General features: G+C 36.7%; 1 pseudogene; it reads left to right on the top strand.

Moving 5' to 3' along the window:
- Window positions 1-18,382: 18,382 nt before the first annotated feature.
- Window positions 18,383-37,472, top strand: LOC103256309 (annotated as a pseudogene).
- The last annotated feature ends 34,617 nt before the right edge of the window (window positions 37,473-72,089 follow it).

The raw sequence follows: 72,089 nt of genomic DNA, 5'->3' as shown, positions 1-72,089 counted from the left end.
AAGTGGTCAATGTACAGGTGAAGTTTGGACCTCCCCTCGGTCTTCACTTCGCCTGGTTTAAGATCAGGCACATTTATTGATGTTATGTGCCTCCCCCAACTCCCCTGGCAGGGCCCCCCTACTGCCAATCTTTTTCATGTAGTATTATGATAAATATTCAGGGTCCACTTATGTGTGAGAACATGTGGTAATCAGTTCTTTGTTTCTGTGATCGATATCTGAGTGTGATAGACTTCTAAATTCATCCAAGTTGCTGCAAGTCCACAATTTTGTTCTTCTTTATGGCTGCAGAATATTTCATCATGTGCATGTACCACATTTTTAAAAATCTGGTCCACTTTTGACGGGCAGCATGGTTGGTTCCATGTTTTTGCTATTGTGAATAGTGCTGCAATAAACATGCGTGCACAGATGTCTTTTGTAGACTGATTTGAGTTCCTCTGGGTATATTCCAATAAGGGAGATTGCTGGATCACATGGAAGATAGATTTTTAGATCTTTTAAAAATCACCACACTGTTTTCCACAGAGGTTATACTAATTTATACTCCCACCAACAGTGTAGAAGCATTTTCTTTTCCCACATCCTCTCCATCATCTGTTGTTTTTTGAGTTATTAATGATGGCCATCCTGACTGACGTTAGGTGGTATCTCAGTGTGTTCTGATTTGCATTTCTTTGATGATTAGTGAGGCTGGGCATTTTTTTATGTATCTATTGGTTGGCTACTCAAATGTCTTCTTTTGAGAAGTGTCTATTCATATCTTTTGCCCACTTTTTTAATAGGGTTCTTTTCCTTTTGGCACATTTGAGATCCTTATAGATCCTGAATGCTAGCCTTTTGTCAGTTAGTAAATTTTTTTTCCCACTCAGTGGGCTGTCTCCCCACTATCTTGATGGTTTCATTTACTTTACAGAAGCTTTTCAGTTTGATGAAGTCCCACCTGTCTATCTTATCTCTTATGGTATGGGCTTTCAGGGTTTTGAGCAGGAATTGGATGCCTATTCCAATGTCTCTAAGGGTGTCTCCAGCATCTTCCAAGATTCTTATTGTTTGAGGTTTTACATTTAGGTCTTTGATTCATTTAGAGTTGATTTTTGTGTATGGTGATAGGAAGGGATCCTGTTTCACCACTTACTGAATAGGTCTTCCTCACCTCAGTGGGTGTTGGTGGAGGCTTTATCAAAGATGAGCTGGTTGAGAAATTGAGATTTTTTTGCTTCTGGAATCTCTATTCTGTTCCATTGGTTTCTATCTCTGTTCTTGTACCAATACCGGGATTTTTTGATTACTGTACCCATATAATAAAGTTTAAACTCTGGAAGTGTGATACCTCCCAATATGCTTCTTTTACTAAGGATTGTTTTGACTTTTCATGGTCATTTATGTTTCCTTATGAATTTCTGTATTGTCATTTCCAGGTCTGAGAAGAATGATGTTGGTAATTTAATGGGTCTTCAGCTGAATCTGTAGATTGCCTTGGGTAGAAAGGACATCTTAACTATGTTGATTCTGCCAATCCATGAGCATGCAATAATTTTCCATTTGTTTGTGTCTTCTTTGATTTCTTTGATCAATGGTTTGTAGTTTTTGTTGTAAAGATCTTTCACTTCTCTGGTTAGGAAGATTCCAAAGTATTTCTTTTCTTTTTGTGGCTATTGTGATAAAATTGTGCTTTTTATTTTGTTCTCTGCCTGTTTGTTGTTGGTATATAAAAATGCAACTGTCTTTTGCACATTGATTTTGTACTCTGAGACTTAGCCAAAGTCCTTTATCAGTGCAAGGACTTTTTTTGTTTGTTTGTTTGTTTTTTAAACTGGAGTCTCACTCGGTCACCCAGACTGGAGTGCAGTGGCCTCTTCCAGCTACCGCAGCCTCAATCTGCTGGGCTCCGGTGATCCTTCCGCCTCAGCCTTCCGAGTAGCCGGAATTACAGGCATGCGCTACCACGCCCGGCTGATTTTTTTGATTTATTGTAGAGATGAGGTCTTGCTGCCCAGGCGGGTCTCGAACTCGCGGGCTCAGGCAATCCACTCACCTCAGCCTCCCAAAGACGCGGGATGACAGGCTGAGCCACCGAGCCCGGCTGCAAGGACGTTTTTTGACAGATTCACTTGGGTTTTCCAGGTATAGGATCATATCGTCAGCAAAGAGGGATAACTTGACTTCCTCTTTTTCTATTTGAATACGCTGATTTCCTTCTCTTGTCTGATTGCTCTAGCTAGGACTTCCAACACTATGTTGAACAGGAGGGGTGAGAACGGGTAGTCTTGACTTGCTCGGGTTTTCAGGGAAAATGCTTCCAATTTCTGTTTGTTTAGCAATATGTTGCCTTGTGCTCATCGTAAATGACTCTTCCAATTATGTAACTATTCTTAAGTAGTGAACCTTATTGGACATATATCCATTGGTATATGACATATATGTCCATCTGATATGTATCCAGAGCTATGCATTTTTGTGTGTGTGTGCATGCATATACACATCAAACCTGACTGTAGTATATAAATGCTAACCAAAGATGATGTATAAATTAATAAATATACACACATCTACACACATACACATATACATAGTCTTTTAAAAATCCTTACAACAATTATTATTTGTGTTATGCAATTTGACACATTTATACATTACTTACACTTTTAAATTGATTTGTGTATGTCAATTTGAATTCTTAACTCCTTTGTAGTTTGACATTGTCATAGTCCCATGAAAGAATGAAGCAACTAATACTATCAAGGTAAAGATGAGAGCAACCAAATCTGGGTTCAGCTAGGGACTGGACATCAAAAGAGATTTGGCAAGATAGGGAAATCTACTTTGTGTGACAGGTGTCAAAATGGGCAACAAGATCCATAAAAAGATAATAGAAAGGTAGATATCAAATGCAAATACAGGCAAGGAGTAGACTGAAAGTTCATTCACAAATGTAATATCAACACCAGCCAGAACTACAAAATGAAAGGCAGGAGTTACTATAGGAATGTAATTGATAAACATTGACACATGTGAGTGATCACTAGTTATCATGGAGAAAATTAGGTCTATCGTCCTGCTTCTGGGCACATTTTCATCAGTTTTAAAGACACAGTTTTTGCACAGCAATTTACTTCTTTAGATTCCACTGCACCCAGCACAACATGAGTGAATTAAGTAAAGGTAAGCTGTAGGCAGATTAATTATAATGTTTGGATTCTCACTGTGTGCTATATTTGTTTTCAATGATTGTTACAATTTATATTTCAATGGTAATTCACATAAATCTTTAATGTATTATCATTGGACTTTTTCTGAAATGCAAAGTTTTGTTGAGAAATAAGTATTAATAGGTACAAAATTACAAAAACCAAGCACATCTCCATAGCTATAATACATTAAAAATAACATGGCTTCTTATCTAGCTTGACTGATCCCTGTTACCCTGATTATTGTTACCCTGACATTACATGAAAGAAAAATTACAATCCTGTATAGTATGTTAAAGGACTCAATGAAAACATCTGTTTTACTTAGACAAAATATAATGTGCACTGAGTAGTTCAGCTATTTCAAAGATCTGGGAAAAATAGATAATGTGCATAGATATCCAATAAAATTGAGTAAAATACTGATGTGATGCTATCCAGCCTGGAATATATTTCAGCTCGACAGTAATGTTCTTGCTTTTTTTAATTTGATGCTAGTTTTTAATTATTGGTTGCATTTCAAACCATAAAAATAATGAAATTAGAAGAACCTTGATGCACTAAGAATTGGTTATTTGACATCCAGATGAAACCTAGCTTAATTTGGCAAGAGAATGCCATCAACTGCACACTAAATTATGATGTCCCTCATAAGTCCCATAAACACACTCCCCATCATAAGAGGAAGCATCTGCTCATTTTAGAAGTCAGAAAATTTTTGAAGCTTTTCCATATACCTATTGATATTTATTTAGACAGGTTTGTAAATATATTTATATTCACTGGCAGGGCAAGTTTGGTTGCACTGACCATTTGGCAGTGCAATAAATAATTTAGGCTAATGGTAAACGTTTTCTTCCAAATAAGGGATTTGTCATCCTTCATAAAAGCTGTAAGTTGAATAATTTAAATTCGTCCATAATTATAAAGTCAAAGTGTGTCATTTGTCATTTTAAAGCAATGTTGTTTAATACCATTTGGTAAAAGCCAAAGTTGAAATTCAAGGCAGCAATAGTGATCAATTACATAGTAAAAGAAAAAAAATCTTTGGATGACAAAATACAAATAATGCTGCTGATCATTACTTAGGGCTCACTACATATGAGCTACTGAGATTAGCACTTCGTGGAGATGAGTTTATTATTTAAACCTCAAAACAACCATATGAAATGGGTACTGAGTTCTCCACTGTGCACGTAGAGAAAACGGGGATTAAAGATATTATCTGGTTTGCTTTCTGCCACATGCTGGTCAGTAGTTATGCCTTGATAAAACCCAGGTCAGAGACTTGCCTAAGCCGGTATTCTTGAATATTGAATGGTTGTCTTATCATCACATTGGCTACAGATCATGTGCATGTGTTATTGGTTTATTTTTTTTTCCCACTTACTCAGTAGGCCCATTTTCATAAGCCACCAAAAAAAGTATTTAGAGACAGTCATTTCATCCTTTTCTGGGTGGGATGAGGAAACTAGCAGGGCCCATTTGTCATTCATACAATTTTTCTCTAAAACTACTTGTGACACTGGGTAATAATCCCCAGATGGAAGTCATTAAAGTTTAATTTGTATGCATATGTGACATCTTGCTTTTCAAAATCTTTTTGACTTTACTCTTTCTATTACTGAAACTAATTGATATATATGAGATATAACTAATTAAAATGAGTATAAAGCAGTTTTCTCAAATATAAAACATGCTATAAAATGCTAATAAAACTATAAACATATATGGGAAAATCTGTCAATTACAAAATTTACTTCAGATGAAGAAGCAAATATCATTTATCCTTTACAATGTCCAAATAAATGACTTGTTTAGCATCTAAAATGCCTTTTTCCTTAATAGTAATAAAATCTCAAGAATAATAATTGTCCTCCTTTTACAATGCTAAGTAGAATAAAATTTGGAAGATGATCTTTGTTGTCCTAAATCAAATTTTTAAAAAATTATAAACAGCTAGTGAGTGGGAACATATCTTGGTTATGATTAAATAAATTTAAATCACTGCTTGGCAAGTCATAACGGAATGGAACTTTCTTTTTTTCATAAGTGACTTATGGATGGGTGATAGGGACAGGAAAGGATGTCGTGTGGAGAAGAGACTCCTTTACCAACGGAGGCAGACACAGGGAGTAAATCTGGGGGCAGGACTGAGACTGTCACATGTCCTTGGCTGTAAAGAATCATAGGAGGCAGACACAGGGAGATGGAGTCATTAACTGGGAAGGCTGGGAAGTCCTTCTCACATTCATGTGTAGACACAAAAGAACAGCGAAAAGTTTGCTTTGTTTCTGTATATTCCTTGAAAGAAAGATTAGAAAAGGCAGTGCTCAAATGTATCAGTATGCTTTAAAGAGAATTAAGTTGAACTATTTGCTATATTTCTCAACATTCTTATAATTTAAGTTTTTAAAATTAAGAGCATTTCTTTGCCGGGCTCAGTGGCTCAGCCTGTAATCCTGCGCCTTGGGAGGCTGAGGTGAGTGAATTGCCTGAGCCCATGGGTCGAGACCCACCTGGGCAACTTGGTGAGACCTCATCTCTACAATAAAATTTAAAAAAAAAAAAAAAATTAGCCTGGCGTGGTAGCACGCGCCAGTAGTTCCAGCTGCTTGGAAGGCTGAGGCGGAAGGATCGCCGGAGCCCAGCAGGTCGAGGCTGCGGTGGCCGGGAGCAGCCACTGTACTCCAGTCTGGGCAACAGAGTGAGACTCCAACTCAAAAAAAAAAAAACATTTCTTTAATCCATGCTCACCTAGGTATATATCTTCATTTCTTTACTCATTTTAAAATTCATTCTTCCAACAAATATCTATTGAATATATATATATCAAACTAATAATATTTATATTACCCCTTGAATGTGAACCTTCCTCTCTATGGTACTTGATCTAATGAAGTTCACTGTCAGATGCAGAATGCAGGTATTTTGCATATGATTATAGCTGTGCCTAGACTTACAATGGGGTTACATCCCAATAAACCCATGGAAAGTTAAAAATACAAGTCCAAAATATATTTAATGCACCTAACCTAGAGAATATTATAGCTAAGCCTAGCCTACCTTGAATGTGTTCAGAACACCTACGTTAGCCTACAGTTAGGCAAAGTCATTCAATCACCCAACGCTATTCCCAACCTTTTTAGCATCAGGGACCAGTTTCGTGGAAGACAATTTTTCCATGGGGGGGCATTAATCAGGCATTAGATTATCATAAAGAGTACACAGCCTGGATCCCCTGCATGTGCAGTTCACAATAGGGTTCACGCTCTTGTGAGAATCTAAGTCCCTGCTGATCTGAAAGGAGAGGAAACTCTGGTTGACTAGTAACTCACCTCCTGCTGCGTGGCCCAGTTCCCAACAGGCCAGGGACATACAAGTCCACAGCTCAGGGGTTGGGGACCCCTGCTATGGGTTGTTTACACTCACAGTCATGTGGTAGATTGGGAGCTGAGGCTCACCGCCCATGCCCACTATAGCGAGAGAGCATCAAACTGCATGTCACTAGTCCAGGAAAACTTCCAAATTCGAAATTTGCAGTACAGTTTCTTTCCTTCCTTCCTTCCTTTCTTTCTTTTCTCTTCTCTTTCCCTCTCTCCCTACCCCCCCCCATCTCTATCTCTTTCTTTCGAAATAAGTTCTCACTCTGTCACCAGCTCCCAGAAGCTTCAGATTCCAGAACTCAAGCTATCCTCCTGCCTCAGCCTCCTCAGCAGCTGGGAGTGCAGGCACAATACACACCTGGCTAATTTATTGTTTTTTGTAGAAAGTGTCTCACTATGTTGCTCAGGCTGGTCTTGAATGCTTGTCCTCAAGCAATTATCCCATCTTGATTCCCCACACCACTGGAATTACAGAACCACAATGCCTAGCCAGAAGTACAGTTTCTACTGAAAATGTATTGTTTTGGTAATATCATAACATTGAAAAATCGTAAGTCAAATCATCATAAGTTGGGAACCATCTGTACTTAAATAATAATCTGAATATAATTTTGATGAGTTCAAGATGCACAATTCTTTTTTTTGTTGTTGCTTTTTTGTTTTTTGGTTTTGGGGTTTTTGTTTTTTTTTTTTTTTTTTGAGTTGGAGTCTCACTTGGACGCCCAGACTGGAGTGCAGTGGCCGCTCCCTGCCACCGCAACCTTGACCTCCTGGGCTCCGGCGATCCTTCCACCTCAGCCTTCCAAGTAATCGGGAATTACACGCATGCGCTACCACGCCCGGCTGATTTTTTGATTTATTGTAGAGATGAGGTCTCGCTGCCCAGGCGGGTCTCAAACCCGCGGGCTCAGGCAATCCATTCACCTCAGCCTCCCAAAGGCGCGGGATTACAGGCTGAGCCACCGAGCCCGGCAAGATGCACAATTCTAACTAGAAACCCAACCCAGCCTTTCGTTAAGTGCAGGACTCAGAAGGCAGGAAAGCATTTGTGTGTCCTGCAGTCTGGTGCATCCAGAGGAGTTTCTGGATCACAGAGAATGCAATTTAAATAAGGAAATTTTCCAAGTGATCCTAAAGATAATGAGATATAATTCTTCTAGCACCATTGTTGTCCAAGTATGTTTCCTAGATGGAAGAAAATAAAATTTTATTACAAAAAATACATGTTCTTCCCTGCTAGGGACACAGAATAAAGCTAACACTGTAGTGGAAGAATTAACATTCTTGAATTATCTTTGTGATCATGAGTCCCCAGACTCTCTTTGAGAAGGGACCATAGAATTTTCTAGACCTTATCAACACTTCTATGGCATATGTTTTGGAGTGTGCTGACAATAATGTCCAACAGACAATGGGACAGAATAGGACAGAAGAAAATATAGTAAATTTTTTTAGTAGAATCTCATCAGGAATATCACAATCAGTGATATTTTTGTTTCTCTCCTCACCGAGAAGCTCAAGAATTCAGGAGAGAGATGTGGCTGAAACAGAGTCATCTCCAAGCAACTATCACAGAGTTTTAATATACAAGCTACTAACTGGAATTCCCCATGAAATAATTTTTAATAATATTAGATCAGCAGCCAAGCTTCTTTAATAAGATAAAAGTAATTTTGTATTGTTCTGTACAACCACTGTGCCCATTTGTTTTTCAGGTCCAGATCAAACCTGGGATTATACTATAACATTCTAAATCCTGAAGTTATTTCATCAAAATGTCTGGTCTCCTATTGTAGGCATAAACAGACACAGCATAATTAAGGAATGTCCAAACAGTGTTAAATAATCTTCATTAACTTTGTTTGGTGGGAATTAATGAATTAGGACAACTGAGAAACCTGGGACACAGAAACATATAAATAATTCAAAAATAAAGTTTTGGTATCATCTAGCTTTCTTTGTTGTTCTTTAGAGTCATGGTTGCAAATTGTTCATTATTTGTTTGCTTCAGAACAGCAACTAAAGAAAATAAAAACATATAATTCAAGTTTATGAGTAGAATCCATTACAAGGCAATTTTTACTAAAGCTTTTAGCTCTTCATTAAGTCTTAACCTTAATAGAAGAAAATATTGTAGTATTGAAATACAGAAATTTCTATAGTTTCATAGATCAGTTGAAGAGAACGTCTACTTAAAGTTATAAGAACTTCAGAAAAAGAAGAGACAAAGGAGATGTTGCCAAGACTTTTCTTTTCAATTTTTAAAAAATTTTTAATTATTATGGCTACATAATAGTTGTACATCTGTATGGGGTACATGTGATATTTAGATACAAACATACAATGTGAAATGATTAAATAATAATGGAGGTATTCGTTAGTCTCTAGCATAATCACTTATTTGTGTTAGGAACATTATAACTTCACTCAGTTATTTTGAAATATACAGTAAATTATTGTTAACTACAGTCACCATCCAAACACTAGATCTTATTCCTTCTGTCTAACTGCATTTTTGTACCCATTAATCAACCTCTCTTTATCGCCCCCTCCCCACTATTCCTCCCAGCCTCTGGTAATCATCATTCTATTCTCTATCTCCATTAGTTCAATTTTTTTTATTTTTTTAGCTCTCATATATTAGTAAAAACATGTGATGTTTGTCTTTCTGTTCCTGGCTTATTTCACTTAACATAATGTCCTACAAATTCCATCCATGTTGTTACTACAGTATATTAATTCTTTTTATGGCTAAATAATATTCCATTGTGTATCCAACCTCATTTTATTTTTCCATTCATTCACTGATGGACATTTAGGTTGAATTCATATCTTGGCTATTGCAAACAGTGCTGAAATAAACATGGAAATGCAGATGTTTGTAAACTACTCATCTCACAAGACTTTAATAACCAGAGTATATAAGAAGCCCAAACAATTCAATAAAGAAAAAACAAATAACCAGATTTTAAAACGGACAAAAGTTCTTAATGCACATTTCTCAAAAGAAGACATACAATTGGCCAACAGGTATATGAAAAAAATACTTGACATTACCATCATCAGATAAATGCAAATTAAAACTTCAATGAGATATCATCTCATCCAAGCTAAAATGGAATTTTATCCAAAAGACAGGCAAAAATGAGAGCTTGCAAAAATGTGGAGAGAGGAGAAGCCTTGTACACTGTTGGTGGGAATGTAAATTAGTACAGCCACCATGGAGAACAGTATGAAGGTTCCTCAAAAACCTAAACGTAAAATGACTATATGATCCAGCAATCCCACTGCTAAGTATATATCCAAAATAAAGGAACTTAGTATATCAAAAGTTTCTTTTAATTATGTGTATACCTAGTAAATAAATATTTTCTTCACACCACTGTAGTAATTTGGGGGTATTTTCTGCAGCATAACACTGATATCTGTGCTCCCAGTGCAATGCCCACCCCCAGCCACTTCCTGATCCACCTGGGTGTGGAGTTTCTTGTGACTGCTAAAAGTCAGACAACACACAAGCATACTTTGTTTATTGTGTTTTGCTTTACTGTACTTTGCAAATACTGCATTTTTTTTTTTTTTTACAAAGTAAAGATCTGTGGTAGCACTGCACTGAGTAAGTATATTGGTACAATTTTTCCAACAGCATGTGCTCACTTCATGTCTCTGTGTCACATTTTAGTAATTCTCACATTTCAAACTTTTTTTTATTGTTATATCCATTATGGTTATCTGTGACCAGTGTTCTTTGGTTTTCTATTGTCATTGTTCTGGGACAAGGTGAACTGCATCCATATAAGACAGTAAACTTAATAATGTTGTGTGTGCTCTGACTGCTCCATTTATAGACAAGCTATTTCCCCATCTCCCCTCCTTCCTTGGGCCTCTCTATTCACAATGTATCCTAAGCTAAAAATAATTAGTTTTAGTGAGGAAGGTGTTTCAAAAGCCAAGATGGGCCAAAAGCTAGACCTCTTGCACCAAATGGTTAGCCAAGTGGTGAATGCAAAGCAAAAGTTCTTGAAGGAAATTAAAAGTGCTACTCCAATGAACATACAAACTATAAGAAAGTCAAACAGCCTTATTGCTGATATGGAGAAAGTTTGAGTGGTGTGGATAGAAAATCAAAGCAGCCACATTTCCTTAAGTAAAAGCCTGATCCAAAGCAAGAACCTAACTATCTTCAATTCTGTGAAGGCTGAAAAAGGAGAGGAAGCTGTCGAAGAAAAATTGAAAGCTAGCAGAGGTCGGTTCATGAACTTTAAGGAAAGAAGCCATCTACATAGCATACAAATGCAAGGGGAAGCCACAGTACAGATAGACAAGCTGCAGCTAAATTATCCAAAAGATCAAACTAATATTATTAATGAAAGTGGCTACACTAAACAATTGATTTTCCGTGTAGCCAAAGTCACCTTTTATTGGAATTAGATGCCATTTAGCACTTTCATGGCTGCAAAGAGAAAGTTAATGCCTGCTTTTAAAGCTTCAAAGGACAGACTGACTTCTCTTGTTAGTGGCTAATGCAGCTGGTGACTTTAATTGGAATTATTCTGAAAATTCCAGAGCCCTTAAGAATTATGCTAAATCTACTCTGCCTGTGCTCTATAAAAAGAACAACAAAGTCTAAATGACGGCACATTCATTTAAAACATGGTTACTTGACTATTTTAAGCCCACTGTTGAGAACTTTTGCTCAGGAAAAAAGATTCCTTTCAAAGTATTAATGCTCATTGACCATGCACCTGGTCACCCAGGAGTTCTAATCAAGATGTACAAGCAGAATAATGAAGTTCCCAAGCCTGCTAATACAATGTACATTCTGTAGCCTGTGAATGAAGTAGTCATTTCAACGTTCAAGCTTTATTATTTAAGAGATATATTTCCTAAGGCTGTACCTGCCGGATTTGGTGACTCCTCAGATGGGTTAGGCAAAATCAATTGAAAATCTTCCGGAAAAGATTCACCATTCTATATGCTCATAAGAATATTCATAATTCATGGGAGGAGGTCAAAATATCAACATGAACAGCAGTTTGAAAGACGTTGATCCCAATTCTCATACATGATTTGAGGGGTTCAAGACTTCTGTGGAGGAAATAACTGCAAATGTGGTAGAAATAGCCAGAGAACTGAATTTAGAATTGGAGCCTAGAGATGTGACTGAATTACTGCAATCTCATGAAAAAATTTTAATAGATGAAGTCTTGCTTCTTATGGATGAGCAAAGAAACTGGTTTCTTGAGATGACATCTACTTCTAGTAAAAATGCTGTGAACATTGTTGAAGTAACAACAAAAGATTTAAACTATTGCCCAAATTTGGCTGATAAAGTAGCAGCAGAATTTGAGAGAATTGACTCCAATTTTGAAAGCTCTGCAGTAGGTAAAATGCTATTAGACAGCATCAAATGCTACAGAGAAACTTTTTGTGAAAGGAAGAATCAACCAGTGCAGCAAACTTCATTATTGCTTCATTTTAAGAAATTGCCAATCTTCAGCAACAACCTCCCTGATCATTCAGGAGCCATCAACTTCTAGGCAAGATCCTCTACTAACAAAAAGACTATGGCTCACTGAAGGTTCAGATGATTGTTAGGAATTTTAGCAATAATGTATTTTTAAGATTTGTACGTGGTGTTTTTTAGATATAACATTATTGCACACTTAAGACTATATGTAGTGTAAATGTAACTTTTTATGCACTGGGAAACAAAAAACATATGACTCATTTTATTGTAATATTTGTTTTATTGCATTGGTCTAGAATCAAATTTCACAATTTTTCCAAAGTAAGCCTACGTAAGCTTCCCAGCTTCAAACAATCCAGTGCTAATTTTTAAAAATTTATTTATTTATTATAAAGATGTGGGGTACAATTCAGGGTTACATATACAAACATTGATCATGCAGGTACCCTTATTGGAGAGGTATGCCCCTCCCTCCCCTAGCAGTTTCCACCAACTGCCAGTTCCATCCCCCTTCCCCTGACAGTTTTCCACTCAGTGCTAATTTTTCCCACATCCCACAGTAGCCATCTTCAGAAGAAAATTTCCATGTACTTTCTAGCCTTTGTAGCTCACCAAAACTGAAATCAGCAGCATGAGTGAAAAACTTTTAAAAACTCAGATACATTCTAGTTCTGTTCTTAAAAGAGCAAGAAAGGTATTCTGAAGGAAATCTGCCTTGAGTACCAACACACTTGCATATTTTAGTGCCCCTCCCCCCCCTTTTTTTTACATCAAACGGACTACAAATCCCTATCATGACACAGAGATAAGTAGGTATCTGGGGTTACTTTTTAAGTATCTAATCAAAGAGTTGATTTTCATTTCCTCCACTTTGGTTGACATAGTTTGTGATAGTTAATTTTGTGTCTACCTGACTGGGCCAAGAAATGCTGAGGTAGCTGGTAAAATATTATTCCTGTTGTTTCAGTGGGGGTGTTTGCAGGAGAGATTAGTATTTGAATTAGTAGACTTAATAAAGGATATCACTCTCACCAATGTGAGTGGGCAGCAGCCAGTCTGTTGAGGGTCCAAATACAACAAAAAGGTGGAGGAAAGATGAATTTTCTCATCATGCTTGAGCTGAGACATCCATCCTCTCCTGCCTCAAATATTGATAGTTCTGGTTTTCAAGTCTTCAGAGCCAGACACACCCATCCCCAACCTCTCAGGCTTTCCAACTCAGACTGAGACTTATACCATTCGTTTTCTTGATTCTCCAGTTTGTGAGAAGCTGGTCATGGGCTTTTCAACTTCCATAAGTAGCATGAGCCAATTCCTATAATGTACTCTGGATTAAAAGAAGTGGGTTTATATAAATAAACTTTGTCCCTGAGTTTATAGGCTCCCAGCATTGAAGTAAGAGTCATAAAAAGCAACCCTTTCCCTAAAGTATGATTTATCTTCAATAATACCTTTATTATCTGTTTATTATATAGGAAACTTTGTAAAAATAAAAATCAATAATTTACTCTCAAATAATTTACATCATCATCATCATAAAAGTATTTCTTGAGCATATCAATAAAGTAGCTATTTTATTTTCCCATTTTGTGAAGGAAGCTAGAGTGGTAAGGAGTCATATTTCAACATGTTTAATATGCTATAAATTTTAAGCTGCACTATTAATTCTATATATTAATAAAGGGGGAAATGTCCACAGTTAAACCATAAAATAGTCTATTGTTTTTATTCATCCTAATTAAAAATAAAATAAAATGTGAAAAATGTTTATCTTACAATGAATAAAACAAAGTAACTTATTCAAGGTTAAATATCTAAGGGGACTAAGACTATAGAAAGCCTCAGGTAGAAAGTTATGTAGTATAAGACATCTCAAAGGAGTTTATAGCTGGAGATGATAGGCTGCCACCTAGCAGATTCCCGAAAAGACATTTATCTTCCAGAATCTATCACAGCTCCAGGTCTACCATCTGCCTTAACAATTCAAAAATTTTATTTTATGGATGTTCCAGAGTTGATTGACAAGTAGATGCTAATTTGTGTAACCAAAGCTCACAAGAGACTTGCCGAAGGTCAATTTATTAATTTGTCATGAGAAATATATCTGCCAAGACTTCCTAATCGAGTGAGCCTGTCCTATTTATTTCTCCTCATAAGACAAATTCTCAGAAAATTACTTGGTGAGCAAGTGTTACGGACGGAATTTTGTCACCTCAAAAAAAAGTGGTGACTCCTAATATCTCAGAATGTGACTGTGTTTGGAATTAGGGCATTTCAAAAGGTGGTTAAGTTAAAATGAAGTCTTCAGAGTAGGCCTTAATTTAATATGACTGGTGTCTTTATAAAAAGATGAAATCTAAAAACAAAGAGAGACACCAGAGAAGTGCTTGCACAGAAAAAAGACCACGTGGGACACAGCCAAAGTGGGAAGAGAGGTCTTCCAAGAAACAAAAAACTGCAGAACCGTGGCCTCTAGAAATGTAACAAAAATATATTTATGTTGTTTAAGCTATCCAGTCTGTGGCATTTTGTTACAGCAACCCTAGCAAACTTGTATTAGTTGTTATATTACAAGGACAAAGGACAAATGTAATTAGGTAAATGAACCAAAATTTCTGATAAACCTAAACTCTGTGAGCTGGAGTCATCTATTTCTCTAAGTGGTGATAAATACATGCTCCTGAGACCAAAGATGGAACCTATCTCATGGGAATTCAAATATAATCTCTTTTTAAAAAGACATCAAATACTGTTTGTTTGCAGAAAGCTAAACCAACTGCCCTGCAGCTACATTCACTCCACTTTGTAAAAACCCTTAGGAAACTCTAGTTAAAGGGATTTTTGCATATTTCTAATGATCCACTAGGTCTCAATTTCAAATGTTTACTCTCAGTCATCATTTTTACTTTTATGAGTCTTCTATCATATTCATGCATAGCTATAAATCAACATAAGATAAATATAAAATCAAAGTACTATATCAAGTCCTTGGAGAAAGAAACATTAAAAAGTTTCCTAGAAAATGATCTTGAAGAATGGGTGAGATTTTAATAAGTAGAGATTTAGGGGCAAGTTATTTTAAACTCAAAGAAATCTCATAAACAAATTAAAAAGGAAAGTATTGAATATAATCACATTAACTAAACACACTGTTCTTAAACTAAATTTTACAAGCAAGAGAGTAAAGGAAACCAGGCATGAGTTCCAAGCTATATATATATATATATATTTTATTTCTAAAGTACATTAAAGAAAGAGAAAGAGGAGATTCACCTCCCCAAGGTAGGGGAGGGGGCCAAAGCTTAAGAAAACATGGCCTGGCCATCGCTCAAAGAGCACATGACCACACCATAGCTCAGCAAGGCAATGGCCGGAAGACATTTTTTAAAGCAGGGGAAACATTAATTTACTCTTGCAGACGATGACAACAACAATGACAACAAAAAGATGGTACGCCCATATGGTGAAATTCTATTTGGCACTAAAAGGCAAAAACTTTTGATAAGTGTGACACTTGGATGCATCTCAGAAACGTTTTGCAGAGTGAAAAGAAGCCAGTCTAAACAATTGCATACTGTATGATTTCACTTAGATGACATTCTACAGAAGATAAAACTATAGAAACAGAGAACAGATCAGTGATTCCAGAGGTTTAGAAATGGGGGGTGAGATGTAACTACAAAATGATAAATAAAAGGGAGTTTTGTGGGGGGTGATGAAACTGTTCTGAGTCCTGATTACAATGGTATTTACATAAATACAGAGGGTGCCAAAAAATGCATACACATTTTAGAGAGGAAAACATTGTATGAAAATTGCCATACTCAATATATACCAATAACAAAAGATGAATACAAGCCACGTTTCATTTTTGCAATTACAAGAGGTCTCAGAGTTGGTTACCATCAGCGTCCAGACACTCTTGATGATGACAAACTAAAAGTAATACATAAATAACATCTCTTAAAACATGTATACATGTTCTTGGCAGCTCCAGTATCCACATGAGCTAAAATTTGTAGAACCATACACCAAAAGGAAAAAAAGTCTATGATATAATATTTTAACAAAATTTATTAAATGAGTTAAAATGGTAATTTTCATAATGGAAATAAATGGATGTGCATGTAGTATTAAAAAAGAATTTACTAGATTAAACTACCAGTTTATTAGAAAGGAACAGAGAAAGAAAGGAATCAAAGATGTTCAGAGGTTTAACTTTGGGCAGGCAGATAAGTATTTCTTGTGATAGGAACACAAAAAATAGTGAACTAAGAGAGGGAATTTCATTGAGTACAAGAATAAGAATGATTTGAGTTTAACATTTTTGCCTATCAGAAGGTGCTCTGGAGTTTACCACCAATCGTTTGGAAATATGGATCTGGAATGTAAAAGAGAGTTTAAAAAGAGAAGTCAAGTTAAAGACATAGATTTTTTTAGTCCACCTGCTTAGAAGTGTTAATTGCAACTGTAGTTTTGGAAAAGACCACACAGCAGGAAACATAAATGTACAGGATGAAGAAATTTTGGAGTGCCAATGTTATAAGAGAGAAAAAGAAGTGCTAATAGATTCTATTCTGAAAACATTAACCTATCATGCACTCTTCTTAAATATCATATGATACTCATCTGGAATTAAGTATCAGCTTAATATTTTTAAAAAGTAATGTATGCTCACCTTAACAAATTGTATACAAATTTGAGTAGTTACCCAATGTGTGTACATAGCACACCTATAATGTACAAGACAGAGCTAGATGGTGTAATGTTACTATTTAGACCTCCAAGACAAGCTTGGGTACTTATTAAACTCCAGGTGTCCAAATGGAGCAAATTATCCAGGTTTTTGAGCTACTTGCTTGTACCTGAGACGAAAAGAGGTGATAAATTGAAGTACTGAGTGTGAGTGTGAAAGATACAGAGAATAATGTCTCATAGGTTGGTTTTTAGGCAGATGAAACTACAGACTCCTCTACTATAATACAATAGATTTTCTCAGAAAATGTGTCTGAAGCTTCACTAACATTTCATTACTCTTGTTATAAATAATCTCTAAAAGCTCCTGTATTCTCATAATATAATTTTTTATCAGAAACCTGAATCTCATTTTCTTATTTCTCTACTGCTGTGGTGTATTATTATGAGTCATGCCGGCTCCAAAGTCAGGTTGAACTGCCCATTCAGACCCACACAATTCCCAAGAATGGATGCATGTCATCAATCATCTAAACATTTTTGAAAGGGTTATCTTTTCATCCTGATGCTTTTTTGTGTGTAAGAATCCTAAGACATACTTGAGGAAAACCCTTCTGGTAGGGAGGGGAGTTGTGATTAATGCCTCAGAAGCAATACACTGGAGACAATTTTAACATAGAGTAAGTTACAGGAAACAATTTCTGAGATACATCTTTTTGGGGGTATGGTGACTCATGCCTATAATCCCAACACTTTGGAGAGGTAGAGATTTCTTGAGTTCCAAACGTTTGTGTTCCTGCTTAAAAACACAATAAACTTTATGAAATAAAGTCTGATTAACTACAAGTGTTCCAAAGTAAAAGAAAACAACTAGTCTTCTTTTTTTAAGTACCACATACCAAAATATTTGTAGGACAGCAGAAATGAAATGTACAGATTCCCATAGCAATTGTCCTTTCTCTTTCATAAGACAATTGCTGGATACTGTAGATTGGTTTATTCAACCTACATTTCACCTTTCTTTTAACTGTGGAGTTTGGAAATCAAAACAAAACATATTTTCCAGATTCCTTTGAAGCAAGTGTGCTGAAGGCAAATTAGATCTGCCAATCATATGCATGGGCATAAAATTTGGAAAACAAAAGTGAGGCACATGCCATCTTCCTGTCATATTCTGTCTGCCTCTGTTAGAGCCTGTGGAGGAAACAACAATTTCTCTGCAGCAGTTGAACAGGATTTTTTTCCTAGCTCAGCCCTGCCGGAATCTGGAGTCACTCACCCCATGTGACCACTGAGCACATGAGATGAGACTAGGTCAAGTAGAAATGTTCCATAAGTATAAAATACACAGTGGGTTTTGAAGTCTTAGTACCTCCCCACATATTAAATATTAAGGAATTTCATTAATTTTTACATAGATCTTATATTGAAGTGCTTCTAATTTGTTAAATCAAAATGTTTTTAAAATTGATTTTGCCTGCTTGATTTTATTTTTTAAAAAATAGGTTACTAGAAAATTTGAAATCAAAACTATGCTTTCACATTATATTGCTTTTGGACAGCGTTGCTTCAGCTTCCTTGTGTAGAGAGAAAAGAGGAAGCAATTTTGAGACTTCTCTATCCATCTTCTCATTTCCCGGATGACAGCTGTGGATATCGATTCTCTAGCTCCTTGGTGGTTCAGTGGCTGTGAAAGTACGTTCCTGATTCTGGTTTTGCTTCCATGGCAACCTCAGAAGTAGAGGCCTTTCTGATGGTATGGCTCTAGGAGTCACCGCTATCGGTCCTATTGGGAGCCCCCTCCTTCAGTCTTTCTTCCTATTTTGTAAACATTCATTTTTGTATTATATCTGTTCCTACTTGTTTAAGATTCTTAGTGTGTTTTCTGTACTTTGCATCAAATCTTGGCTGATAAAAAGAGAAACATCTTAAAAAGTAGAAGCAATTTCTGAAATGGAACTTTTTAAAGTTGCTTAAAGTTTTCAGGAAAAAAAATCTAATGACAAACTTTTAAAATTATGGAAATGAACTTAGTATGTGCCATTGGAGAGTGATGTCCATTTTTTTTTACTTGACTATGGCACTTATAACACCTATATTTGCATATTCCAAACAAAGCACCAGCCATGAAAACCCTAGAAATGATTTTTAATACGATACTTCTGCTAGTAACACTATTTTTCGAAATGGAAGTTTAAAGAGAAGAGTGCAGTAAAGGAAGAAGAAATGAGATGGCCTCAATCTGAAATGAACCATTCCCTGGTCAAACCTGATTTCCATGATAAGGGCCTACAAAATTATTTGCCGTTTTTCTCATTTTCAGCATATCTTGAGGGCATCAAAATGGTGACCTTCCTTCCTGTGTTCCTGTGTTTCTATTGTAAAAGCGATTTATGAATCTGCCTGGTTATCGCTGGGATCATTCTATTTTGTGTAGAGGTTGTTGTCTATTTCCCATACAGGCTTCTCTATGCGGTACTGCTGGGCATTCAGTGATAGTATCACAGCATCAGAAAATTGCCACCCTCACTGGTGTAGCTCCCTGGGTTGCTTTAGCAATCATAGGAAATGCATGTGTTATCCCCAGCTGTGCAAGATTTTAGATGTAAATTAATAAAGCAGCAGCGACTTCCTGTGATTGTGGGGAAGTTCATGAGTCGTCTAAAGCCAAAGGCAGTACAGTAATTATTTATGCGTGCACTCATACACATACACACACACACACACCCCACAGGATTCTTTTAAGACAAGCTCATTTTTCTCCTACCCTATCATGTGTTTGGCAGTACACTAAAAGATCTTTTAAACAGTGTTTGGTAGAAAAGGGCTGTGAATTGCTGAGAAAGATTTTTATTTATTTTTTGTGTGTGTGCTTATTTTTAATCTCACATTATAAATTTACTTAAGCTAGTCACAGCTATTTACATTTCTTGGCATGGTGTCAAATGCAATAATGTTAGAATAATAGCTAATAGACTACATAAACACAGACAAAGTGTAGAAAGCTATGATACAGTTGAAGGTAATGAGGTTGCAGGTAATGAAGTGACTTTCAGACCTGGACTCAGCCTATTTTTAGGCTGAGAAGCTCCCAAGTTATCTGATAGGTCTAGAGATGCATGGATATTTGTATGAGAGTTTATAGAAATCCAGTATAGACCTGAAATAAAGGTTCAGATTTGCTCACAATGTAAGAAGAATGGAATAAGGGAAGAGTGAGGAAGAGAGAAAGAGAAGAAAAATAAAATGTAGAGAAATGACTGGAAGATTAGAAGAAAGGAAGAAAGACCCAAGACCCAATACAAGAAATAAATAAGAAGGGAAATGCGGGGGGGGGGGGAAGAATGGAAAGAACAGATCAGAGAATGAAGAGAGACTGGCAGGTAACTTGTGAAGAATTAATTTTTATCAAACTAATAATTTGAGTTTTGAATTATTGTCTTCTGTGACTACCCATGTGGACCAGAAAAATAGTCATACAGTTTTTGAAGTCTGTCATTTCTAAATGAGGCATAGAAAATTCACAAGGAAATATGGTAGAGTGGAATCCATTTCCATCCCACCTTCGGCACATGCCTTACCCTAGACTAGATAGAAGCCCTGGAGCAGAAGGAAGGAAATGGGAGAAATTGAAGCATTCCTCTAATGTCCATTAACTAGGACTAGGAGCGAAACTATGAGAAGGGAACACAATGAAAATCTTACAAATTTCAAGACTCAAGAGTAGTGTAGATTTTATTTTATGCCCCGGAGGAAAGCTTTTGGAAAGTTGCAGCCTTACTACACTTCCTCATACAATTGGGCACCGAGAGAATGATTAAAAATAACATGAAATCAAAACTATATAAATCAATAGAATGCCTGTTAACCCCAGAGAACCAAAATCTTCACTCCCTCACATGTGTTTGCCAGAGCAAATTTTTGAGCTGTGAGAGTCCCAAACTGTGAGTTAACAGAATTAACGAGGGAAGAGAGTGAATGTGTTTACCAGATTGAGTACGGCAAGATGAAGAGATTTGCATCGGAAGGAAATTTTTTATGATTCACAACAGATGGAGAATGATGAGGCTGAATCACTATTCTTCACCAAACTCAAGAAGGAGGAAGGAAGAAGGCAGTACATTTTTTGAACACTTATTATGTACCCTCTCATTTAATTCTCACAATAGTTCTGCAATTTAGGATATCATCTCTTCAGTTTTCTGATGAGAAAACCTAGAAATACGAAAGATAACTTAGTTTGTGTTTGTTGCAACTGAAATTGAAGCACAGACATAGGTAAGTATATATGCCCTAGACTCCATTATTACTTGTTTTATACTTACTGAGTTCCTATCATGTGTCAATAATATGCTAGATACTCACAAAGACAAACATTACATGGAGCCTGTGCTCTAATAGGGAAGACAGATATTAAATAAATATCTGTACGGCATATTATAAAAATGTGTAAAAAGTGAGACCTAAATTAGTCTGAATTAGGGTGGAGATAGCATCTGAGCTGAAATTCGAAAGACAATGAAGTAAACCAAGAAGTAGTGTTGCCAGATAAAAAGCAAGCAGCCTAAATATTGCACAAGACATCATTAAACTAAAAATTATTTGCTATTTATCTGAGGTTCACATTTAACCAGACACCTATATATTTTTTTCTAAATCTGGCAACCCCACTAAAGAGGAACAGAGAGTGTGTTCCAAGAACAGGGAAGAGCATGTATGAAAATCTTGAGTGCTAACACACACACACACACACACACACACACACACACGCACACACCCTCACACACACACACACACACACACACACACACACACACACACACACACACGCACACACACACACATTTTGAGAAAGCAAGAGGAAACCACTGCAGATAGAGCTGGGAATATAAAAGGAAGAGTAGGTTAAGACGATGAATCCAAGAAAGATATTATGTGTTGCCTTGTAAGCCACTTAAGATTTTGGATTTTATCCTAAGAGCAAAGAGAAGCTACTACATAGTTTTAATCAGGAGAATAAAATGACCAAATTTTAGTTTCCAATATAACATATCATGGATGAAATGTGAGTAGTAATGAATTTGTAGACAGCAAAAGGCTAATTGAATTTGATCTGGTGGGAGGAAAGAGTGGTCTGAGTTAGAGTGCCACGTCAAAATACTGAGAATGTAATGGATATTAGAAACATTTTGGAGGTGAAATGGACAAGACCTGGTATGTATATGGGGATTGTTCATTTCGGGATGGCCCTGGAGTCCTGGCTTGACACAGGTATATGAGATAGCACCACTTAACAAGATAGGCAATGTGGAGGACAAATGATTTGGAATTTATTTTGGGGGGGAGGAGGTGGAGAAAGTAGATCATTAGATGACTTTAGACCATGTTGAAAATGGAATAGCCACTCTGTCATTTCAGAGATGACTGATCATGGTCTATATCTCTTTCCCTCAGGCCGCACTAGAGATCTCAACTCTCTGGGGACTTATTGTCACCCAGACTCTTAATGCCATACTGCTATTTCTAACACAATCCCCCAACACCTTCCTTACTCCAAATACTCCTCTTTTCTAGAAACTTCTCTGTCTGTTTAGCAAACTTCCTCCATACTCAACCCTTTCTCAGAAGCGTCCTTTATTTTCTTGCCTTTAGTGAGACATCCCATTCCATAACACATGCTCAGGTGGGTTTTTTGAGTAAGTTCTGCATAGCTGTTTTTCAGGCATTATTCCTCTTTCTTTTAGTAAACTGCATGGACCCTTTGAAACTAAGTCCTTTTAGATATAGGACTATCTGTCCTCATTGCTACTATTGATTTTCTGGTCACTCCTCATTTATCTCCTGTCAACATTGTCAGTGAATTTGTGATCCTTATGAATAAACTTTCTCAAAATCTCAGACTCTTGATTCAATGATTTCCTAATTTACCGAGAACTATTTCTTTACTTCCTTGAACTACTTCTAAATTATTTTCCACTTGACATTGTAATCACTGGAAAAGTCAACTTTGAATCTTTACTTTAAAAAATAGACATTTTCAATACCTTTTCTTGTTGTTGTTCTTCTACTTCACAATGCTCAAATACCTTGAGGTCACAGTGATTAATTATTGAGACACTGTATCTATAACCCCCACCTCTTTCTCATTCACATTACCATATTAGCCAGTTTAAATTCCATGTGGGATTATTGTAATCTCTCCTGGAAAATAATGACTTCTATTTCCTTGTTCCTCTCACATCCCTCACATTTTCATATACAAAAAGAAAAAAACAGAATAAATATACCAGTGTTTTCCCCCAAAGCACTCAGCATTAATGGAAAAAAGAAAAAAAAATAATTTTCTTTAAATTTATGATTATTAGCTATAAGAACACAATACTGCAAGGCAATTCCATTATGGAAATAGATATAAATATCCCAGAAAAACTTTTTTTATTTCTTCTTCTCTTTCCTAAAATCCCCCACAACCCTTCTACGATATTCACACTTTGGCTGCTGTCTTTACCTCATGTTAAATGAGATGATAGTGAAATCATGCCTCAAAGAGTTAAAGAAACCAACGACTAAATTCTTGCGCGGGATAGCAGATTAGAAAAGAAACAACTTGATGAAAAGCTGAAACTGAAACTGTGCCCCAAAGACTATGAAACCAGTAACATAAAGTTTTGAGCTTGTTGGAGAGTAGATAAGGAAAGAAACAACTTGTTGAAATAGTGAAACTCCTTTCACTTGTGAGATCAGGAAAAAACTGGCTAAAATGGATTGGAACCAAGATGGTCAACTGGAGTTTGGGCAGAAAAAGCTTGCTGATGTCACAGTCTAAATTTTCACTGCATGTTTTGCACTCACTCCCCCCGAATTTGCATATGTGATTCATAAGGTAGCATGAAGAGATAATTGTCCATGGTGAAGGGTTTTTCGGACCTCCCCTTCCCTTCTGCCAATCACCTTCTAATCTCAGAGCCCATTTCCATATTTTTTCTAATAAAAATACTGCTTTAAAGCCAGCATGGGAAGACAGATTTGAGCTTGACTCCCGTCTCTTTATGAGTCTGCTTGCAACATAAAGCTTTTCATTTCTCAAAAACCTTGTATCATAGTGTTGGCTTCTAGCATATTGGACAGCATACTTCTTTTGCTCACTAATAATTCGACCTCCTGGTATAAACTCCCCCATCTTCCCATCTTTGTGCCAAAAACCTGCTTTCATCCCCCATCATCTTCTTTTTCTCCCTGTGCCCAGGAAACACCAGTCTCTCAACTTGATTTCTACAGTCCACCCATTCTTAGCTCTAATCTTTATCAGCATAGGTGGGATCAATGGTTATCCCAATGATGGCATAATCATTGTCCCAGGAGCATAGAAATACACTCTAGTGCTTCCTGTTTCTTAAAAAAAAGTGAATTAAAGTCTTATTTGATTGCACATTCCCCTTGTTATACTAACCTGCTTCCCTTGCAGAATTCCCACTGCCTAGTCAAACTCAGTGTCTCACCTAAATTCATGCCAATCTAGCCTCTGTACCTACTAGAAATGTTCTTGTCTAAGTCACCTCCAGCCTCTGTCTCACTAGTTATTATGTATAAACTGGTTTGGTTTTTTTTTTTTTTTTTTTTTGGTAGTCATTGTGTTGCAAGAGTTTTGAACCCCACTGACAGCTGAAACCAGCAACCTTGGGTTCTTGTCCCAAGACCAAGAAGATTAAGAAATGCAAACACCAAAAGGATGAGTAAAAGATGAAGTTTATTAAGCAACAAAGCTCTCCAGAAAAAGAGATGGGGCCCCAAATGGGTAATTGGTGATAGGAATTTGTGGTTTTTATCTTATCTTTTCTGGGGGTGTTTCTCTCTTTTACATCTCATCCACCCTTTACTTTCTGAGAGCCAATTTTTATTGCACATGTGGATCCTTGATTAAGGTTACTCCATCTTGAATATTACCCATAAGTACCACAGAAAAGCCCACTTGAGGAGGGTAAAACCGCAATGCAAATTCCATGTTAGTGATATTATAATAAGCCAAGGTCAAGTTAGGACATCTGCTTAAGTTACTGCTCCTGCATTTAAGCAGCAAAAGTCCCTTTTAGTAGTACATCTGGGTTGAGAGGATGTCCTTAACCATATTAACCACATTTTCAACCAACAATTATATGACTGGGGTGGTGCAGTGAACGTTCCCGCAGGTATTAAGTCTCCTCAAGACACTCCCTCTCTCTCTGCCTAACCAGCTTCTATCTCCTCTCTGGTTGTTTGTATTTTTTCCTATTTATAATGTGCTGTCAGGGTTCAGAAACAATGATCAGTACCACAAGGCAGCTCTCAAATTTGTGTCCTCCATTCAAATTTTTCATCTATACTCCAGATGTGTCCTTTCCTTCACACCTGATTTCTAATCTATCAGTAATTACTTCTAATTCTTCCACAAACATGTATTGCAAATATGTCTACAGTACTCCTATCTCTACTACTACCAATCTTAGACAAGTACCAGCATTTCTTGTTTCAACTGTGCAGCTGCCTCATGTTGTTCGACTCCTTCTACCTGTGCCTTCCTTGTCCTTCTCCTTCTCCTCAAAATACAGAGCTCTTCTTAAAATCTATACCATGTCCTATCATTCTCCATCTTATGAAGTTTCAATGAATTGCCTTTCTATTGAGAATAAAATCTAAGTTTCTCTCTATGGTCTATGCGTGCTCTCATAACTATCTCTTTCCCATATCTTTAAATTAATCCCATCCCTCTCTATGCCCAGCTCATATTTCGTTCCTTGAACAAGGAAATTCTTTTCTGGTAAATATTTTTTGAGTTGTTTGAAATGCATATAAGATAAAAACTAGAAATTCAAAAAAGAGAGGATAAATGACAAATCTATGACCATAAAAAGGTAAGAAGTGATAAGACCCAGAATACGTATAAAATAATTCGACTTGGATAAAAGAGAGAATTTCTTCTGTTTTAACATGGAGGAATTTTAAAAGGTACTTATAGTCACAGCTGGTTTGGTTGATTTCTCTCTCTTACCAAAATAATGATATCTATTTATTATTTCTGTGCCTTTAAAAGCAGGATCCTTGGATGAGAGTAAGAGGGGAGTTGAAAGTCTTTGAGATAAAAATAAAACTCCAATAATTATTTAAAAATAATCATTGTTAACTATTAGCAACTGAGTTAACTAGAAGAACACATCAGTCATGACTGACAGTGTTGAATGTCAAGTTGAGGTTGATAATCATGATTTATATTGAAGTCAACCATCTATGTGGCATGGTTTTCTTTAGCTGTGATCAGCTGCTCAAGGACAAGCTTTGAGAATACAATACTAAGGTTCATTAAGAAATGTGTTAGTCATGAAAGAGCACTGCAGCTTTTTCTGAGTGAAACTTGACTCTCTCTAAGGTAGATCTCTCTTTACCCAAGAGTCTGAACTCTCTCTTGGTTGGTGTCCTCACTATTTCAAAAAGCAGAGATTCAAACAGAAATCTGCCCAAGGAATTTCTCTTCCTAACCTTCTATTTTATTTTTTGTTAAGGTGCAGGTCACCATACCCTATACCAGGTGAAATGACTGTTCTTTGCAGCACCTAAAAATGCAGTGTGGAGTCTTGCCTGCACATTAGAATTTTGTGAGAGTTTTTAAAAATGCCAATGCCTGTGCTCCACACCCAATATTTTTAGCAATTGGTCAGCTATGGGAACTGGTCACAGGGAGTTTTAAAAGTACCTCAGGGATGTCTAATGTGAAGCCAATATTAAGGACCACTGAGCAAAAGAATATATGCTCAATAGAGGATGCCAGTCTTCAATTCTTTTGTAAACGAATTTGAGACAGGCACACTCACATATCTTATTTCTGAAAGTTACCAAGTTTAAGAAGACAAAGAAGAGATATAAAAAGTTAATGAAAACTAACTCATTTGTCCATTTCCTGTAAGATTCCTGTGAATTTTACTTTTATATGTAGGAGTGCTTTATATATTCAACATGTAAGATGTTTGAGATGGGAATTGTAGACATCTTGTCTTACTCTGTGACTTACCATTTCTCTCTCTTATTGGGGTCATTTGGTGAACACAAGTTGGTAGTTTTATGTACTGCAATTAATCGGTTTTTAACATTATGGTTATAATATTTTCTTCCCTGTTTATTAAATATGTCTTTCTTCAAGGTCTTTAATATATTCTCAAATATTTTTATGTATGTTGTATTGTGCTATAAATGTTCTTGTCAAGGTCTAAATGTTCACATTTAGATCAACAAACCATCTGAAATTATTTTGCTTATGGTGTGAAAAGGGTCAATTCACTGTGTTAATATTCAACTGATTAAAACAATATATTGAAAAGTCATGAATTTTCAATTGAGTAAAGAGCTACCTTTATTGTAAATCAAGTGATACTATATATGTGGATCTTGAATTCCATTTTATTTGTTTATTTGCTTGCACATACGCTAGTTTCACATTGTCTTAACTTGTATAGTTGTATGATATGCCATAATATATGATTGTCAAACTCTTCCAGTTAGAATTTTTAGTGATAATACATTGATTATCTAGATTAATGTAGAGAAAATTGACATAAAAATACTAAATCTTTTTATTTACATTCATTGTATATTACACCATTAATTAGACCTTCTGTATCTGTTGATAATTTCCATTTGTTTTGCTTTATTCTTTTTTTCTCCTGCGTAAAATTTCTTATCTAAGTAATTAATATTTTTGGTGTTATTAAAAATGATAAATTTTACAAATTATTTTCTAAGGATTTATTGCTGTTATTAGAAATGTAATTGATTTTTACATTAACATTGTGCTCAGTTATCTTAATACATTAACTTACAAGTTTAATAGCTGTTTATAGATTCTTTTGAGTTTCTTTAATAAAGAATCACATTCTCTACAAATAGTGATAATCTAGTGTCTTCCCTGATAAACCTTTTGCACTATTTTTATTACCTTATTGGTGAACAAGGGCTACCAATAAAATGTTTAATAAGAGTGGCAACAGACATTGTTTTCTTCTTTGTTTCAAAGGGATATAGGCCTTTGTTTTTTAAAAAAGTATGATATTTGCTCTAGGTTTTGGGTGTATATATATATGTATGTATATGTATATATATATATGTATGTATATTTTATAATAAGGAAATTTCTTTAAGGATTTTGATATAATTGACATACAAAAAGTCCACATATTTAAGGGTACAAATAATACATTTTGACATAAGTATACAAAAACTACCAACACAATCAAGATGATGAGTACATCCATCACCTCCTCAGGCCTCTTTGTACTCCTTCCCACTGCACGTCCCTCTCACTCTTTTCTCATTTGTTGGCAATGGCCCACACATCTAGAATGTGTCATTAAAAATTAATATATATTGGTTTGAACTATATATAAAATCCACCAAATAGTAGGTTCTTTTATGTTTGACTTCTTTTACTCTATATAATTATTTTAATACTTATTCACATTGTGATATTTATCTATCAGCCATACCTTTTTATTTCAATGTTGCTTGGTACAGATATACCACAGTTTTCCATTCATTCACCTATTGATGGATATTTGGGTTTTTTCCAGTTTGAGGCTATTACAACTGAAGCTACCAAGAACATTTAAGAGTAAGTTTTGATATAGATACAGATATACAATTATATAGCCATATATATGCATATTACTTTTATTGTATAATAAATTATAACTAGTTACACTTACAATATGTAAAATATAATACTTTTGTCTAAAGTAAATACTTAGGAATGGAATGGTTAAATCATATAGTATGTCTTTAACTTTCTAAAAAGTGTACAAATCAACACAAAACTGCTTTTGAAGGCATTTGTACCAATTAGCCTATGAGTTTTTTCAAAAATATATTTTTATTGATTCTCTAATGTAGTTTGACTTATTACAGTGTCAAACACAATAACAATTTTTTACCCCTCCAAGATAGTATAGGACCTTAGAACACGTCACTCTATTTACCCTCTTCTGTTTCTCATTATTAGGTATTTAGTTTTATATTATATTTTAAGTTCAGCAAGACCTTCTACATATAGTTGCTCGTTCCAATCATAGCTCATTACAACTTGGTTCACTTATACTCTCTCCATTGCTTCTCCTTTCTCCTTTGTGTTTCTTGTTCCTCTTTGGGATTATTGTTCTTTTGCCTTAGAAATTTCTGTACGTTTCCTTTCTAGTGCAAGTCTGTTAACAAATTATCTCATTTTTTATTTTTCATTTGAAAATAAATTTATATAGCCTTAATTCTGAAAGATATTTTCCTCAGGTATGGAATTCTAGATTGATATTTCTTGTTCATTTCTTCCATTTTAAAAATAACTTTTCGTTATCGCTTGGTTCTTGAGAACTAATTCTCTTTTATATTACTCACTGAAATGCATTGTCTCTTTCCCCTTAATCACTTTTAATTTTTTAAATTTTTTATTTTTTTCCTCACAATTGTTTTACTATGATACGTTCTTCCTACATGTGGTTCTCAGCACTCCTTGATTCTATAGTTTAGTGTTTCTTCAGCTTCTGAAAAATCTCAGTCATTTTCTTCTTCAGGCTTTGCTTTTGCTCCATTCTCTCCTTTTCATCTCTAATTTCAATTACACATACTACATACCGCTTATACTTTTGTCTTTATGTCTTACCTTTCTTTTCTCTGTGCTTCTTTTTGGACATTTTTTGTACTATAGCACAATCGAATTCACATGTAATAATCTCAAACTGAAAACAACCCAAATGTTCATTAATAGGTTAATGAACAAGCTATGGTATATCTGTACCATTCAATACCTCAACTGCTTCTGTTTTTGCATTCAATATGCTCTTGATGCTATCTACCTAAGAGCAGTTAATATTTTATTCCATCTTAGGATTTTCATTTGATTCTTTATCAGAGAGTCTTATTTGTAGTCTCTGATGAGACTTTCCATCTTGTCATCGCTTGTCTTGAACATATTAACCACAGTTACTTAAACTTCTGGGTTTCACAACTTCAATACCTTGATCATCTGTGGGTCTTTTTTATTGTCTGATTTTGCTAACGGTCTTATCTCTTGGTATATCTGATGATACTTTTATTGATCCTTGGATATTGTGTATAAAAAATTTTAAGTGTTCTGGATGACGTGTCCTTGCCCCAGAAATTGTTCATCTTGTTCTTTAGTATAAAGTTAGACTGATATCTGATTATCATAATCAAATAAAGGACTAAACTGACCCTAGACTGGGCTGGAATTTTCTAGTTGTCAGTCAACCTCTGGTTGGCTCCTACTTTGAAGGTATTACCTTCTGCATGTCCTGTCTTAGAGTCTGATGTGTTTATTTTATTAATATATAGCCTTTCCAGTACAGTGAAATTAACAAAAACTTTATTCTCCTGTCTAAAGGCTTTCTGAGTGCTTCATTCTTCTTGCTCTGCCTATTTAGAGAGGTATTTAGTTTTATATTTTAAGCTCAGAGGTAAAAACTTAAATTTTAGGTTCACATTTCTGTGTCACCCTTATCTTCATGCCTTAATTGTTCCCGCAACTCTTATCCTACTTGATAATTATGAACTTGGATTTTTGTCTTCCCAGACACATTGCATTATCAAAAGTGTTAGTGGGTTTTCTACTTCTCAGCAGCAGCCTTCTTCCAGGATTCTCTGCCTCTTCCTCCACTCTAAAAATAACAGATGCCCCAAAGGGTAAAGAATCCAGCAGAATGCTATGTCACCTCTCTGTAGTCTCTTCTTTCCAGGTTCTTTGCCTCTTAGTGCCTAACTGCATTGACAGCCCTTCAATGCTTTCAAACAGATGTATTTTGGATTTTTATCTGGCTTTCCCAGTAGTTCTTTATTGATCACCCTCATAGCTTGAAAGAAACATTCTCTATAAAACTCACATTATAACCTGAGAAAGAACCAGAGTCAAAATTAATTATTAACTTTGAAAATTCAAAATGTGGAGCAACTGACCACCATAAAATTCTTAGATATAACTTTAGTTTTACTGCTGCCCTCTCTTTATTGGATACATTTCCCAAACTATTCACAATTAAGATGTACATAAGAATGAGAAACAAAAGATAAAATAAAATCTAAAAAAATACATAACTTCTTACAAATAAAAAAGTAGAAAAAAGTACTTTCACATAAATTATTCTGTATTACTTACACTTGATTATAGTTAAATATTTTAGCCTTGCAATCCAATAATGGTCCCTTATTTGTTTGTTTTTCTAAAAGTCTGAGAGTTGCTACTACAGAAATTAAATTTGAGAGTGAGAGTGCACATTTTCTTCTTTACTTATAAAAGCAAATCCAGTCTAAAAGGAAAAGTTTTGAGGCAATGTTCCTACATTCTTAAAGGAAAAAATATAAAACATGTTAATATGGCATCTAAACATTGGAAGAGATACATACACATGTTCTTAATTGTGTTCTTATTAATTTTTATTCTGTACTTGACTAAGGTCACTGTTTAGTTTTTTTAAAAGATACTATTTTTGTAAATATGTATAGATTTATTTTACTATAATCCTTTTTGAAGTCAATTTTAGAAAACTAGCACAATAATGGATTGAATTTTTCAGATCTAAGTTTATTATGATAAATACATGTTCTGTGCCTAGGTTCAGTTCATTTATTTGAGAAAAAGGTCACTGCAATCAATTATTGGCTTTTTTCACTTTTCAAATAGCAATTCTGATTTTATGTAGACATAACTTCAAATGTAACACTGAGAGATTAAATTGGAAAAGTCAGTTTTACTAATGATGCTACATCTGTATAAAATATATCACTATGATGGCACACCCTAAATATGGTTCTAGCTGATGGTATGTTGTTAAAATATATAAACATTTTATATGAATTAAAAAGACGGATTACAAAAGAACTGCTACTTATATTTATCTTCTTGAAAAAGAAAAATTTTCCATACCATCTGCCTCTTCAGTCCTTGTTTGCTACATTTGTGACTTTATGGGTAAATGGCTTACTGATGCTATTTTGTTCAGACCTTGACCCGTGCTCAGCTCAGGAATGTTTTTTCCTAGTATCTCTCTGCACTTGTAGTTCCTGTCATCCTCTGTTTTTCTACTGGTATTCTTTTATTTTCTTAAACTCTTTTCCTAATATCATATTTCTGTCATAATACTCTCCAAGAAAGGTCATGCCTTCCTTACTGCTGATAACATGGTAGCAAATTCCCCAACACTTCCTAGGGCACAGCAACAATTCAGGACCTGAAGTCAACAAGACAAAGTGCCAGCCCAGGATTCAGGAGATGTGGTCCCACACAGTGGTGATTCTAGACTCTGAATGGTAGGACACAGCAATATCCCAGATTCCCTGGGGCCAGTTGATACTGCAGCAAAGACCCAGGCCCTACATACTGCAGCAGCATGTGCCCAAGGGGAGCAAAGCAATGCCTTAACGATCAGCTCAGACTGCAGGGGACTAGTCCAGTTCCAAGAAGGCGAGGCACTATGTCTTTTCCACTTGGACAGTGGAATGTCCAATGTTCTGATTCCCTGGGACAAAAGCCAGGACCTCTGTTCAATTCTGTAAAGTGTGGCTACATGGGTTGATGGAACCTTCAGATCCCTAGGGGCTGGGTCACTGCATCAACTATTGCACTGGGGGAGCATGACTGCTCCAGTGTCCCAAAGGTCTGAAGTTCTCAGGGGGCGGGATGCCATCTCAGCTCAGCCCTCAGGGGGGAGTACATCAGCAACTGGAATGGGGGAGATGGAGCATCTCCAACGTAACTTGGTCCTAGGGGGAGAAGGTGTAGCAGCAGCTCAACTTTGGTATAGCACACTGCTGGGTGAGTATGTTGCAGGGTGGCGAAACTTCTGGGATCATGGGATAAAATAGCTGCTTGCCCATGGAGCAAAATGCATTCTAAGCAGTGACTCTGGTGCCAGAATCAAACAACACAGTAGAAGCAAGGGCCGTGGAAATGCCAAGTACCATACAACATAGGCTTCTCCTCTAGGGGTAGCTCAGTGTTTAGACTCTCAGCTGGGCCCAGAACTTGGGAAGACCACAGGAGAACTGTTGATGTTCATGATGATGTTCTTCAATAGTGAGAACTCAGGTGGTCATGATGGTGATGGCGGCTGCTGGGGTCCTCTTGCTTACCTTTTTACTGCAGGAACAAGTCACTCCTGGTTCCAAGCTGATCCCATCGTGGGGTGGGGGATGTAGGGGGGCAGAGGCAAGGTGTTTTCTTCCTTTTTAAGGTAGCTTTCCTGTGCTCTGCAGGGTTTTTGCTGCTTTTTCACTATTCTGTAGAACTCTTTTTTTAGTCATTTGTTGAAATTTAGTTGTTGACCTGTTTTTTTGTGTATGGGAACAGAGAGATAGCTAGGAGCTTCTAGTCAACTATTCATGTCCACACTACACTTTAGAACATTCTTTCATGATTAAAGCTGGGGTTAGAGTTTTTGTGTATTTTTCAGAAAAAAAAATAAGTAATGCTGCTCATACATATTAACTGCAAAATCTCAAAAGCTTAAAACCACAAATTTTATTTTCCTTCTGTGATATATTAATTACACATCGGTTGATAGATGTAAGGGGTGAGAAAGCAAGCTCTGCTTGACCTAAACACTCAAAGACCAGGAATGACAGAAACCTGACCAATTGTGATGCTGACAATACAATAAAAGGTCTCCATGGTTACCAGAATAAGGAAGCAAAGTGCCCAGCAGGCTTACACATACTTTTAGTAGCCCCAACTAGAAGTAGCACATTTTTTACTCACAGTCCAAGGCCCAGAATTGATAGTCCCAATAAAACTCTACGTTAATTTTAGAAATATGTGTTAACATATTTAGATCCATAGTCCCCTACCTTTTTGGCGTCTAAGACTGGTTTCATGGAAGATGATTTTTCCATAGACAAGGATGAGAGTGGGCAGGGGGGTCATTAGACATTAGTTTCTCATAAAAAGCACAATCTAGATCCCTCCCATGAGCAGTTCACAATAGGGTCGCAGCTCCCATGAGAATCCAATGCCAGTGCTGATCTGACAAAAAGGGCTCTGCTCAGGCCAGCTGCCTCTCATCTCCTGCTGGATGGCCCGGTTCCTAATAGGCTATGGAGCAGTACCGGTCCATGGTGGGAGTTGGGGTCCTCTGATTTAGATGTATTTAAACTTAGAATATTGCTAACTAATAAGTTAAGCATTTAGCTAAAATTAGAGGGAGGAGGAACAATAGACCAATACCACCGTCTCTCCCTACCAAAAAAAATAGTGGAAGAAATTATTAAAATGTAAAGACAAATTAGCAGAGATTGCAACAAAATTAAAAGCTGGCTCTCTGAAGATGCCAAACAAATTAATATATGAATTTCAAGTTTAATCAAGGGGAAAAGAAAAGTAAACAGTAAAACACTTGGAATGAAAACTAGGTTATAGCTAACAACAGAGAAGGAATTTTAAAAGTTATAGGTTTTACTATATAGCCCTTAATCCAATGTTTTTAAATTTTTGATGTGTCAAAGAAAAAATGCTTTATATTCTCTATAAACCAGAAACAAATGAAGCACTCTTGTCTAAAACACTAACCATTTCTTAGGAAAATTTATTGTGTCACTACATAGAGTTAACATTTTGGAAAGGCAAATAAATGAATCAATAATAAAAACAATGCATTGATAATGATATTCTCAATATATAAAAATAATATACACATATGTTATCTATAATTCTTAAATGATGCATTTCCAGACTCCAAAATATTTTCTTCAGACTAGAAAAAAGATTGGATTGTGGTAAACTTCCATCTCCCTCCGTGAGAAGTAAAAAGGGTCTAAAATAACCTACTTACTGCAAACAATCAGAAAATTTGACAAAACATACTTTATCAAATAGTTTTCAAACATTAGACAATAGGCAACATAACAAAATGATTTATGAGAAAAGGAAAACAAGATAAGAATTACAATCAACTACCCTTGATTTTCTTGCTAGAGGCAACTCGTGGACTATGATACAGGGAGACAAAACTCAAGCAGGACCAAGGAGTTCCACTGTTAAGGAGACAGAGATCAGAAGTGGAAAAACTAAGGCAGCTGAGAATATAAAAAATAATACTGGAGAACAGAGCACTAAACCAAAGAGCTTTACAAATCAGCATAGAGTCCCATAGAATCTTCACATGCAAGGATTAATTCCTATGACACAAACAAAAAATGATTTTTGGGGGGAGAACAAGTATGGGGAATCCATAAATTGAATTATTTCTGGAACTCACACACAACTAGAAAACATTCAAGTTTGCACTACAGAGAATGGAGAAATCTAAGATGTTTATTAATGATGTTTTAATAGTAGGGCTAAATTAGCCTGAGGGTAGAGACATCTTTGGATCCACTTCTTAAAGAGCTTAACAACAAGTCTCGAAAGGATCACCAAAAAATGTAACTACACTGCCAGACTGGACAAAATTCAACACTTTTAAAAGGAAAACAACCAAATTAAGCACTTAATTATAGTACAATTGTATTGTTTGATATCTTCTTAAATATCTCTGAACTGGAAAATAAGCAGACAATCTTATAGCCAGGAGAAAAATGAGTCAATATAAATAAGCCCTCAAATGACAGAGATTATAATGATAGAAAGAGAAAACAGCTACCATAAATATATGAATGTGTTCAAAGATTTAAACAAAAACATTAATATTATAAGAGAAACGGAAGATACAAAAAAGAAGCCTTAAGCAAAACTTCTACAGACCAAAAATACAATATCTAAGATGGAAATATCACCGAACAAGATTACCGACAAATTAGGTACTACACAAGAAAAGATCAATGAACTCAAAAACAAACTAGAGAAAGACTCCAGCGCTTGTACCAGGCTGATTGCAGCACCCACCATCTAGACGCAGGTCTTAGAAGTTGACTGGGTAGAGGGCATTGTTGCTGGAGCTGAGACCAGGCACCAGAGTCCTCAAGGGTGAACCTCAAATTGCTGGAGTCCTTTGGGCAGAACTATCTGGAGGAAGCTAATGAAACTTTAGATTGTATCAGCATGGCGTTGACTTGCACCTTTAACAGATGAGGAATACTGCTTGCAGTTGGCTGTAATGATAGCTGAATTATCATCTGGGATTTCTTGACAAGAGGCATTGCTAAAATAATTAGTGCACACATCCATCCGGTTTGTTCTTTATGCTGGAGTCAAGATGGTCATAAACTTATGAGTGCTTCCACTGATAATGTAGTGCCACAGTGGGACATTCTCTCAGGTGACTGTGACCAGAGTTTTCGATTCCTTTCACCCATCTTAAAAGTCCGGTATCATTCACGAAGTCAGACCAAGGTTCTTGTGTGTCACATGAAATCTGCTCCTGTCATGTTGACCCTTTCAGATTCCAAACATGTTGTTCTGCTGGTAGACAATGACTCTGATTTGAATGTAATGGCATCTTGATAGGCAAAGGGAATGTATTTATATAGGAAATGCAAAAAGCAAGATTTTGGTCTTAAAAACAGATTTTTTTTTTTTTTTTTTTTTGAGTTGAAGTCCCGCTCCCGGCCACCTCAGCCTGGACCTGCTGGGCTCCAGCGATCCTTCCACCTCAGCCTTCTTAGTAGCCGGAATTACAAGCATGCGCTCCCACGCTCAGCTGATTTTTTGATTTATTGTAGAGATGAGGTCTCGCCAAGTTGCCCACGCAATCCACTCACCTCAGCCTCCCAAGGCGCAGGACTACAGGCTGAGCCACCGAGGCCGGCTAAAAAAAACAGATTCTTAAGATCTTGTTGCATCCTTCAGAATGACAACTGGAACAAGCAACACCACAGTCATTAAGTCAACTGAATTTTCCCAAAAGGAGAGTTGCTTTTTAATTAGCACAGAAGATCAAATAATCAGAGTCTATGATGGCAGAGAAAACTTAACTTGTGGAAGAGATGGAGAACCTGAACCATGCAAAAATTACAGGACTTGGTGAATAGGACCCCATGGGAGAAATGTTTCTCTGGGGGATGGTGAATACATAGTGGAGGGTTCTGCCCAGCAGTATGCTCTGTACATCTGGGTAAGGAACACTGGCAACCTGGTGAAGAATTCTCCATGAGGTGAGAGGAAAGCTTCTCTTGGATGTAGCTTGGCATTCTGTTTGACCCATTAAAGCATCCATTTCTAGTGGAGTGGTATCTATCTGGGCACAAAATCAAGTAGAAAACTGGAGTGCATTTGCACCAGACTTCAAAGAGTTAGATGCAAATGTAGAATATGAGGAAAGAAAATCAGAGTTTGATATTGAAGATGAAGATAAGAGTGAGCCTGAGTAGACAGGGGCTGATGTTGCAGAAGATGACGAAGTGAATGTCACCAGCTTGGACCGCATCACTACCTTCTGTAGCAGTGCTGAAGAACTGGAAGCTTCAAAGCCCCTATTGTATTTTCCCATTGCCCCTGAGGTAGAAGACCCAGAAGGAAATCCTTATGGTATCCCACTGGATGCAGTCCAAACCCCCTTGATGGACAAAGGGGCTAGCAGAGAAGAAGAGGCAGTCTTCGGCAGATGGGTTTTGCCATCTAAAAAGAAACCCAAAACAACCGACATAGAACTTCAAGTTATGCCCAGTGATTAAGTCAATCCACTACTGGGTGTGAAGGGGGATGACAAATCCAAGAAGAAATAAGCAAGAGGTCCTAAAGGATCAAAAGCAGGAGGCAAAATCTCAGAACTGTTATAAAGACCCTCAAAGTTCTTCATTCTTCCTCACTTTTCCATCATACAGCCTCTGGACATGGTGTTCAGTCATTTGAGATTGACTTTAATTTAAAACAAAGGCTCCTGCCTCCTACACAGAAGGTGGGAGGAGTGCATTTTATGTTTAAGTGAAGAAGTGAATTATGGAAGAAGTGTATACATCCCCCTTCCCTTCTTTTCAAGCATAATTCCAAATAGGCTCTTAGGAATGAGGATTTGTGAAGACATCAAATAGGAATTTTGACTCATTTAAACGTTAAAGCTTGGTTAATTTGATGAATAAAAGATACCTATGATTTGCTTATGCAACTTTATTGTACCCAGCATCATTTTGACAGGTCATTTCCTGTCTCCTAGTTGCCTTTCGACTTCAATGCATGTCCTCGAGTGACTTGTTCTTATCTGAAATTTTGCTGTCAGTATCCTAGGACAATTTTTGTTGTGTACTCTTTCATTTTTAAGTTTAATCTCTTCCCACATGCCTCCTAAATTTCCATATTGTATACAAAGGATGGGCAGAAAATAAAGTGCCCACATTTCAAATTTTTAGAAAAGAAAGAAAGACAAGATGGCACTCTCTTCCTTGTATAACACATTATGCTCAAAATACTGAGCTTTACAAGATTCAGGATTTTCCCCTGTTTTCCTTTCATTGCATGCTTCCCTTCAGTACTCATTTGTTGTCACTAATCATGAATTTTGAAGATAATTTTATCCATCCTTCAGCAAAGAATCATTAGTAGTTTATATTGCTTTACTTGTGCTGGCCTACAGAGATGGAAATGGACCTAGGTGTCTCTCAACAAACTTATTTATTGGGGTGGAAAAACCTATTCAAGGACTAAAGTAAAACCGTCCAGAATTAAAGCAGCAACAACTCAGTTCAAATCAAAAATCGAGATGAATTTGTTTTTAATCATAGTCTGTGGAAATCCGTCCCCATCAGTTATTGCATGTTCCCGTTCCTGTACCTCTGCTCTTTTTCTTACTGTATGTTCAGTCACTTCCTTTCTGTGAATGGTATGGTGGCTTCGTTTTTTCCTTTTTTAAAAAATTTTTTTAAATATAAAAAGTAGTAGACTCAATAGATGTGTATATATTAGGTGTTTGAGATTCTCTGAAAATTCAGTCAGGAAATCAGATGTAGAAAGGGCTCAATAACTTCTCTGAGTAGAGCTTTTAGCTGACTGGAAATACTTAATCTGGATCATACTTTTTTCAGTATTTTAAAAGGATAATTTACATACTGTGCTTTTTGGGTAGTATCTATCAGTTGGTGGATGCTTCTGTAGGTAACCAGCTATGTTGGTTGCCTTTTAGATTTTAGGATAGAAATCAAAGTAGAACACATCAGCAAAAGCCTCTTTCTCCCATTTCATCTTTTAGAACAATGTATTCAGTAGTTGAAAAAAGAACTTTCCATGAGGCTGTTGCAAAATGTCTATATTTTTAGATGCGACATTTTTCCATAAATGCTCATTTTGGGAATTTCATATGAATTAGACCAGTGGTTGAGGTTGGTAGGTGGCTCACTAGACATGTTTGCAAACATCACATCCATTCCAGTTCTCTCTGTACTGTGCACTGCATTAGTGTGCACACTGTGCAATACAAAGGTTTCTGCCTTATTTCCATGTGTGAAGTAGTTTGGTTTTCTCTGCCCGTGCATTTGAATGTTTATGCTGTGTCCACCTCCTAAACTGGCTACTGAGAAATCCTAAGCTCTGTCAGACTGTCTCTGGCAGTAGCTCCTAATCTTTATTTATGCTTTTGGAATTTTTTAAAAACCTTCTGTCCATTTCCATTTGAATTTATTAATTTGTGCAATATATATATTATCTTCTTCCCTTTGTCACCACTGCACCCCATCATTTTTGTAATCTTCTGTGGTTTTGTACAAAATGAGACAGTCTTAGAAACTCCTTACTAAAGCTTTAATACTTTTGTAAATAAAATCAGATGTTTATTTTTTTAAAAAGAAAGAAAACAAACTAGTAGAAAGTGTCCAAAAAGAAGTATAGAAAGAAAAATTGAATGTATGAAAAATAAAAATAGTGACATTTGAGAAAGTAATGCTCAAAATGTAATGAAAACTAAAAGCCCACAGATCAAAGAAACAAAATGGACCCAAAGATAGACAATATTATAGGAAAAACCCAAGATACATAATCAAAATGATTTAAAAAAAAAAAACAAAACCCATACACACTAACAAAGAAGGGGGGAAACGCCTTTAACCAGTGAGGGGGGAAAGGCATATTCTATATCCAGGACCACAGTAAAATGACTCATTAGAAACTTTGCAAGGCAGAATAATATCTCTAAAAGGCAGAAAAGAAAGCAAAATTGTCAAACTCAAATTCTATAACTCGTTCAAAATAGCTTTCAAAAATTACAGCAATATAAATACTATTATAGGCAAAATGACAACAAAACTCTGAGATAGTTTTAACTAGCAAATCTATAATAAAAAAATTTTTTTAATGTTCTCCCAGAAAAAGGAAAACAAAGCTAAATAAAAATTTGAATAGGCAAGGAAATCAGGAGTGCCAAAATGATAAATATATAGGCAAGTTAAAGCATTTTGAAATCATAGTATTTTCTTACATTTTAAATTTTTTAAATTGACTATATCAGAAGCAATAACAATATATTGCAATATTTGTAACATATATTATTTTAAAGTGATGACAGCAGCAGCAAAAAGCACAGAACAGGTGAAATGGAAATAGAACATTATAATGCTCCTGCATTTCAACCAAAGCAACAATATTATTTGAAAGAAAACTGAGTTAAGTGAATGAAACCGGTGAGTAATTTCTAAGTATTAAATAAAACAAAGGAATATAGAGATTAAGGCAATAGTAGGATAAAGCTTGAATATAAAAATAGTAATTTAGTCCAACAAATGAGAAAGGAGAAAAAAAATAACAGATTAGAGGAACCCAAAACAGGTAATATGATAGTAGATTAAAACTCAATTATATCTCGATGTTCTAGATATACTTGTCTGAAAAAAGATAACTTAAAGTTACATATTGTCAGATTAGACATTAAAAGATTCATATATTTTACAAAACAGTCACTTGAAATGTTCACATAATTATAGCCACATATATTAACATATATAAATCTTAAAATATAATATCAACTGATGAATAGAAAATTAGTTCCTGTGATACCACTTCTATAATAAAATAAAATAAATAATGCTTTATTTAAGGGTACACCCATGGGGGAAACTATAAAGCAAAAATATGGGCACCAAATTCAACATAAGAAATACCTCTGGGGAGACAGGGGTAGATCAGCCTTGTCAGACACCAGAGGAAACACCAGTTGTACAAGTTAGGCTCAGTTCCAGTTTCACAAATGCTTTATTTCATTGTTTTGCTTCGGTTTGTCTTATATTAATTGATATAAATGAATGGAATGTACATCCATTGTATATAATGATATACTTACTAGCACATTATAAAAGATATATTCTAGAAAGCCAAAAAACAAAGCAAAAGTTTACATTGTAGATGCTTGAGACAGCATTACTAAAACAACTATCTTCACTTTTTTTTCTGAAAGAACTTACAAAAACTTACACTTGGGTACTAAAACAGAGATTACATTTAATCTTAATTGGGAATTTACTTTAAATTGATTAATCAACTAAGCAAACTCCTTTGTTTAACTACAGATTTCTTAATAACTCATAGTAAGACTTTTCAGAGCATGCTGGTTGTAACACATTTAGATTCTTGAAAAAAAATGTCTTCTTATTGTGCAAGGTTTTTGTTTGCTCTCCCCTTTTAATCATAGTTGAAAATTAAAGAGAAACATTTATATTTGATTTTAAGGTATCCTTGTCTTAACAAAAGGAAGACATACTCTCTTATTCCACAGTCCTCCTTGGGTGATTTTTCAACATCACCCTAATTCAGAATTAAATCTGAAGGAGATAATTTCACTCTACTTTGACCCTCTTTGCTATTCTCTTTCCAAGTACATGTTATGTGCTACTTGTCCAGACTCTTACTGAGCTAAGCCTCTCTGCATTTTATTAATGATGTAGCTTAAGCCGCATCTTATCAGCATTACAGCTACTTACATACTGATGTGCTCCCAATCTATAATTATAGGTCCAGTCCATGATTATTTGCATTTTAGAGATTTTATTTTTAATAATTAACCAGAGCATAGATTTAAAATTTTCTAGAATGTATGTGCAGTGTTTTTTCCAGTGTGCCTGTAGCATTTTTTCCTCATGAGTGTAAACATCCATTTGTCTTGACCAGAATAAAATCAAGAATTAATTAACTATGTAAAACCAAAGTTTTGTTCAATACATTTAAATTGTAATTTGTAATAGAGCATCGGCGGTGTTGATATTAACTGATTCTAAAATGCTAGCCAAATAGCTAATTGCTAAAATTAATTGGTACATTTCATATATTGGGGAAGTTTTAGTCACAAACTAATCAAATACAGCTCTGCCATGCTGGTTGTGTTTCATTTCATGAGGAATAACCAAAGTGAAATACTGATATCCTGGAGATTTCAAATGTAAGGCGTTAAAGTATAGGAAAGCAAGCACCATTTAAAGCATCTAAGTGTTCTGGATTCTATTCTATGGAAAGAGATTCTGTGATAGCTGCTTCATGTAGAAATGTTATTGGGGGTGCACTCAGCACTCAGGAACAGTTGTAAGGCAGTGAAGAAAACAGAACTGAGCAAAGGAAAAAGTTGAGCTATGATGCAACTTCTAGACTTCCATTAGTGGGAAATGATTGTTTTCTTCTTTAAAGGAAAATCAGAGTGGCTCACCACAATATACATTGATTTGGAGAGCATCAAACTTTAAATAGAACTTTTTTTCCAACCTCTGGAGTGAGTGCATGTATCTTCACAAGGCTGACATATGATGGGGAACCCTCCCAAAAATGGGGGTTTTTTTGGAGAGTGGGTCCCTTGCACTACAGGCTTCATTCACAAGGCTAGTGGTCTAGGAACCCATTGGCACCAGTATACCAACCAGCTAGTGTTGTTGTGAGAGGCTATGCTTGGCTTCAGTGAATTTTTTTTTTTTTTGGAGATTTTTTCCAACGTGTTTACCCATTTCATGAAGGGTGATTTATGAGCACACCTGCCCACACAATGCTGAGTCTTCAGCAGTTTTTGACCAAAAATGGGCATGACCCCATGCGCCACTCTAATTCATCCAATATCACCCCAAGCTATTTTTTATTGTTTTGCTGGACAAAAAAAGTCCTCAAAGGGAAACATTTCACAGATGTGGAAGAGGTGAAACAAAAAATGGCAGAGGAACTAAAAGGCTTCCAAATTGATGAGATTAAAAACCGTTTTGAGCAGTGGAAAAAGCATCTCAATAGGTGTGTTGCATCAAAGAAAGAGTACTTTGAAGATGACTGAAGTTTAAACATGTAAGAATAAATAGACAATTTTTGCAAAGAAATTCTGGGTTTGGGGGGATCTTCCTTAGTACTTGCCACTTCTTGCTCATCTAGCATTAATGGATGTCATTGATAAACTGAACTTGTGATGTTATGCAGGATGTCTTGAAGAGCCAGATCCTTTCAAACTATATTATGAAAGAGAGTAGGAAAATCAACATAGCTCTGAGCAAGACTATACATGTATAATTTTGTCACAGTATGCAAAACTCTTCAAACCTTCCTTCCCAATAAGAATGAAGAGGTTCTGCCAGATTATTGATCACATGCCATATACTCAAGGTTTTGTTATAGAATCTAGCAAAGCCACCATATTTGTCACTACAACTACAGATGAGGTTTCTTTGTGGTTGGTTGTAAAGTTGACCACTGTGATCACTCTGAATCCAGAAGCCAGACCGGTGAATTTACATGAGAATATAATGAGGACCATCATCTTTGCATCATTAAAGGAAAGAACACATATCTATCTTATCTTCCTGGCATATAATACTGATTTTAATTTATTAGTTTGGGCAGACTTACTATGCCAGTATAATAGAACTCACCCTACAGGCCAAAACTCAGTTGTGATGTACTACTAAGTACACAATAATATGTCCATTCCAATTATACACTGGGACCAAAAAAAAATGGCTACCACATGGGCTCATGTATCTAATAGATCCATTGTGATCCAGACTTTGGCCAAGATTCCATTTATCATCTGTCCACTATAAACCCCCTCTTTAATGAGGATGAGGAGGGTAGGAAAATGCTTTGGTTTCCCCAGATAGCATCTTATAACCTGTATTCAAAATTGTTTGGAATGTTTGGTTGTTCTCCTTTTCCCAGTATACAGTTACTCAAGTTAATGTTGTATTTCCTTTGGAGATGAAATGGGAAAATCATTTCAGTAGATATTTGCTATGGCACTGCAAGGTCCTTCCTGAGAGCAATGGTTCTGGTCTGAGAACTGATGCAGGTCTAGAAACTAAGCAATGGATTTCGATGTTTTAGTGAGGCAGTGACCTTAGGCTTAACCTCGATTTATTTTTCTTCCTTGTTTTTTTATTTTAATTATGCAAACTAAGCAACTCTCTCATTGTTTGCATATCTCTCTTGCTGCTAGGAACACCATATCTGACCTCTATCTCCAGAGCTTTCTGCAGTTAAGCCTCCTGGATTACAACCCTGATATTCATATAATATTTGTGTCCATCTCATTACTTATGTTTAAAATCACCACCTAGACTAATTACAGATTCTATACTTATTATTTCAGAGTCTACCAGCACCTAGACTTTTTTATTTCTATGTTCTATCATTTATTATGTTTCTGTAATAGGATCCCCTACTACTGGTTCTGTCTAAAAAAGGATAGCTACCACCAAGTTTCTTCAAAGTCCTGGCAACACTTCCACATAACTTAAAAATTTGGTAGGTGTAATTCTCTGTTTTTCTGTTCTTTCTTGTAGAATATAATTGACTAGTAAACCTTCCAGTCTTATGTAGCATCTCCCACTATTGCCTGTCTATTTCTCTAGAGTTTGTGATGTTTTACTCTACCATCTGCCATGGTAGGACTTGCATTTCTACTGCATTTCATGTCTTTGTTTTTTCCAAGTTTCCAAGAGTCATGCTAGCAATATATTATCACTATCTCTAGAAGTCCTTACCAAGGTATTAAGTGCTGTGTTTCAGTATTTTTTATATCAATAAAAACTTTATCCAACTTTATATTGAATCCTTTTTAATCTAGTATCCCCATAGTCTAACACCATACATACATTTCCAATCCCTGATGACACACATTGGCTAGGTCCTACAGTTCTCTTCGTATGTAATTCCATTCTCCTTGTAGTAGATCCTCCACTTCCTCAGATGAGTTGTGCTGTGACTTGACCTTAATTTCCTTTCTAGTAGCCAGAAAGGAAGCTTGGGTAGACTCTGGGGATAGGGACACAATAGTTCACAAGGCAGATGCATCCACATTGTTTTCAAGCAAGGAAGTAACAGGAGTATCAGCCTTTATATGATAAAGTTCTCAAGTGCATTGACCTAAATATCTAATCTCAAGTTTTAGTTTTCTAATTCCATTTTAGGACCTCAGGTTTCTGGAATTAAGAATGGAATCTTCTCTAGAGATCAAATATCTTTGAAAATCAAGTCCTGGGCCCAATTTTTCAGTTTTTTCTGTGCTCTGTCTACAAAAGATCAGTTTATTTTAGCCTCAATTCAGTAATTGATAATAATCACCTTCTCATTACCTTTTTTTGATGAATTGATTTTAGTCAACAACAGTTATCTGGTTCTTAAAATTATTCCTTCCCTTATACTTCTCAAACAACTGAAAGCATGTACATACAATTTCAGTATCATCTCATCTAGTTAACAACCAGCAAAAATACTAAAAATTTCATACTACAGCATGCTGGAGAAGAAGAAGTGATCGGGTCTTTACTGCCATGCAAGAGTAGTTGATCCAAGTTATCAAATCTTATTATTTTATCTGCTTCCCAGGACAACATCTGGTACCAACTGTCTGGGAGAAGTTTCCCTGGAAATAAAGTCTAATATGAAATTTGTCAGCAAGAGGTTCATTAAGAAGAGCATATGTGGGAAAGCAATGATTGCAGGATCAGGAAAAGGGAGGATATGAGCCATGCTGCAGTTACAGAAGAGGCCTCAGAAGATTCCACAGGGAAATTTGAATTGGAGAGGACCCTTCAGATTATGACAAGGTCTCTGTACCTCTGCATCTACAAGTCATTGGATGTGAACTTTCCCTGGAAAAGAGTGTGAGCTTGGTTGAAGCAGCTTTCTTTGACTGAGGACAGTTCCTGATAGAAGAAGGTATCTGTCAGCCATTTGCGTCCACTGGAGCAATGAGTGCCCTACACCACAACTCTTATTTGATGTAGTAATATGAAAATTAGAAAAGTATGCTCTTCCTTTGGGTGTGAATAAACTAAAGATATTAATAGTACCTGAATTTGGACTCATCATATTCCCCAGGTTCAATCTTAATGTATTTATCTTGACAAACTCTTGCTTATGGAAGTCATTGGATAGCATACAGGAGCAGAGGGGAAATGAAACGAATAATGAAATGTGATGGAATGTTTCCTCACTCTAGAGTCACAACCAAACGTCTATGCTGGAGAGTTTAACCACGAATACTGGTCATTTATCTTCACACTCTGAGGACCTATGTGGTAGATTTTTTTTAACTGATCAAGCTGATTTCTTGCATGATTATCTTGTCTCTGGTATAGTTATTACCAGCACAGTCACAAAACAGTCAAGAAGACAAGTGTGCTGAGAACAGACTAAAAAGAAAATAGTGGGAGATGAAGCAAGAGGTAATACAGGGTCAACAAATCATGAAAACGGGAGTTTAAATTTGCAAGCACCAGCCACCCTGTGGCAAAAGTGCTTTCTTTGCTTACCTATGACTCTGAGTTCTCATTTTCCTCTCAATTTCATCTGAACATTTTTTTCAAGCTTACCGACTCTTGGTTTCTTTAAATGAGGCATTTGAAATTTATTTCATCCAAAGACTTTAGTTTTTTTTCATCAGAATATTTGATCTGGATAAGCTATTTATCCACTCTCAAAAGTGGAATTCTTCCACAATTTGTTTTCAGAACTGCCATGTCATTCCAGTATCCAGCTGATTCTGGCTGAGAAATTTAGTGAAAGTGTGGTTAACTCTCTAAGATGACACACACTTGTTTTGTAAATTGACCTTTAAATTGAATGCATAAGGGAATCCCTAGCATTCTTCTAACAGTAACCATGTTAGCCTTTGCTCCTGAATAAACTAAATACCGTCTTGGGAACTTTCATACAGTTATGAAAACAGGCTATATGAGTAACCTTTCTTCCTCTGGATGAAATCACAGTGTGTATCTATACAATTCAATCACAGTGAAGACTGATCTGTCTTTTTTGTTCTTACAAGATAGCTGACATTATGGGCTTGACAAATTGGGCTTGATTGACAATTCTATTGAGCCACAGTGGTAAACTGGAAGCATACTAATTATAGTTCACTATTTTTATCATCTCGCCACTTTTGTTTGCTATCTTCTGGCTTCAAAAGTTCAGAGATAGAGAATGTCTTTAGGTGACCTTACACCACCTTTTAGGAGGCCCCCCCAAAAAATATATATGATTTGGTTCCTCTCTGTCTCTGAGAAACTCTTCAAGCATGTGGTCTGATATTGCAGGGAAAAAGATGGTTTCTTTATTTTCTTATGATCAAGTTATTTGTTCTGGAATGACATTCAATTTCAAGTAAAAAAAAGGCTTAACAACTAACGCATATCTCAGCATCTGTCCATGACAATAGCTGTTTATGCCCAGGATGATGTGCATTTTTAAACTTGTAGTGGATTTGTGACTTTACTTTGGAAGATGAAGTCCATTTTGTGCCATAAGAAGCATATTTGGAATTTTTAAAAAATGTTATTTAACTTTAGATTCTTTATGACCCTTTTGGGCTAGAAAAAAAAAATTAAAGGCATGTTGTTTTCAAACTTCTTTTGAAAGAAGGATCATGGGAGATTAACTGATATATTTTATACAAGAACAGAATATCTAAAAAACACAGTATCGTTCTTATCTCTTTGAGAATTTGAAAACATAAAGAACATTCCATGTGCCCTTGTAATGCAAGTATTTTGAAAGCTTTGATATTTAAAAATAAATAAAACAAATAAAAATTTGCTAGTAGCATGAGATAGAATAAAAGGTAGAGTATAAATCTATAATTGTAAAATACTTAACAGTAGGTGGGATACAAAAAGAAATATAGCAGTTAGATCAGAAGCAAATGGAAAAGAAGGCAATATTATTGTACCAGGTGCCCAGAGGTGCTTATACAAATAGAAACATGTCTTCTTCTTGGTAATATGAGTATTGTAATGGCTCTTTATCAGAACTATGTGTCTTTTTTGCAAGAGAAATTGAATTTATTAGTTGACTGTTCCTCTCTCTTTGGTCACAGGGGATATTGGGGCAATTTGAGAAAAGATTCTGTAATATATAGTCTGATGGTCACTGAATGATTTAGCTTTATAATCTGACCACATAAGCACAATTAAATGAACTAATAGGACATAAGCAAGAGTCTTGCAAGTTGTCCTATGGGCAAAAATCTGTGGGTAGGACCTGAATTAAGGCAGCAAGCTCTGAGAATTTTTGTTTAAGAATTCTCTCTTACTGTATTCCATCTCCCATTCACTAAATGGTGCTCAAAGTTGTAAAAGTGGTCCTACCCTAACAGTATAATGAACAGAAAGTATTCAGTCAATTGCATGTTGATCAGGATAAAACCCAAAGAAACACATCTAGGGTGAAGGACAGAAGGTGCGCGACACTAAAAGCCTTAAGAAATAAAGAAAGATTAGGAATTCTTGATTTCTAAGAGTGGAGTTGCTTACACCTATGTGAATATTTCATTTGGGTGATTTCAATATGCACAAATATAAAACCAGATTGTTTTAACAACATTGGTAAAGCAGAGATGAAATTTCAGGAGAAGAATATCTAGAATATATACAGGAAGTAGGAGTTTAATCTGGGCATTTGGACCATCAGAAGTTTGGGCTAGTAGATAATTCTGAATAGGGAGTCAATATGAGAAAATTTTTCAATAATCTTCCTCACAGTAAGCATCCTAGTGATAAGTCTTTTATAAAAACCTCATCCAGTATTTTACCTTGACTTTTTAACCTACCCTTGTGATTTCCCTCATAACCTTTCTGTTGTCTAAAAGTATTTGGCTTATACAGCTGAATTTAGCTTCATTACTTTCTTTTTTTAGCATGGCAATTCATGCAATTTAGGGTGAGTTACAGAATTAACTTCAGTTAGTAGTTTTTTTTCACCAACTGATATAGATGGATTTTCATTGTTCTCGAGTTCTATGTTGTGAACAGTATTCCAAACAGGTACTGCTGTTAAAATACTTTCAGAAGGATTATTAATACCAGATTATTTTAATTCTAAACTTGCTTTAGTCTTTTATTATAATAAGCTAGCTTTTCCTCTTATTTTTTATGACTAATAATTTTAGTGAAATCAATGCTTCTAGGCCATTTTCATTGTATGGCATCTTTTAAGCAGCTTTGACCTGAAATATTTCTACTACAAGGTCAGTGGAGAGTGGGGCTTCTCTTTTGAGATTTTGAGATCTCCCCTGTGAGATTATAGCATGTTAAAATAGCCTCTAGTTCTTCATAAACTATCTCATAGTTGGAAACTGGTTTATAGATGTCCTCTTTCTCCAGCTCTCCATGGAGCATAGAAGAAACTCATTCTGACCCAGACAAGGCTGTGCTCTTACGAGGATGGCATTGAAGGTAGTGGTGATTGCTTTAGACTTAAACTGTATACGACCCTGGAAATCATGGCTGGGTGGTTAATCTAAAAAAGTTCAGTGATGTGGTTTCTCCTTAGAGATGAGTGAACCAATTCAAGGGTAGTAATGCATATACAGAAAGCAATGAAGTGTAGCAAGCAGTGCACACAGGGGCATTATTCTTGCAAGGTAGACAATTTTCAAATGATAAAATTTAAAAATAACTGTTTCATCCTTCTATCTCCTGTTCTGATTAATGAAATATAGTCACTCTTAGACATAAATCACTAGGAGTAGAGATCGTTGGGAGAAAAAATTCCATCTTGATATTTTTATTTAAGGATTTTGACTACATAAATTTTTTCCAGGGAGTCTTTGAGGCTGCCCATTCACTATTTGTGCATAAATTGCAATGGTTCTTTCACACAAACTGAAGCAAACATTTGAGCCAGTCGTAGTTTACTGCCCATGAACTTTTTGTTTCTGAGATTCTCAAATTTGTCTAATCTCACATTCTGTTTAGCTAAGTCTTTGCGTTAACAACTTATTTTTAAGGAACTTAAAGATGCTGTGTACAAAATATGTGGGGGACCACAATGATGAGATAGGTACTAAGAGATTATCTCCATAACTCAATTCAAGCTAACTTGTATGGAAAAAAAATAGCATTCATGAATGTGTACTCTTAATGTTGAAATAATTTCTGTGTTAAATAATGATTTTCATTTAACAGAGTGTCTGGAGTTCTTAAGTATAATAATTCCATACTGCATTTTTAATAAATTGTCTTTTAAAGAAATGTGAATAAGGAGAAAAGAATCTTGTTATAGTTTGAACAACTGTGGATTGAATTGTGCCTTGTTATGGTTTGAATTGTTATGGATTGAATTATGCCTTGTTACAGGTTGAATTGTGTCCCTCAAAAAGATATGTTAAAGGCCTAACTGCAAGGGAAGGAGGGTCATTGCAAATGGAATGAGTAAAGACGTTATCATCCTAAAGTAAGGTGAGCTTCTAGTGAAATAAGGCTTGTGTCCTTATATGAGAGGAAAAGAGACACAGAGATAACAAGACACAGACACACAGGATATAAGGCCATGTGAAAAGGAAGGTAGAGATTGGAGTAACGCATCTAAAAACTGAGGAAGCCAGGGATTGCTAGCAAACTCCAGAAGCTACCAACAGGCAAGTGAGGATTCTGCCCTGCAGATCTCAGACAGAAGTAGCTCCTGTCAACACCTTAATTTTGAACTTTTAGCCCCCAAATTATAAGACAATACATTTTTGTGGTTTTAAGTGGCCAACTATGCAGTACTTTGTAACAGCAGTCCTAGAAAACTAATACATGCATTTACTCATATAATTGCCATATTTTCACCTCATTCTTTCATGTAGATTTGTGTTCCTATTTTGGTATAATTTTCCTTTTTCCTGAAGAATTTCCTTTGACATTTCTCATGGTGTGGGTCTGCTGGTGATGAGTAATTTCAGCTTTTTTATTTCTGAAAAAAAAATTATTTTGTTTTCATTTTTATAAGATATTTTCACTGGAGATAGAATTCTAGGCTGATAACTTTGTACTGATCGATTTATTTGAGTACTCTAAGATGTTGCACAATTCTCTTCTCATTTGTTTTGTCTCTGACCAAAAAAGTCTGCCACCTTCTTACATTTGCTCCCTTTTGTGTAATGTGTCAATTTTTTCTGTTTGCTTTTAAGATTTCTCTCATTATTGTTTTGGAGAATTTTATTATTATATAATGTGGTGTCATTTTCTTCATGCTTCTTGTGCTTAGATTTTCTTGTGCTTAAATTCAGGAAGAATTCACTCATTACTTCTCCCAATAATTTTCTGCACACACTCGCTTACCTTCTTTTGAGGACTTCAGATACATATGAATTATCCTGCTCTGTTGATTTCTCTAATTATTCTGTGTATTTGTCTTTTTATTTTACTTTTTAATTACAAATGATAATTGCACATATTTATTAGCTGCATAGTGATGTTTTGATGCATATAATGTATAGTGATTAGATCAGGTTGATTAAAAAGCCATCATCTCAAACAATTACTTCTTTGTATTAGGAATGTTCAATACCCTCCTTCTAGATATTTGAAATTATATGACATATTATTGTTAATGCTAGTTGTCTCAAGCAGTATGGAACTCTAGGACTAATTATTCCTATTACTGCAATAATTCTGTTTTATTTTAGAAACTTTTCATTTCTATGTCTTCATTCAGTGTATTTTTTGTCTTATCTTGTATCACTGAATCATTTTTAATTGATGGACTTTTTTTCTCTTCTTTATCACCTGTATTTTCCTGCTTCTTCACATGATGGTCATTTGTTACTGAATGCCAAATATTGTAAACTTTAACTTGTAGGTGATAGCCATTTTTGTATTTCTATGAATTCTTAAATTTGTTTTGGGTAGCAGTTAAGGTACTTGAAACATTTTAGATAAGTTTGGGTCTTGTTTTTAAGATTTGTTAAATATGATTGAGCATTGTTTAGCCTAGTGTTAATTATCCTTCACTACTGAGCCAAGAAACTTGCATGTACTTTAACCAAATCCTGATCTTTCTGTCAGTCTTCTGGAAAAAGGTGCTACTCTTGGTCATATGCGAAAGTCAGGCTCTGTTACTTCTCATCCTTTCAGATGGTTCCTTCCCCAGGCTTGGGTGTCCTCCATACATGCATTAGTTAGTACTCAGCTGAATTTCCTAGGGAGACATCTGAAGATCTCCATCTCCTCAACTCAGGGATCCTTACCAAGCTTTGCCTGGGATTCCCCTGCTTGTTCTGTGGCCTGGGAACAGTCAATACAGTAAGCTGGAAAAATCATTGGACTTACTTCTTTTGTTTTTTCTATCTGAGTGCATTGTTATACATTTCCTGATGCTCATTGTCTTAAAGTCATTCCTTTATATATTTTTCTTCCTATTTTTTTTTCTTTTGCCTCAGATATGTAATATGCAGAATAATTGCCATGCAAAGAGGTTCACATCCTAATTTTCAGAATCTGTGTACAGTTGACTTTAACAACATGAATTTGAACTAAGTCCATGTATATGTGAACTTTCTTCTGCCTCTGCCACTTCTGAGATAGCAAGACACATCCCTCTTCTTCCTCTTCCTGAAACCAACTCTATAAAATTAATATTGTGCCATAGGGTAAAAGGTGTAGCAGATACCAAGCCCTATAAACCACAGCTCTGTTTAGAATTTAACAGATTTGCCGGGCTCGGTGGCTCAGCCTGTAATCCAGCGCCTTGGGAGGCTGAGGTGAGTGGATTCCCTGAGCCCACGGGTTCGAGACTCGCCTGGGCAGGCGAGACATCATTTTTTTCAATAAATCAAAAAATTAGCTGGGCGTGGTAGCGCGTGCCTGTAGTTCCAGCTACTTGGAAGGTTGAGGCGGAAGGATTGCTGGAGCCCAGCAGGTTGAGGTTGTGGTGGCCGGGAACGGCCACTGCACTCCAGTCTGGGTGACAGAGTGAGACTCCAACTCAAAAAAAAAAAAAAAGAATTTAACAGATTTGTTGTTTCTAAGTTTGCTTTCACTCCAGTAGAAGGCAATTGATTGTCTCCTTGTCCTGATGTTGGGGCAAGGGAAGCTGCCTCACAAGACTGATAAACATATTCTCCCTTAAACAACGACTTAAAGCTGCATAGATACAAAGCTAGAGGTTGAAGAACAAAAGTGGCTTAATTCCCCAGGGATCCCACTTTCCCCACACCTTCCTCCTAAACTACCTTCTTAATGCCCAGAGGATAGTTCTAGAGGGTATCCAAAACCCTGGAATTTATTTATAAAAAATTGTGCATTTATTCTTACATGTTTAAACTTCAGTCGCCTTCAAAGTACTCTGTGATTGATGCAATACAACTATCAAACGCTTTTGTTACTGCTCTAAATAGTTTTTTAACTGATTCATTTTGTTGCCTTTTAGTCTTTTGTCTGACATTTTTTGTTTCACCTCTTCCACAATGGCAAAATGTTTGCCTTTGAGAACTTTTTTCATCCAGTGAAACAAAAAATAGTCACTTGGGGGTAAGATGAGTATAGGAGTCATGCCACCTTTGGTCAAAAACAGCTGAACATTCTGTGTGGTTGAACAGGTGTGCTCGTACATCACCCATCATGAAATGGGTAAGTGCATCTAAAGAATCTTAAAAAAAAAATAATAATTCATTGAAGTGAATGCAGCCTCTCACAACACCACTAGCTGGTACGCTGACGCAGACAAGTTACTTGAACACTTACCTAGCAGGGAAAGCTTATACTACAAAGGGCTTGCCCTCCAAGAAAAAAAAAAGATAGCAAATGTATTTTGTCTTCCTTATAATTCTCTAAATTACATTTTTCTTAAGATTACTTTATTGTAAGAATACAGTATATAATACATATAACATACAAAATATGTGTTAATTTAATATTGATGTTATTAGTAAGACATCCAGTTGACAATAGGCTAGTTGCAGTTAAGATTTTGAAGAGTCAAAAGTTAAACATGAAGTTTTGACAGCACAGGGCTCTGTGCCTCTAATCCCTGCATTGTTCAAGAATCAACTAATATCTTTTCTTCAACCATTGCAAGATTCATGACTGAGACCCCAATAATAGAAGTCAAACTAACAAGAGAACAGCATAGAAAATGTAGTTAACTAAGGTTTATGTGACATGAAAGAAAGACCCAGGGAAAACTATTTTTACAGACAGTCATGCATAAGCCTGATTGGAAGACTGAAGAGTATAATCTAATAGTATTAAACTGAGAAGACCTTAACAAGACCTATTTGCCTGAATTCCTCTTGGTCTCCAAGTGTAAGCCAGAATCATCTTGAATGAGGATCTTATGACCTACTTTCAGGTGAGATAGGTCAGAAAACCTTTTTATGACCATATTTCAGTAGAGAAAAGAGGTGAGAGAAAGAGAAAAAGAAAGTCAGAGAATGAACTTCTTGCTTCTGCTATTCTTTAGTTCCTTTCAGCTTAAAATACTCCGTAAGCCAAGGTGTCACATTTTAGGGTATTATTTTCTAAGCCCCAACAATAGTGAAAGGAAGGGTAATTGCAAGAATTAAATCCTTAAGTATGGATCCAACCCACAAAATGAGGGCTAGCATTACATAAACTTTAATGGTGTGTTTTGTTATGGGTTTTCTACTTTGTGCAATTAAAATCTTTAAATTAGAATGGGAATTTAAATTTAAAATGTAAAAGCTACTGATGTTCAAGTAAGAAACTTACTGTCTGGGTTAGAATATAAATACTAATTGAAAATAAAGAGAGGTGAGATTAGAGAACAGGATGGTTTGTTGATGAAAATTGTTAGTGGATATGAGTATTTGGATTTCTCAAGATTAATAATAAAGAGATATACTGTAGATAGATTAGTGCCACTCTAAAGGCATTGCTTTTAAATATTCTTCTAGGTTATGTTCTTTCAATTAAAAATTTTGCAAACTAAGTCTTATGAAATCACCTGAGGCAAAGCTTCTGCAAACACAATCAATTTAAGACTAAGTTTTGATGCCTTCCCTCACTGGTCTAAATGTATATGCTTTAAAATACAGAAAAATAAAGATTACTGGCCAACAGTTTCAACTCTATGGGATATGTGTCATTAAAGTAGGGTAATCAGTCTCCTAGTACATTTAGGTTATCAACCTATCAATATGTGATTAATTAAGAAGGCTTCACCCTCAATTAGTTTTTGAATAAAACCTAATGCAGAAGCAGAAGCATTGCTTATGTAATTAGAAATTTAGTTGTACTCCTGGCCTCACATTTTTCAATAAGCTTGTAAGAAGAAATTTGGGCACATACATAGGAACTATAGATAGATTTATTCAAGGTGATAAAATACACTAGTTATTTTAAACTTTTAGCAGGTCAATGAGCCACGTATGTTAGTGTTTTCTTTACATCAAAAATTCTATTTTAATTCCTCCTTAAAATATATGTAAACATAATAAATATTAAAGGTTTGGAGAAGGTAGATTAATAGCTCAATGTATGATCTGACTTTTAATTTATTTTATAACACTAAAATATATATTTATATGATAAACTATGATGCTGCTGAAGAAACCATTTATGCTACAGAATTGGACTAATGCTACTTTTCTCCTGGGTTTCAAAAATGATTATTTGTGAGAAGGCAATATATTTACACCTGTAATAAACAGATTCCTTTGGGCATTGCAAGGGACCTAAGGACACATCATAATAATACTCAGCCCTGGCACTGACTTCTCCCAGGAGTATATGACCATTTTAGTAAACAATTCACCCTTTTCCATGACCAAATGAGACCAGTTCCAAATGTCCCTCAAATCTATGTCTCTCATTCCATGTTTACCAGCTCTATACCAAAGGAGACCCTTTCTATATCTCACTTATGAATCCTACTCACTTCACTTTTCTCTCATATAACAGTTTGACTTGACAGTCCCAAACATTCCTAGCCAAATATAATATAGTGGCTAATTTATAATCATTAAATAATCAAACATGAAAGCATTTACTTTTTGGCATAATTATTTTTTCTTTCATTAGTAAGGAAAGCATATTTTATGTTGCATATATAAGATGTTTCTCAGTAAACTTTGCTTGCTTTATAAATATCTGATAGATTAAAAAATGGCATTTCTCTTGGTGGGTTGAATGGTAGTCTGTGTTAGTTGCACCCTATACTGATTCGCTCATTGACTGTATATTTATTTTTTGAATTGTTAATATATTTCAAGAGTGATCTGGGTACTAAGAATACAAAATGATTAAGATAGTTTTTATTCTTATAGAAATGCGTGATTTTATTCTAGTTTATCTTAACTTATACAAAAAGAAGTAAATGCTTAGAGAACAAGATACTTTAATCCAAAACATAGAAAAAGACATGTTAAAGAATGAAGAAATGTTAGTCTTATAGCAGATAAGTGGTGGAAAAACATTTTAGGAAAGGTAAATAACTACTCAAAGCCATTCAGGTAAAAGAGCAAATTACAAGTATTTTGATATAACTAAAATGGTGCAAGAGTGATAGTAAAGCTGGAAAAATTGTCAAGGACCAGACATGGGAACTTTTGAAGAGTTCTGTGAAATTTGGATGTCATACTGATGACTAGGGGAAAGTATTAAATAATTTTAAGTTGATGACTGACATATTTAGATTTGCTTCTGTTTTATTTTCTTCAAGATTATTGTGATTGTATTTTGATATAAGGATTTGATGCAGAAGACAAAGAAGACTTTGAGGAAGCTACAATGGTTAAACATATGAAAAATAATAAAAAGTCAATAAGACAGAGGTAGAGAGGATGGTGTTCACAGAACTGGGTACCCAACTGGAAGTAAGAGCATTTGCTGATGTAAAATTTTGCAGAGCAGGTTTCAGAGCTTTAGATGAGTAAACAAAATCTGGGTTTCTGTGATATATACATATATATAAGTGGAAACATATAGGTGGAATATATAAAAATGGAAATATATAAATTTTCCATATGTATGGAAAGACACAATCGGTAGTCAAATGGGCAGGTGTATAACCCAGAACAGGGAACATTCAACAACTCAACCCAGAACTGCACCAGTCTATGCCTAACAGAGTGCCACTGATTGGAGAAACAGATGTAATAAAGTTTGTTATGTCTGGCCAAGTCTCCATTTCAAGGGGGGTCAACATTCCACTGACTTCCCAATATTTCCATTTCTTTGGCGGGACAAAGTCCTCTCTCTCAAATCATTAGGCAAATTAATCTCTAGGGCTGTGTCCTCCATTGCAGCATTCATTATTCTTTCAGTTTTAGCAACCTAGAGAGCATTCTTTTCCGTATAATAAGTGACAAAGGACAAGAATTTTGATAATGTTTTGAACACACCCTGCTTTTCAAATGAAGAAGCCTATTAATGTTAGATGACCTGGTTAGACAGGATAAAAAATAAGTCAGAATGGGGGTACTAGATATTAAAAGACTGAAATGTCTGGTGCCCTTAATAAAAGATTGAGCTAGAATCCCTTTGGTGATGCTTTAGGAAACTGCTAGCCATTTGATGTAGTCAGAAGATGATTTAATGCACTGCTAATGTATTTAGCCCTGGTCAAACTATTCCCACTGCTTTGACATACTTTTTCCATCCCACCCTATCTCATTGTTAGAAAAACCTTAACAATGATGGAATATTTTTTTCTGAAGAGTTCTGATATTATAACAAAATAATTTGATGAGTACTGAGCTGATGATTTTAGCACATTTATCCATATCACATATCTTTGGCTCACATGTGCCTCTAAATTTCTAAATAGCTGATCATAGTAATGTCCCTTGCATATGTTAGATGCAAGCAGCATCAAGCCCAGAGTCCTTTGACAAATGTTTAAATCCTTTCATAATCTGACCCCATCCAGAGGTAGGTTTACTATGAAGGTAATAAAGCATAATATTCAGAGCCTCCTCAAGTTTTAGAAGGAAATGACACAGATTCCTTCTAAGACCTACAAAAGGGTCCTAACATTGTGTGGACAAAGCGTATGTAAGAGCGGGAAAATCAAAATATTTTTCTTTTGTACCATAGTTAGAATTGCCACTCTTTCAGCCCCTACTTCCTTTTTTCCACAATTAACTCTCATGTTCGATGGTGTTGATTATGAGGGACCACCTCAAGGAAAAGTAAGCAGACAGGACATTCAGCTTATGCTTAATGTGGTATATCTGTGTAGTTCACAGTCAGTATCCTGCATAGCTAGGTTATTGCCAGCCACCTAGTATAGGAATGACTTCTGGGAGTATTTCTACTACTTATTGTATTGACTCATCTGATGTCATGAAAAGGTCTAGGTGACATGTCAATGTTTGATACTGCCTGAAATCAAAATATGTATGTAGTGGAGAAGAAACAAGATTTGAAATCTACTAGGAACATTTTGTGAAGAATTTTACAGTCCTCAGAAATCTAAAACTATAAGCAGAGTATTTATTTACCATAGATCTCTAGTCTAAATGATCAATAACAAAAAAAATTATGCAAAGGAAAAGGCAGAATCATCTTTCTACTCTTCCTAATCAATATGATGCTTCAAAATTATTATTATATGAAGAGTAATTATAGAGGATGCAACCTTACATGCACAAAAAAAAAAAGTGTTGTAGAGGTGTGTCTGGTACTAAGTAATAAAAATGTGATACTATTTTTCTAGATTTTCATTAGCTTTTCAGATTTATAAAATGTTGTGATTACATTATGCTATGGTCTGAATGTTTGTATTCCCCCTAAAAATTCATATATTGAAATTTCAACATCCAAGATGATGGTGTTAGGATGTAGGGTCATTTGAGAGGTGAGTAGGTTATGAGGGTGAAGCCCTCATGAATAGGATTAGTGCCTTATAAAGCAGCCCTCAGAGGCCAGGCACAGCAACTCACACCTATAATCCTAGCATTCTGGGAGACCAAAGTCAGAGAATCTCTTGCACCCAAATGTTTGAGACCATCCTGTACAACATAGCAAGATCGCATGTCTACAGAATTAATTAATTAATTAATTAGCTCCCAAAGATTTGTCTTCATCCTTCTGCCATGGTGAAAACATGGTGACAAGACACCCTCTAAGAGAAAGTGGGCCCTCAGTAGACAACAAATCTATAAGCACCTTGATCTTAGATTTCCCAGCTTCCGGAATTGTGAGAAAAGAATTTCTCTTTTTATAAGCCACTCAGTCTATGGTAATTTTTAATAGTATCCTGAGCAGACTAAGACCTATTAAAAAATCCAAATAAACTTTTTCTTTTATAACTGAGAAAACATACAGTTGTGCTGTCAAATCAGATTCCTACAATAAGATATCGAACTTCACTAATAATTGTAAATTTATAAGCAGTTATGAGACAGAGATAGGCAGGGGGACAACCAAGACCTTCCATGAAGTTCCTTTGAGACTTTCTTCGCACATTTGAGCCCAAGTTAACATGGAACATCTCTAAGCAAAGTGTGTAGACACATGACTTAAAGAGGAATCCATTTTGATCCTGACACATCTCCATTTTATACACAGATAGTTAAATAGCTCATGTGACATTTTCCAGTAAATCCACAGATTTTAGTCTCAGTGCTTTATAAAATCAACTTCCTTGTATATGTGGTAAATACTGCCTGCATTTCCCCCCTTGACATACTTTTGAATATACTACTTCCACTTTATCATTGAATTTTGCTGGTTCTCCATCTCTATTCACATCGCTTTGACATTCCCCCAAACATGGTTGATATTTCTCATCTGAGACTTTTCTGGTGTGGGTATCTTTTACCACGGCCTGGTAGCAAACTAACAATTGCTTTCTAATGGTCTATAATGAACAACGTACAATCCAAGACTCAAGATGCCTTGGTCTTCTTTGTGTTCTGCCAAATGCTTTGGTCTACATATGTTCAGCTGTGGCTTCTAAGGACCAAGTGGGACTACCTGCACCACCATCCTTTGTAGATCATTTTATGTTTATTTCTGCTCGTGACCGTCTACACATTTAATTTTTGTAGTGCCTTTGTGAATAGGAGCCATCAGGCTTCCTGGAAAATGAAAAGAAATTTTTTTAAATCAAAAGCTGAATAACCCTGCAAGCCTCCAAGTGTCTTTCTTTTTGGTAGAGTCTGTGAGAATTTATTTCTCAGCTAGGAGGATGTTCTTGGTTGCCCAAGTCCATGTAATTCATAGGAATTTCACAGACATTTCAATTTTAACTAGAAATGTCAACTAGAGTCCATTTGTCCTCCAGAATGTCTTCCTCCAAGGCATCAGTGATAATTGTGCTATCAATGCAGTACACTAACTTGTTCTAATGGTTATCAAGTTCCAAGTTCTACCTCGTTAGATTGTAGCCATATGCCGAGAATTCAAATTTTTTCATTTCAGAGAAGTGAATGTATGCTGACTGCAAACTGTACCTGGCCAGACTCCAAATCTATTATTGAAAAGAATAAGTCAGCCAAGTAGGTAACATCATACCAGTCTCTCTGAGCTGGTGATGCTTCCTGAATAGTCTTCCCTGTATCCAGTACAAATGAAGCAAACTGCAGAATCACCTTGTCTAACCATCAATGTTGCAATATTAACCTTGAAATATTGGCTTCCATAAGCATTGGCCACAATGGACTATTACAAGGGAAATACAGGAATCAAAACTCCCACTTCAGCTATTTTTTAATGAGAGCAATTATTTCTTGTTTCCTTCCTGGAACTATCTATTTCTTCCTTCACTAGTAAGGAAGGCCTGCTTCTAAAGATTTCCATTTATCACAGTCTGTTAAAATTGCATGAGAAAAGATAGATTTATCAGCTACCCTTCCTGTCAAGGGTAACATGCCCTATGTGTACAAAGTGCCCATCCCAAGTTTGCATTCACAAAAAGGAGAGAGACCATCTTACACAGTCAGACTTTCCAAATAATAATGCCACCCATACCTTGATATTCACTAGAAGTACCTCTAACCCTCCCAGGTTTACTTCCATGCCATTGAGAGAAAAATTCCACTCCTGACTACTTTACACTGGGCACTCATGTCTAACATTGTTTGCCCACCCCACGTCATTTGCGTGAAGTCTAAAATCCTTTGCCAGAGATTAAGCATGGAGATCTTGGCTTCTCAGTCAATCATTTTTCAGATATTATGCCTGAGTATTTAGTTAAGGAAGTAAATTTCTCCGGAGAGGATATATAGAACAAATATATTATGGCCCTTTAAGAGATAAAAGAGTAGCTGGGGCAACTACCCTGCCTTCACCCACCACAGCTTGTCAGTTAGTTAGTCAGACCATCCTGCTGTCTTTGCTTATAAAAGTTTGTAGCCACCTGGGGATCAGTCATCAACACAAATAATCACCTCTGTCCCGCAATAGATAACATCATCAGCATATTCCCCTGATTATTTCTATAATAACATGTCAATAATTATTCTTCAGGCTTTTCTGATGTTTTGCTTTTAAGTGTCCTAACACTTGAACAAAAAGAATCCTCTTGAGATTCCATAGTTACCTGCACCTGGTCTTGAAATAGGGACCGAGCGCTTAATTCACAGACACTGATACCAAAGTACAAGTTATAAAAAGGAGAGGTTTATTAGCCAAGAGCCAGCTGGCAGCCACTTACCTGCTGAACATGCAAGTCCCACAACAAGGGCCTCCATTTGCTATAGGGGCTTGCTTAAATGGGGCAAAACCACATTGAGACTTTCCAAGTGGGCTAAACCACAACATCCTGGAGGCCTAGGTACTTTTCAAGCAATGCTAGCTGTGTTTACAGAAGCGGGAAAAAAAAAAAAAAAAAGCTGTGAAACAGTTTAACCTAGCCAGCAGGTGCTATTGCCAGTTTCCAGGAAGGGAACTTTTTAACTGTGCAAAGGCTGAGTTTATGCTTATCCTAATTTTTGACATTGTAGATGTCTTTTAAAGCCCACTTCCATATTCCTCCCTTTCAGTTGTTCCTGGAGTCATATCCTTGACTCTTATACAAGGGATTATATTGAGTTCTTAGGACCATTAATTTTACTGATAACACATTATTTTTAACATAACCAAGGAGACTTATGTATAGGTCTTGTTTTTTTCAAGGAGCAATAGTTTCGCACCCCCATGCAGCACAGTGGTATTGTCCTGCTTTGTGGCAACGGGCTGGTCCCAATGCCGGGCAAGCATAAAAACCAACAGATTTAAGTCCTTTCTCATAAGTTAAGATGCCGCATTCATCAGTGTGTGTGCCCCTGAGGGTTAAACCTGGCCATAATTTACAAAAGTCAAAAAAAATTTTTTTTTTTGAGTTGGAGTCTCACTCTGTCACCCAGAGTGGAGTGCAGTGGCCCCTCCCGGTCACCGCAGCCTCGACCTACTGGGTTCCGGGGATCCTTCCGCCTCAGCCTTCCAAGTAGTTGGAACTACAGGCATGTGCTACCATGCCAGGCTGATTTTTTATTTATTGTAGAGATGAGGTCTTGCTGCCCAGGCGGGTCTTGAACCTGCGGGCTCAGGCAATCCATTCACCTCAGCCTCCCAAAGGTGGAGGATTACAGGCTGAGCCACCGAGCCTGGCACAAAAGCCAAATTAAAGACAGGCTGCCCGCTTCCTCTGTAGGTGGCAATGACGGTCCCAGTAACAGTATTTCTCAGTTCCCAGGAATAGTTCCCTGGAGTATAGAGATTATGTGGGCTAGGCCAATAGGCCTCAAGCTGTGGAAAGTATGCAAGGAATATGATTAAGATACTGGGACCTGCAAAAGTCTTATCTTTAGAGAATCTTCTCCAGTAGCTGGTTTGATGACTTTCCATGTCTCTGGGGGTGCGGTGGTGGTTGCCTTTACTTGTGAATGATGAATCCAGGGGCAGACACCACTGACTTTGACGGCCGTAGGAGTAGTAAGGATTACTATGTGGGACCCTTTCCACCTTGGGGTGAGGGCCTCAGCTTTGTGCCGTTTTATTCATACCTGGTCACCGGGCTGGAACGGGTGTGGATGTTCCAGAACCAGTTTCTGGAAGGCTGCCTGCACGGTCTCAGTGACAGCTTGCTGAACTCTTTGAAGAGCCTGCAGTGACTGAAGCAAATTATGGTTAGACAGTTCTAGTGTTTTTTCCAGTCCAATTTTTGGAAGTAACGGTGGGGGCCGTCCAAACAGAATTTCGAGGGGGGTTAGACCTTTGATGTAGGGGAACACCTGGCCCTTAAGAGGGCATAGGGAAGGAATGCTACCCAACCTTTGCCGGTCTCCAGGGTTAATTTGGTCAAGGTCTCTTTAAGCATCTGATTCATTCTTTCTACCTGTCCTGAACTCTGGGGATGATAAGCACAATGTAAGTTCCAATTTATTCCCAAGATTTTTGCAATACCTTCAGTAAGTTTAGAAATAAATGCTGGGTCATTATCTGAGCCTATTGAGATAGGTAGATCATATCTTGGTATGTTGTTATTTAAGAGTTTCTTTACTGTTACAGAAACGGTTTCAGTTTTTGTAGGAAATGCCTTGACCCATCCTAAGAAGGTGTCTACTAAGACCAATAGGTATTTATATTTATATTGCCCAGGTTTGACTTCTGTAAAGTTTATTTACCAATGTCTCCCAGGGATTAGTCCCCTATCTCGGACCCCTTGGGTGGATACACTGACCTTAGCATCATTAGTCTGCTGGCATGACATGCAGCCTTGAATGAGCTCCTGGGCAAGCTGGTCCAGATGAGGGAGATAGATTTCTTTTCTCACAAGTTTGGTTAGTTTTGTCCTTCCCAAATGAGTACTTTCGTGGAGCTGCCTTAGGAATTGTTGTCCCAAGACTCGAGGGAGGAAGGTTCTGCCATCCTGAAGTTGAAGCCATCCATCTGGGTTTGAGGTTGTCTGCAATTTTTGTGCAGCGAGGAGGTCCTCTTCTGTATATTTTGGTGGCACACATAGAACTGGAGAAGGCAGCGCCAACAGGCAGGTGGTTCTGTGGTAAGCAGCTTCTTTGACTGTTGATCTGCTTTTTTATTTCCTATTGCCTCTTTTGAGTTTCCTTTTTGGTGGCCTGGGCAATGGATGATGGTGACTAGTTTGGGGGACCATATTGCTGCCAGGAGGTCTAAGACCTCTGCTTTATTTTTTATAGTTTTCCCTTCTGAGGTGAGCAATCCCCACTCCCTGTAAATTGTCCGTAAATGTGTGCAGTTGCAAATGCGTACCTGCTATCAGTGTAGATGTTGCAACTTTTCCTTCACCTGCTTTTAGGGCCTCGGTTAGGGCAATTAGTTCTGCTTTTTGGGCAGATGTTCCCTGCGGGAGAGGCTCAACCCAAATAGTTCTGTGTAGAGTGACCACCACTGCCCCTGCATACCTTACCCCATTCTGAATGAAACTGCTGCCATCAGAGAAAAACGTTAGGTAGGAGTTTGTTCTCGGGACATTGGTTAGGTCCCAGCACAGCTTCTGGGACTCAGTTGTTTTATAATAATTCAGCAGCCCTGTGGGTCTTTCTTCTGGTAGTAAAGTTGCAGGGTTTAAGCTAGGGGTATGCCGGAACTTGATGTGGGGTTGATCTAAAAGCAGCGCTTGATAATGGGTTATTCGGGCATTCAACATCCATTTGTCAGGGGCCCCTTGGAGTAATGACTCCACTGCATGCGTGGCTGTGACAGTCAGATTCTGTCTGAGTCCTTTACTAACATGGCAATGGCTGCTATAACCCACAAGCAGGGCAGCCAGCCCGAGGCTACCAGGTCCAGTTTTTTTTACAAGTAGGCAACCTGCCTGTTTCATGGACCGAGCTTTTGGGTTAGGACCTCCCAGGCGATGCCTCATTTTTCATCCACATAAAGTTGGAAAGGTTTTTTAATATCCAGCAAGGCCAGGGCTGGAGCTGAGACCAGGGCATTTTTAAGGGCTTGGAAAATTTTGTTCCCCTCCAGTGTTCATTTAAAATTAGCCTCTGGTCCCTTGGTTAATTCATAGAGGAGTTTTGCAAGTTTAGCAAATTTAGGCATCCATAGTCGGCAGTATTTTACAGCTCCCAAGAATTCCTGGACTTGCCTTTTGCTTCCTAGGGCCGGGATGCCTTCTATAGCCTGAATGCACTGGGCAGTCAGGAATTTTTTTGCTAGTGGAATTTTTCGCCCAGTTCCAGTTTCTCTTTTCCCAGTTGGCTGTTTGGGTTTAACTTCCTGTAGAACTGCTACAACTACTTTGGCCATCTTTTTGGTTTGTTGGTCTTCAAGTGAGTCCCTGCTACTATAGATCTTCTGGGCTACCTTGGTTAATTCTGATAAACTTTTCCCTTCAAATCTTTCAATTTTCTGCAATTTTTTCTTATATCAGGGTCTGACTAGAAGACAAAGTCTATAACTAAAGTCCTCCGATTTTCTGGAACCTCTGGGTCTATGGTAGTATATGTCCGATAGGTCTCCATAAGGCATTCCAAAAAAGCCGTGGAAGATTCCTGTGGACCCTGAGTTACCTCACTTACCTTAGACAAATTTGTGGACCACCTGGCGGCGGCCCAGAGACCCCCCATTAGAGTCTGGCGATAGGTGGTGAGACACTCCCTACCGTGATAGGTGTTCAGGTTCCAATTAGGCCTCTCAGCAGGGAAGACACGGTCCACACAGTCCTGCTCTGCTGGTCTGCTGTCTGGTCCCAGGACCAATTCTCTTTCCTCCGCAGTAAAAAGGACTTGGAGGAGCTGTTGGCAGTCATCCAAAGAGGGCTGATGGGTGAAGAAAATAGTTTCTAAAAGGCCCATGAGGCTCTGAGGTTTTTCAGAGAATGCCGGATTTTGGTGCTTCCAGTTGTAAAGATTACTAGCAGAGAAAGGGACATAAACCATAAAGGACCGGCCTCCCGAACCTCCCAAGTCTAGTCCCGGGGTCTGTCTCAGGGGGAGAACTGTGGAAGTTTGTGGTTCTGAGTTCTCCGAAGACAAGTCAGGGCTAGTTGGTTTATCGGGGGTGGTTGGGCCCTCTGGAGATACATGGGGAAAGAGGGGATAAAGGGGCTGATACAAGGACCCACTCCTGGTGAGTGACAGGCTGAGAACCTTGTGGGTCCCCTGCTCCTGCTCAGTTGTAGAGTAGGGTGGAGGAATTTCATAGTCCTCCAGTGGGCTCTGGAGGACCGGAGGTTTGGCTTTTGGAGTTTCCTGTAGGGCTAAAATACGAGAAGAATTAGCTTTCTTTTTGGCTTTTTTTCATCCATGATGGCTGCTTCACTACCAGGAGGTACCAGGCAGTGATGTACAGGATCTGGTCTGGGTGGCATTGATAGACGAACTGTCAGACCTTCCCCACTGTGGCAGGGTTGAAGGTCCCCTCCAGTAACCAGCTGCAATTAAGAAATGTGGGCCATTCAAGGGAACAAAAGATGATTAGGTTTCCTTGGTTTACCTGATAACCCGACTGCTGTGCCACTTCTTGGAAACTATTGAAATGGCATAAAACCAGTTGCAGAGGGTTGTCAGGCTTAGAGCACTGCTACCCCATACTATTGATAGCAATGACAGGCACAACAGTGACTAGCACTGAACAAATAAAGACAATAACACAAACTGAACAGACAGACTAACTGCCCGAGGGCAACACTGGAGGGTCCAGTTGTCTCACCATGACCTCAGACCCAGGAGTTAGTGCTGCTTCCAACTTTCTTGTGGGTCCAACCAGAAGTGCACACAAACAGAACAGGAACTTGACTCACCTCTCAGATGGCTCTGAGGACATTGTGAGTCTGCCAGAGATGGCAATCAGCTGTTTGTGAGTTCACAGACTCACCAGGCCTGATAAACACTGAGATTCATGGGTATGCAGACCCACAAGGTCAGCTGGTGATTGGGGTTGGGGATTAAGCTCTTGGATCTCCTGGGCAAGCTCCCAAATGAAATAGGGACCGAGCGCTTAATTCAAAGACACTGACACCAAAAGCACAAGTTACAAAAAGGAGAGGTTTATTAGCCAAGAGCCAGCTGACAGCCACTTGCCTACTGGACATGCAAGTCCCACAGCAAGGGCCTCCATTTGCTGTAGGGACTTGCTTAAATGGGGCAAAACCACATTGAGACTTTCCAAGTGGGTTAAACCGCAATATCCTGGAGGGCTAGGTACTTTGCAATGTTAGCAGGGTTCACTGAAATGGAAAAAAAAAAAAAAGCTGCTAAACAGTGTAACCTAGCCATCAGGTGGTGTTGCCAGTTTCCAGGAAGGGAACTTTTTAACTGTGCAAAGGTTGAGTACATGCTTAACTGTGCAAAGGCTGAGTTTATGCTTAGCCTAATTTTTGACATTGTAGATGGCTTTTTAAGCCCCCTCCCACAGTCTCTAGCTATGTATATAGATTTTGAGCAATCAGTGGCCACAATTGAGTTACTTTGCTAGTGAAAGTTATATAGTTCCTGGTTGTCAGAGAGGCATGAGAAGCTATTCAGAACAGGAAAATCTGATCTTAGTGATTTTATTTTTTCTAACTGTAACCTCCTCTTTCCTTAGAAATTTAGCTTCTGACAGGGCTTTTGACAATGGCCAGGGAATGAATTTTTCTTTAATTTGCCCTTTTTTCTGCCACTCCCTGTCTATCCACCTAGTCATTTTCCTCAGATCTAGATTGATTTCCTATGAATTCCATTGATAAGGCTTATTCCAGTAATAAACCTTGGGTTTTCACAATTTTATACAAAGGCTGGTAGGCAGCCAACTTGGCATTAAGTCCTCATCATATTTTCCCCATCTACTCTTTTTCTTGACAAAATAATAATAGTAATAGTAATAGTAATGGAGCTCTTATGATTTGTGAATCTGAAAATACAACCCTGCTCAATGCACCTATCTGAAAAAACATAAAGATCATATTTTAAAATCAGATTCACATAAATCAGAGACCTTATCCAGTATCACAGACAGGAGACCAGAAAATTTTACCCTAAAAATTGGCACCCTGATATGCTGATTATTTTAGACTAAAGACTTAAAGGTCAGCAGATGCTAGAAGAGACTTTATTTTTATATTCTCTTATCTAACTGAAGACTAGACCCGCCAAAGAAAGCACAATTACTTTCCATCTTCTCTCTGAAATCTCATTATTAAGTTAATTTCTATATACTGAGCCCATTCTTTCTCCCTAATAATCATTTACTATCCTTTAAAATAATCACCTACATTTCTTATTTCCCCCATTCTCTCTGAAGTTGGGCATATGAGCATTTATAATGAATTGCATTATTGAGTAGTCATTCTGAAGCTATTCCCCCAAGTTGTATATTTTTTTCCTGTTAATTTGTCTATTGTCAATTTGTTTCAACCGACTTAGACTTGAACCTTCAGAGTGAAAGGTTAAACTTCCCAATACAAACTTTAACAAAAGTTTTTTAAAAATCAAGGAATCATGAGACAGTGGGAAGGCTTCAGGGCCTTCAATGTGGCTTTCTGATGTGTTCTGGGCCTATATCAATATATTATTCTCCAAGTGATGTATGTGGGAACATTTCTTACACTCTGGTCATTGCAACATTTCCATTTTATATTCAGATAACTACACAATTAATGTGACATCTCCCCTAGAGTCATGCCTCATATAGGTATAACTTCCAGGTTTCTTTTTTACCTCAAGCAATCCTAGGAAACCAAATTTATCCTTGGGTAAAGCATTCCAAAAATAGTTATCCTCCTACTAGCAAACACCATCAGTCTGTTTGCAGAGAAAACTGTCATTAGCAAGCTTACAATGAAATTGGATGAGGTCACCTTTTTTCTCTCCTGGAAGTATCCCCTTGCCCAGAAAAAAGGGAAAGAATAGAGTACAGACCCCCTACTTACCTTTTACTTACCAGTGACTAAATTAACATTTGTTATCCTGAATTCTTTTTCCTAAAAAGGCACCCCCAAAATTTATCTTTCAAGTACTCCTCACATGGGATTAATTCTTGACTCTGCTATATACAAGCAATGAGAGAAGAGTGAGAGTATATTTTCACCATTCTCTCCTTAGTAACATTTATCTTTTTCTAGTGCACTTTGTCTGTACCCTTCTATGCCCCATTTATTCATCCTGTGCTCTTTCCTACCTGTTCAACTCTGCCTGAAGTCAACTAACAAATAGCTACATCATTTTAGTGCCTACTGTTTGTCATGAACTTTTCTAGGCAACTTACAGGATTGAAAATCACAACATCAACCCTGCAAAATAGTTACCATTGTGCATATTATAGTCATTTTCTCAACATTATATAGTTAACAGATAGTAGAGTGTAAACTCAGATCTAACTTTGTGTCTGATTGCATTCAAAGTGCAGTATTCTTTACCATATCATGATGTATTGAATCTAGTCTACTGTATATAATCTTCGCTACATGTTTAATTTACATATGTTTTACCCTTCCTATTAAATGATAAGCACATTTATGGAAAGTACCATGCATTTTTAATCTTAATATCCTTCTTCACATTGAATATCACCCATCCATATTGTAACAATTTGGTGAAATCTGTAGAATATATACATGAATGAATAGGTTATATAATAAAAATGAAGGCCACATTTTCTGCTTATTTTGCAATTCCTAGGGTAGGAATATAGTATAAACATGTCTATAAATTTTTGCTGGCTGATGATGTGTTCAGGTTGTTATATTTGTTAGATTAAGGAGAGACTATGTCAGTAAAGACCCCAAAAGGCCGAGACTTAAAGAGTACAGAAATGTTATTTCTCTCTCATATAAAGTATTGAACAGCCAGGCTCGGTGGCTCAGCCTGTACTCCTGCACCTTGGAAGACTGAGGTGAGTGGATTGCCTGAGTCCATGGGTTCAAGACCCGCCTGGGCAACTTGGCGAGACTTCATCTCTACAATAAATCAAAAATTAGCCAGGAGTGGTAGTGCATGCCTGTAGTTCCAGCTACTTGGAAGGCTGAGGCAGAAGGATCGCCGGAACTCAGCAGGTCGAGGCTGCGGTGACTGGGAGCATGCCACTGCACTTCAGTCTGGGAGACAGAGTGAGACTTCAACTCAAAAAATAATAATAATAAAAGATTTTTTCCAATTGTCGGTTAATGTAGGTGTTTTGAGCACTTTTAAGGCAAAGCTCTGATGTTCAGTAGGGAAGTGTGTTAAGTACATTTTAGGCTAATAATATTTTCAACTTATGATGAGTTTATTGGTATATAACTCCGTTGTAAGTCAAGGATTATCTGTATTATATGTAGCAAGGATGGGCTAATGTGGTAACAGTCAACTTTCAACTTAAACGAGCATCTTATTGCTTATCCATTCTCTAGGTCCATCGTGGGTGAGTTAGGAACTCCACTCAATATTTTCTCTTAACCTTTACTCTGAGATCCTGACTACAACTGGGATCTCTGTCTGATGCTGTGAAAGAAGAAAAAAAATGTATAATTCCTAAGTGTCTTGCATTGACATTTATATAGTCTGGACCAGTCATGACACTTATTATTTCCATTAAAAATTTCTTGTCAAAAAAAAAAAAATACATTGGTGAGAACTAGTCACGAGGGAAGTATCAACAAATACTGAGATGCCATGAATTGCAAGCCTAATTTGTACCCAAAAGTAACATTTAGCACATCCTGAAAAGGTGAAGGATGAATTTGGTTTGTAGCAAATGGCACTCAACACTGACCTATCAGCCTGAAGACATTTCAGTGGCGAACGAGTTTCTCATATACTAAAATTATTTTGTTGGGATGAAACTGACTTCAAGCTCAAATCCAATGATGGGTGTTTATTGACCTAAATCGATCCATACAATCTTATCCACTTGATCATGGTGATTGAATACGAAATAGACATCTAACATAAATTACTCTAGTCAGCATAAAATTGAGAGTTCATTTTAAAGTTGAGGGAGAGGCATAGTCTCTGAGTATAAAGAAGAAATATGTATCCTTGGCAAATGTTAGCACCCACCTTTGTAAGACATATTACCCACACATGAAAATTATCATTTTTCTACACTGTTGGGTTGCTAGATAAAATCAACTTTGAAGTTTTTTAATTAAGACAGTTTATGCTGGATATTCTATTACTGACAAAATTATGTTCTAAGTGATTAAGTTGGCCTGAAAGACTTTAGAAAACTTGCATTTGTATAACCACAAGAAAGAAAAGGTATATGAGTCAAAAGGAGAAACTGTTACTTATAAAAAGCAGCACCTGAATTTCTCCTAGAAATTGTATTGAAGATAACTTGTTAAAATGAGCCAATCCCCTACTCTTAACCTGTGACTCTGTTGTTGTATTTGTCAAGTCAACTAAAAGACCCTGATAATGACAAAGAAAGGTTTTTGGAGTTCTTGAGATCATCTAAGATAGAGACAAAAAAAGAAGTGGAATACAGAAAAAAATGTAGGTGGCAAAATTGCAGAAGGCTATAAGCTATGCAATTAACCCCCACTATTGATAGTCTCCTAACCAAAAAAATAAAAACTCTAATAAAGTCTACTGATCTGATAAATGCTTAGGACCAGATTTATATTCTGTGTAAATGAGCTTAGGTTGGGATTTTATAGAAGCAAACTCCACGTGGAAAAGTCAGAGCTCAGAAGGCAGAAGAGGTAAGAACATACGAGGGAGAACCGCCTCCCACCCCCCCAAAAAAACACCAGACTTTTATTTTTTTAAAGTGTATTTATTCTTTCATGCTTACATTTCAGTCACCTTCGAGGTGCTATCTACTTGATGTAATATACCTATCAATACTCTTCCACTGCTCGGAACAGTTTTTGAACTCATCGATCTTGATGCTTTTGTGATTCTGTCGTTTTTTGTTTCTCCTCTTGCCTGTCAGCAGCATGTTTCTCTTTGAGAACTTTTTTCATCGGGAGAAACAAACAAACAAAAAGGTCCCTCAGGTCAAGATCAAATAAATAAATTAGGAAGAATGGAACATGGGGTTCATGCCACTTTTGGTCAAAAACTCAGCACGGTGTGGGAAGGTGCGCTTGTAAATCACTCATCGTGAAGTGGGCAAACACATTGAAAGAATCTCCAAAAAAAAAAACAATTCACTGAAATTGAACACAGCCTCTCACAACAATGCTAGCTGGTACACTGACGCCAGTCGGTTCCTAGAACACTTACCTAGACTGTACTACAAGGGGCCCACCCTCCAAAAAGTAATTCTGCTGCTTTTCTGGGGTCCCCTCTCACATATTATTACTCTATTTGTATATGGCATTCAAAATGTCAATTTTTTCCCATAAGCCTGATATTTTCCTTGTAAAAATGATATACAATAGATTTGACAGTTAATATTATGCCCATTCCACTG

Source organism: Carlito syrichta, unplaced genomic scaffold (assembly GCF_000164805.1).
Source record: "Carlito syrichta isolate Samal-C Ts95f unplaced genomic scaffold, Tarsius_syrichta-2.0.1 Scaffold289232, whole genome shotgun sequence".
Taxonomy (NCBI): domain Eukaryota; kingdom Metazoa; phylum Chordata; class Mammalia; order Primates; family Tarsiidae; genus Carlito; species Carlito syrichta.
The sequence above is the reverse complement of the archived record's forward strand: the minus strand, read 5'-3'. Positions and strand labels throughout refer to the sequence as shown.